The following is a 72,089-nucleotide window of genomic DNA, read 5'->3' as shown; positions in this document are numbered from 1 at the left end:
CCTATATTCTGTATTCTAACTCTATGAGTTTGCTTATTCTAATTATTTCATATCGGTGAGATCATACAATGTCTGGCTTATTTCTCTCAACTTCAAGGTTCATCTCTTTCCCTAGAGAACCCTAACTAATACATTACATGAATTGAAATGTCATTTCTTTAATGTCAAATAATACTCCATTGTATGTATATACTATATTTTTTTAATCCATTCGTTGGTTGATGGGCACTTGGGCTACTTCTGTCTTTTGGCAGTTGTGAAAAAGGCCACTGTGAAAATCAGTGTGCAAATATCTGTTGGACTTCCTGTTTTCAATTCTTTTGGGTATATACCTAGTAGTGGGGTTGCTGGGTCATATGGTAATTCTATGCCTAGCTTCCTAAGGAATTGCCAAACTCCTCTGCAGCAACTGCACATTTTACATTCACACCGGCAACGAATGAGTGTTCTTATTCCTCCATGGCCCCTCCAACACTTGTAGTTTTCTGTTTTATTTTAGAGTTGTCATTCTAGAGGGTGTGAAAAATGCTATTGTGTGGTTTTGATTTGCATTTCCCTAACAGCTAATGATGGTGAGCATCTTTTCATGTGCTTTTTAGCCATTTGCTAATTGGGTTATTTTTCTTTTAATTGCTGAATTGTGGGATTTCTTTTTATATTCTGGATATTAAATTCTTATCAGATATGTGGTTACCAAATGTTTTCTCCCTTTGAGTAGGTTGTTTTATCACTTTCCTGACAAAGTCCTCTGATGTGAAAAAGTTTTTAATTTTGGGGAGGTCTCATTTACTGATTTTTTCTTTTGTTGCTTATGCTTTGTATGTAAGGTCTAAGATACCAATGCTTAACACAAGATCTTAAAGATGTTTCCCTATATTTTCTCCTAGAGGTTTTATAGTCCTGGTTCTTATATTTATGTCTTTGATCCATTTTGAACTAATTTTTGTGTATGGTGTGAGACAGGGGTCCACCTTCACTCTTTTGCATATGGATATCTAGTTTACTCAGCACCATTTGTTGAAGAGTCTGTTTTTCTCCAGTTGACTGGACTTGGAAGCCCTGTCAAAAGTCAACTGGTCATGTGAGAAAAAATGAAACACAATAAAGTTTCAGTGGCTAAAAAATTTCAGAGTCAAGAGGTCATTCTGGAGGTTACTCATATGCAAGCTTCAGCCAGATATTGTGAATTGTCACAGTATTGCACGCTGTAACCAACAGAATTCTTGAAAACTCTAAAGAATCCCCTGGGCTCTATCTGAGAATCTATAAAAGTTTTACTTGGTAAGTTTATTTTTTCAGAAACTTAAGGTCTCCAGATTGTACCTATGCCAGATAATCCCTAAAACCCAGAGGAACCAGACTCTCCAAGAACATCAACCAGTTTCATTCCTCTACCCCTTACGTCAACATCCTTCTCTAGCATGAAGAAGTTAAAATGTTAGAAGAAGTTAAAATAAAATATCCCTGAACTTTAAGAGAATGATTAAAGGAGAGGAAGGAGGTGTAACTGAGAAATTAGGATTTAACAAATGATTATGACCACTAACTCATTATATAGATATTTCCTTTTGATTTCTAGTGTATTAGAATAGCCAGAAGGAAATACCTGACATTGTTGAACTGTAATCCAGTAGCCTTGATCTTTGATAATGATTGTACAACTATATAGGTTTTATCTTGTGATCATTTGATTGTAAAAACCTTGTGACTGACACTCCCTTTCTCCAGTGTATGGGTAGATAAGTAATAAAATAAAGACATACTTGAAAAAAATAGGTTTGGGAATATGGGGAAAAAATACTCCTACATACACTATGGACAGTAGTCACAGTACTACTTTAATAATCTTTCATCAATTGTAACGAATGTAACTACTGTTAAAAAATAGAATTACAAAAACGTGTTATCATCAAATGTAAGAAATTTTAACACCAATGCAAGTGTTGGTGGTGGGGTAGCATATGGGAATCCTGTAATTTATGCATGATTGTTCTGTAAATTCATAACTTCTTTAATAAAAAATTAAAAAAAATCAATTGGCCATAGATGTGCAGGTCTATTTCTGAACTGTCAATTCAATTTCATTGTTTGATGTATTTATCTTTATGCCAGTACCATGCTGTTTTGACAACTGTAGCTTTGTAATAAGCTTTGAAGTCAGGAAGTGTGAGTCTTCTAAATTCATTCTTTTCCAAGAGGGTTTTAGCTATTCAAGGCCCCTTACCTTACCAAATATACTTGACAACTGACTTTCCCATTTCTGCAAAGGAGGCTTTTGGACTTTTGATTGGGATTGGGTTGAATCTGTAAATCTTTTTTTGGGTAAAATTAGTATCTTAACAATATTTAGTCTTCCAATCCATGAGCATTTAATGTCCTTCCATTTATTTAGATTTTCTTTGATTTCTTTGTGCAAAGTTTTTTAGTTTTCCATGTATAAGCCCTTTACATCCTTGGTTTAATTTATTCCTAGATATTTGATTCTTTCAGATGCTATTGCAAATGGAATTTTTTTCTTGATTTCATCCTCAGATTGCTCATTACTTGTGTATAGAAACACCACTGATTTTTGTGTGTTAATCTTGTAGCCCACTACACTGCTGAATTTGTTTATTTCCTCTAGGAGTTTGCTGTAGATTTTTGGGGTCTTTCTGTATATAGCATCATGTTGTCTGCAAATAGTGAAGATTTTACTTTTTCCTTTTCAATTTGGATGACTTCTATTGCTTTTTCTTGCTTAACTGCTCTTGCTGGAACTTCCACTAGCCTGCTGATGACTGTAGGCATCCTTATCTTGTTACAGACATTAGAGGGAAACTTTCAGTCTTTCATCACTAAGTCAAATCTTGGCTGCGGGTTTCTATATATATGTCCTTTACCATATTGAAGAAGTTTCTTTCTATTCTTATTTTTATAAGTTTTTTAATCAAGAAAGGATGTTGGATTTTGTCAGATACTTTTTCAATTAAGATGATCACAGGTTTGTTTCTCTTTGTTTTGCTTATGTGTTTTATTACATTAATGTATTTTTTTATGTTGAACCACCCTTGTATACTGGGATAAAACCCACTTAATCATGGTGTATGTTTCTTTTAATGTGTTGTTGGATTTGGTTTGCTAGTATTATGTTGAGGATTCTTACACCTATATTCATAAGAGAAATTGATCTGTAATTTTCTTTTCTTGTAGTATTTTTTTCTGGCTTTGGTTTTAGGGTGATGTTCTTGTCATAGAATGAGTTAGGTAGTGTTCCTTCCTGTTCAAGTTTTTGGAAGACTTTGAGCAGGATTGGTTTTAATTCTTCTCAGAATGTTTGATAGAATTCACCCATGAAGCCATCTGACCCTGAGATCTTTGTTGGGAGGTTTTTGATCACTGATTCAATCTCTTTACTTGTGACTGGTCTGTTGAGATCTTCTATTTTTTCTAGAGTCTGTAGGTTGTTCATGTGTTTCTAGGAATTTGTCCATTTCATCTGGGTTGTCTAATTTGTTGGCATATAGTAGTTAATAGTTTCCTCTTATGATCTTTTTTTTTTATATGTGAAGTCGTTAGTAAGGTCTCTCCTCTCATGTTTATTTATTTGCATCTTCTGTCTAAGTTGATTTTATTGATTGTTCCAAAGAGCCATCTTTTGGTTTTGTTAATTCTATTTATTTTATTTTTAGTTTCTTTTATTTGTTCTCTAATCTTTGTTATTTCTTTCTTTCTGCTTGCTTTGGGATTAATTTGCTGTTCTTTTTCTAGTTCCTTCATGTGTGCAGTTTCAGCTTTAATATCATCTCTTTCTTCTTCTTTAATGTAAGCATTTAGGGCTATGAAGTTCCTCTCAGTACTGCCTTCACTGCATCCCACAAGTTTTGTTATGTTTTGCTCTCATTTTCTTTCATCTCAAGATATTTACTGATTTCCCTTGTAATTTCTTCTTTGACCCACTAATTGTTTACGTGTGTGTTATTTAACTTCCATATATTTGTGGATTTTCCAGTTCTCTGCCTGTTACTGACTCCAGCTTCATTCCATTATGTCAGAGAAGTTACTTCGTATAATTTCAATATTTTTAAATTTATTGAGGCTTATTTTGTGAACCAACAGGTGGTCTATCTTGGAGAATCATTCTAGAATGATCCATGTGCACTTGAAGAGAATGTATATTCTGCCACTGGGGGTGCAATATGCTGAAGATATCTGTTACATATAGGTCATTTATTCAAGTTCTCTGTTTCCTAATTAGTCTTCTGTATAGATGTTCTATCTATTCATGAGGGTTGTATTGAACTCTCCAACTATTATTGTAGAGGTATCTATTTCTCCCTTCAGTTTTGCCAGTGTTTGCCTCATTTATTTTGGGGTACCATAGTTAGATGCATAAGGATTTATGATTGTTTTTATTTTCTTAGTGGATTGGGCCTTTTATTAATATATAATATTCTTCTTTGTCTCTTGTATCAGCTTTTCCTTAAAGTCTATTTTGTCTGATATTAGTATAGCTACCCCAGCTCTTCTTTGGTTCTGTTTGAATGGAATTATCTTTCTTCATCCTTTCACTTTCAACTTATTTGTGTCTTTGTAAAGTGAGTCTCCTATGAACATCATAGAGGTGAATCATGCTTTTTTATCCATTCTGCCAACCTGTGTCTTTTCATTGGGGATTTTAGTTCATTAACATTCCCTGTTATTACTGTAAAGGCAGTACTTGCTTCAGCTATTTTTGTCCTTTGTTTTTTATATGTCATATCTTTTTCTTTATTACAACTTCCTTTTCTCTATAGTTGATCTTTTGTGATGTATCTAACTGATCCCCTTCTCATTTCTGTTTCTGTGTATTTTTAAAATACTTTATTTGTACTCTGGAGTTTGTATTATACAACCTACATCTATAATGTGGTAATTTGAAGAGATACTAACTTAGCTTAAATAGCATACACCTTCTCTGCTTCCATATCCCTGTTTCCCTCTTTATGTTTCTTTTTCCCACATTACCTCATGTTTATTTATCCATTCTGTCAAAGTTTGCCTTTTAATTGGAGTGTTTAATCCATTTAGATTTAAGTAATTACTGATAAAAGAGGACTCACTTCTGCCATTTTGCTGTTTGTTTTCTGTATGCCGTATCATTTTTTGTTCCTCAATTCCTCCATACTGTCTTCTTTCTGTTTAATGATTTTTAGTAGTGTACCATTTTCATTTTCTTTTCTGTATATTTTGTATCTATTTTCCTAGTGGTTAACTGGATTACAGTTAACATCTTAAACTGTAACAACCTAGTTTGAGTTAGTACTGTTTGGAGCTGTTTGGAGTGGAGGCATTTCCTTCCACCACCTGAGATAAGTCTCTGGCAAATTCCTTTTCCCTGGAGAGTAGTAGGCCTTTGTTATGTAGATGTCCCTGGTTGTATTTCACAGTGATTCCTTTTTCCCTCTCCCTGCCAGACCCCTGAAGCGGCCTTTCTGGAATCTTCATGATAAGACTCTGGCAGTTTCATGGAGGTAAAGTCTACAAAAGCATGGGGGTCCCTTAAGGCTGCGGCCCCCAGGAGTTCCTCAGTCTCAGACTACTCCATACTTTGCCTCCAGCACTTTGCCAGAATTACCATTGGAGTGTTTTATTAGTTTACACTTCCAGCATTTTCTGCTCCAGGTAAGCTGAACTCAGCTGTGTCTCTAGATGAGCCTGTCTCTTCAGATTTTGTGGTGGTGGATTTGTCCTGCAACCCCAGTTCTCTGAGGGGTCCAAGAAAAATTGGTGATTTTCATTTGCCCAGCTTTTTCTTGCAGTAAGGATGAGAATGATGGCTCTAAGTTTTACATATTAAAACTGAAACTGGTATTCACAGAGGACATTTTTAAATATACTTTAGAGTTGAGGTTTGTCTTCTAACCTTCTATTTGTGAGAAATCTCTCTCTCTCTCTCAAGAGCTCCCTTGCATTTGTCTCAAGGCTTTTACCCTCATGACAATCCAGAAAGTGACAAGAAAGAGGGGAAAATGGAGTTGATTGAGCTGAAGTAGTATTAAATCAGCACATAATATCAAACATTGTCATTTTAAAATGGAAAAAGTAGTTAGGGCGGAGTCATTCATGAATCCACACAACGCAGAGAGTCATGGTTTAAATAGAGAGTTTAAGGTTTATTAGAGGAAGAAAGCAGGTGGGAGCCATCAGAAAAGAAAAAGGAAGAAAACGGCTCTGGCCCTCTATCTGAGAGCAGCATTTTAAAAAAGAAAAACCCATGTTGGCTGTTGGGGGTAAGGGTCCTGCTGCGTGTGTTCTGTGCCTCGACTGGGCGAGTGCTTATCAATTTCTGCTGACTGGTTACTAGGGTTCTAACACACTACTCTTCTTTGATGTGCACTGTATTATCTATGTGGAGGAAGCAGGCCTTTTGGCTTGTTTGTGGTCGTTCATCTTATTGGTATATCTGATCTTGCCTTGTCCGCCCCCTGGGGTCTAGGTGCCACTGTGACGGGGATTTCTAAAACAGCCTTCAACCCTGAGTTTATGGTGCACCTGGTATCTATGAGATAAGCAGCAGGGCCCCTGGATCAGACATTCCTTCTGTATGTTAGACTCTTTTTTCTGGGGTCTGACAAGTACTGCATATTGTAAGAGTTGTGTGCTGATGTTTTGGTGCCCAAATCCTACCCACCCCCCTTCCTTTCCTGTGAGTTTCCTTATTAAGGGTGAGATGAAAATGGCACTAGCCTATTAGTTTTTATTAATATCTGAGCAAAATATTCATCACCTTGAAGCCAGGCTCTGGTAAAAGTTAGACTGAGCCAACCCTCAACCCATCCAAAATGACTGGGACTGAAACATCATGTGGGAGACAAAGTAAGGGAAGGTTACTCTGATATGTAATTTATCGATATCCATGATATGTGATTTATGAGCATCCCCTTGGGGTTCTGGAATTCCATTGCAGCCAAAACCACAAAACCATCTCTCCCAAGCTGACCTCATTGCTGATGAACAGCAATAACTTAGGTGAAATGATAAAATGAGCATAATTTCTGGAGTGAGACAGATCAGGGGTGCAGGTGATGCAGGGTACCTCCAGAGCTGGGGAAACATGGAAGGGTGCTGCTCAGATCTCCCCTCAAGAAAGAGCTCGTGGTTCAGATGCACAGAACAGTTAGCTGACAGTTTCCAGCTGTTAGCAAATTCAGGATTCCATCTCAGCTTCTGAGTTGAGATTGCTCTCCCAGGGAAGCTCCAGCCAGGTGCTCCGGCTTTACACATTATGTAGGTACCAGGATCTGGCCACACGAAGTGTGGGACTCCTCTAAGGGGTAGTCTTTGCTCTGGAGTTCCCTGTTGGATTGGCTGAGACTATCATATGTGACTGAGGAATGAGCCCATCCCTGCTAATCCTGTTTGCTCACCTTTTTATTCATTGGGATTATCCTCCCCTGCCCCCTGTCTCCATTCCCATTATATTATTAACTTTTCTCAACATTTGCTTCTGGAGAACTTTCCCAACACACTCTAGGACCTTGGGCAAATTATAGAAACTTATAGCTATATAATAAAAAAAGGGATAATTATTTCAAAAGCTTGCTGTGAAAAAAAATTGTGGGGAAAGCATTCATATATTTACGGTTCAATTCCTGCTAGTTTCCTTCCCTTTTCCTTAGATGGCAATGGACAAATACGATGTACATTCACACACTCACACACAAGTATACACTGTATACTCACTATGCTGTTGGATAAGTGTTCAAGTTGAAGTGAAGTGGAAGTAGGAGGTAAGAGAGGTGAATAGTTCAGGAGGTGGAAATGGAAAGAAGGGGAAACAAAGGCAACCAGTTCTGCGTATAGAAGTTACCATTAAAATGTTGTCATCAGTGAATATCAAGTCTACCCATGTATGTTTGTCTTGCCCTTTCCTAAAAGAGTTATCTGATCTAATAATTTTACTTTTGTTATCTTAGACAACTTGTTGTTAAGGAGTTGGGAAAATGAAGTGGCTAGAGGCCCTGGTATACAGGATAAATACAAATGAATGAAGTCTGGGGTCTACAACTCTCTCAAGAACAGCTACCAAACAAATCTACTAAATTCAGGAAAGTCCTTTGTTATATAAATTACTTCCTGTTCTTACAAGAGCCTTGCAAGTTAGATATCATTCTCTCCATTTTTCAGAGGCGGAATCCAATGCTAATTCCTTTTCTCAAAGTAACACGATAGAAAGGGATCAAGCCAATAGTGACTGCACCATCACCTTTATTTTTCAATATGTTTCTATCAGCAAAATTCTTCTCTTCAAGCAGAGAAGATTTTCTAACGTTTGCTGCAAAGCAATAACTTTTAGCACATTGGAGGAAGAGTTTATCTTTGAGATAAGATTATTTACCAAGTGGAAACCATGAACTTCTCCCACCATAGAATCTGGCAAGCGTCCTTAGATAATCCTTGGACTCATCTAGTGCTCGAATCTCAAGGGTCAGCGAACCCAACTGCAATCACCCCATTTCACAGCCAGTGACGGAGATTCAACAACTGCAACTCTGTGGCTGTAACTGCTAGTTCTCTCCCTGCCCATGGAGATGCTTTGTGACAGGATTGTACTATAAGCAAATGAATTAAACAATTATGTAAATCATGAATAAAAAATAAAAATGGACCAAAGTGAGAAGTATACCTTATAGTCAGTATCTTTCTATTGTAATATGTTATTTAAGGGAATATTAATGATTAGTGATTTGTTCTAAATAGGATGTAAAACTTTTACCAGATTACTCTTCTTCAGTTCTGCCTGCTGAGAATGCAAACCTAACTGTGATATAGCAACCCTTCCCAGGAATATTGGCAGGGATGTGTGTTTGATTTCAGAATACACAGGTGACATGGATATGATATGACAACTGGTAATGATGGATTCATTTACATTGTTTACACTTCTATGACCAGGCCTTAAAGGAAGGTCAGTTTTTTGAAAACCAAGTAGTGTCTTCCTACCTATCTCTAAATACATGTCAAAAAAGAAGGGTGGAGAACCTAAGATAGCAGCTAGGAGAGACAGGGCAAAAAAACAGCTCCATGAAAAATACTGGATAGAGGCCAGAAAGTGACCCAGAACACCAGTTCTGGTGATGCACCAGCTGGACAACGTCTGCTAAATCCACAGGGACCATGCACTTGGTGAAACCAGGAGTCTGCATTCTGAAACGAGTGAGTGAGCCTGCTGAATGTCAAGCAGCCACACTGCCGTGTGGGGAAACTGTGGGTTGGTGTTTGGAAGCAGACTAGTTCTTTTTTAAAAAAACCCAAAAGCGGCTGCAGATACAGCAGCGAGAAGCATACAGTGAAGCATGGCGGGAAAGGGCTGTGCAAATGACTCAATATCTGGTGATATTGTGCACCCACTGCTGGTTTTCTCAGAGCGAGGAGGGCAGAGGTGAACCAAAAGGGGAAAAAAACCACGACCCTTGCAGCCATCTTCCTGGTGGGCTGGGAACGCTCCTGTCCGGTGCTGGAGCCACAGCCCAGAGCCGCGCCAAGGGACCCAGTGTGATGGGAAGTGTTTCCAGCAACACCTCGCACATGTCACAATATCGGGCATGGACAATAGCCTTTCACACACCCACAGCTAATTGTCCCAGAGCTGGGAAGTTGGAGCTGTGTGAAAAGGGGGAAATTAACATGCCCCATTCAGCTATCTTTACAGCAGGCTGGGAACACCCCTGCATGGCCCGGCAGCCCAGGGCTTCCCTTGAGGGACACCATGTACTTGTGGTGTAGCACAGCCTTCCCTCAGCAAAGGCCCTAGAAGGGCACGGCTGGGAAGAGGAACCCACCCAGAAATCCCAGGGACCCTATGCCAATACCAAGTACTTGTGGGTCAGTGACAGAGACAATCTGTGGTGAGACTGAAATGAAGGTTTAGACTCTTGCAACAGCCTTAAATCTCCAGGAACACCTGGGAGGTTTCATTATTAAAGCTGCCCTGCCTCCCTAACTGCTCAGACACACGCCCCACATTCAGGGCGGACAGCCCCAACAACACACCCAAACTTGGTGCACCAATTGGACTCCACGAGAACCAGACCCCCACACACCAAAAGACAAAGTTGGGGAGAACTGACTTGAGGGGAATAGGTGACTTGCGGATGCCATCTGCTGGTTAGTTAGAGAAAGTGTACACCACTAAGCTGTAGATCTGACAAATTAGAGATTGGTGTCTGAATAATCTTTCATATCCTGAAAGAACCCTATCAAGTAAAGCAAATGCCAAGAGCCCAAAAATGACAGAAAATTTTAAATCTCATGAAAAAAACCAGACGATATGGATAACCCAAACCCAAACACCCAAATCAAAAGATCACAGGAGACACAGTACTTGGAGCAATTAATCAAAGAACTAAAGACAAACAATTTGACCATGGCACAGGTTATACAGGACATGAAGAAGAGCATGGCACAGGATATAAAGGACAGGAAGAAGACCCTAGAAGAGCATAAAGAAGAAATTGCAAAAGTAAATAAAAAAATAGATGTTCTTATGGAAATAAAAGAAACTGTTGACCAAATTAAAAAGATCTTGGATACTCACAGTACAAGACTAGAGGAAGCTGAACAACGACTCAGTGACCTTGAGAACCACAGAATGGAAAATGAAAGAACAAAAGAAAGAATGGGGGAAAAATAGGAAAAATTGAAATGGACCTCAGGGATATGATAGATAAAATAAAATGTCCAAATTTAAGACTCATTGGTGTCCCAGAAGGGGAAGAGAAGGGTAAAGGTCTAGAAAGAGTATTCAAAGAAATTTTTGGTGAAAACTTCCCAAACCTTCTACACAATATAAATACACAAAACATAAATGCCCAGTGAACTCCAAATAGAATAAATCCAAATAAACCCACTCCAAGACATATTCTGATCAGACTCTCAAATACTGAAGAGAAGGAGCAAGTTCTGAAAGCAGCAAGAGAAAAGCAATTCACCACATACAAAGGAAACAATATAAGACTAAGTAGTAACTACACAGTGACCACCATGGAGGCGAGAAGGCAGTGGCAAGACATATTTAAAATTCTGAGAGAGAAAAATTTCCAACCAAGAATACTTTATCCAGCAAAACTCTCCTTCAAATTTGAGGGAGAGCTTAAATTTTTCACAGACAAACAAATCCTGAGAGATTTTGCTATTAAAAGATACTAAAGGGGGCCCTACCGACAGAGAAATAAAGAAAGGAGAGAGAGATATAGAGAAATTTAACAGACATATATAGAACATTACATCCCAAATCACCAGGATACACATCTTCTCTAGTGATCATGGAACTTTATCCAGAATAGACCATAGGCTGGGACATAAAACAAGCCTCAATAAATTAAAAAATTTGAAATTATTCAAAGCACATTCTCTGACCACAGTGGAATACAAATAGAAGTCAATAACCATCAGAGACTTAGAAAATTCACAAACACCTGGAGGTTAAAAATGAGGGGGAGATGAAAACATTCCCAGATAATCAAACACTGAGGGACTTCATCACCAGTAGATCAGTCCTATAAGAAATGCTAAAGAGAATTGTGCAGGCTGAAAGGAAGGGACACTAAATGATTGAAACCACATGAAGAAATAAAGATTTCCAGTAAAAATCACATAGTAAATATAAATACCAATACTATTGTATTTTTGTTTTGTAACTCCACTATTTACTTCCTACAGGATCTAAATATTTATTTATTACATAATGTGTAATGATAAATCAGTGGTTTTGGACTCAATGTAAAATATGTAATTTTTGACAAGAACTACATAAAGGTGGGAGAATGGAGGACTATAGGAACATAGTTTATGTGTCCTATTTAAGTTAAGTTGGTATCAAAGAAAACAAGATTGTTATTAACTTAAGCTGTTAAATTTTAGCCCCACGGTAAACACAAAGAAAGTATCAGAGAATATGATCATAGAGATGAAAAGTAGAGTATGGGTTACGAGAAGTGGGGGAAGGGGCAATAGGGAGTTAACAAGAAATGAGTGTAGGGTTTCTGTTTGGGGTGAAGGGAAATTTCTAGTAATGGATGGTGGGAAGGTGAAGGCATTGCAACATTGTGAATGTGATTAATCCCACTACATGGAATGCTTGGGAGGGGTTGGAATGGGAAGATTTATCCTGTATATATGTTTCCACAATTGAAAAAGAAAGACAGTCTAAATAGATAATGACAATTAAATGCCATAGATGATCCTGGATAAGATCTAAGAATAGAAGAGAAAAGGCTCAAAAGGACACAATTGGGACATAAGAAAAAAATGAAATATAGAACGTAAGCTTTATATAAATGTTAAATTTCTTGAACTTCTTAACTACACTTAATGTGATTACATAAATGAATATTCTTGTTCATAGGAAATGTGTATGTGAATTATATTATTTGCTCAAGGATGTGTGCAGCTTGTTCTCATATGTTCAGAAGACAGAGCAATAGATGATGGATGACAGACACAGAGGGAGGTAGGGAGGGAGGGAAAGAAAGAAAGAAATGGTAAAGTGATGAAATATTAAAGTTGGTAGATCAGGGTATTGGTGGAGGGGGGTTGGGGTATGCTGGAGTTCTGTGTATGGGGTTTGTATTATTTCTGCAACTGTTACTATAAGTTTGAATTTATTTCAAAATAAAAATTAAAAAAAAAGAAGGGTGATTTTGCTTCAGCTTTGTTTTTGGTCAGTAATACAGTCAAACAAGAGTGTTGCCAAATGACTCATTGTGCTATATAGGCAGTTTTATTCACATAAATATATTTATATTGTTTGTCATTTGTACTATCCACCCATACCACACTATCCTCTGTATCAGGTAGTCCAATAGAAATATTGGATTTAGAAATATTCTAAAAAAATAAAAATAAATAAAAATATGAACTCATGGGGACCTGCTCCTTCAGGGGCTGTCCACAAGGTAAGGTTTTAACCCAGACAATAAATTTGTTCTATAACAAGGCAGATCCCAGTAATGAGCTTCATGTCTGATATAGAAGGAACATGAAAATGCCCCTTTAAAGAATGAATAATGTATTAAATATCAAGAGATATTAGCTTACTTGATAAAAGGCAAATATCTAATAGTTAGGATAAACTTGTTCAATGATGATTAAGCAAAATCATTGTTATTTATTAAATGTCTACACTGATGCCCCTTCAACAACATCTTACTGAATCCTTCAATCACCCTGAGAGCTATGCTTTATTGTCCTGATTTTATACATAAGGAACAGGATGCTGACACAAGGTGATCTGCAAGTAAATGGTACTGGTAAGTATTTGAACCCAGGACTGACGGACTCCAAACTGAAAGAATGTTTCCTGTTACACCTGTGGTTTCCAGGTGTGATCTCAATAGCATCAACGTCACCTGAGAACTTGTTAGAAATGCAATACCCGGGTCAAAAGCAAGACATACTGCATCTGAATTTCTGGGGACAGGTCCCAGAAGTCTGTGTTTTAACTGCCTTCGGGGGGGGTTGATGCACCACAGCAAGGGAACAGTTGCACTGGACTGTCCAACCTTCCTAGTTTTCATTTTGGTCATTCACTAAGTCTTTGCTCTTATCACTGAATTTGTGTATACCACTTGATATGTATTATCAACCAAAAATGTTTTCTTTTTGTTTCAACAAGTTGCCAGAACAGTTCTGCAATGGAAATGGTTTTTGCACTTAAAACTGTACACAGAGCACACTTCTTCTGGGAGCACCACATCTCTTGGAAAACAAAAGTTTTTAATTACGGCCATTCCTAGTTTCGATGACAGTAGTTGTTCTCTATAATATCATCGCAAATCTTAACTCAATTTTTTTACTTGCAAAATTATATTTCAGTATGAAAAATGATCCTGCAATTAACCTTACTTGTGATTTATTGTGCAACATTTCCTAATCAAGATAACAGTCATCAAATAAATAAACACATCATCATCATCATCGGGGTAGATGTGACCAACATAACCATAAATGATTTGTTTGCTTATCAGTGGAACCTAAAGGTGACTGCTGTCCTGGGGTCAGCTTCTATTTTCCTCAGCCCATTATGAGGTAGGTCAGAATCAGTGTGTTATCACATCCATCACTGACTGCAACAAAATAACACAGCATCCACCTCCCCCAAGATCCAACTCCAACAGCAGAAAACCAGAGGAAGGGATTCTCTTGAACTGTGCACACAAAAACCAAACTGTGTTCTCCCAAGCTGACCGCTGCCGGGTCTGCTGCCTCTCCGAGGATCCCCATAAGCTCTGTTCTGCTGCACTTTCCCCATTTCTCTCCCCTCCCTGATCTTTCCCCTTTGTTCCTTCCTTCCTGACCCTCTGCAGAGGATTTTCCCAGAAGCTGTTTTCCCAAGAACACAAGGTTAATCATAAATGCTTTTTCTTTCTGTTGCACATATTCAAAAGAGAAGATAAAGACCTAATTTTGAAACCACTCGTTTTTATTTTGATTCCGACACAAGTCCATAGGAGCAGACGGTGTCTTTCACAGAGGTTGGTCCACGATGGCAGGGATGGGCAGTGGGGCAGGCACTGCCACCCCCCTGAAATCTGCTGTGCAGGGTTCCAGCTGAGGCTGAGCTGAGGCTGCTGGGCCCCGTGATATCACAATCAGATAGAACCAACCAAAAGATAATGCGTCCTTTCCACATGTTCATTTAGGCTTGAACTTTTTCAAGGGGCACATCTCCCTTGGTTTTCCCTCCGCTCTCTGCTAGCTCCCCATTACCCTTCCCTAGGGAAGGAATGACCTTGATGACAAAAAAAGGCCTGCTCCACCTGTAATTACCCTTGTCTAATTTGGTGCTGATTATTATTGAATCTGTTTAAGATGTGGGCTGTGATTATACATTTTACTGAGCAGGCTTCATTCTCCCTTTTGTCCTCAGGGACACGTTCAGCAGAGCTTTAGCAAAGGAAGATCTAGAGGACACTGTGAAGGTCATTGGCTGCCCTGAGGCATCTCACAGGTGACTGAGCTCAGCAATTTGGCAATAAAGGTTGGGTGCTTAAGGGTGAGCCAGGACCTTCTGCCTGATCTCTGCACCTGCACTGTAGGATACTGTTTAAGAGCGTGCATTCTGGAACTGCACAGGTTGGGAGCAAAATCTTGGCCCTGCCCCTTACTGGCTGCAGAATCTTGGAGAAGTTATTATACGTAACTCTATACCTCAAGTTCCACAAGAATTAAATGGGAATAATAAAAATACTCTATTGCTGCATGGTAAATCACTATATTTCATGGTTCTTAAGAACAACCATCATTTTATTGTCTCTCATAGTTTCTGTGGGTCATCAATTCAGGAAGTGCTCAACTGGGCAGTTCTGGCTTTGGTTCTCTTATGGGATAATGGTTGGACGATGGCTAAATAGCAAGTTTACTATTAGTAAAATATTTAGTATTTATTAATAAAGTAATTCACCTTAAATCACGCAACCTAGAAATAACTACAAAATATCACACCAGTCATCTCTGAATGAGAAATACAGGTGGAAGAAGAAATGGATAGATAGATGAATAAATTGAAAGTTTTAAACATATGGAATCATTATCTAGAAGCTATTATTTCTACAAACGTAATAAATTTAATTTCACTTGATTTTAACAGAAGAGAAAGAAATGGAAATAAAATGAATAGCTCTTCAAATGCATGTTTCTTCACTACAAGAAATATTATAAAACAGATCTCTCAAAGGGTAAGAAAAGAGGTTATGATAAATGTGAAGAGGTTGTAAGTAATGAGTTTTAACTACATGTTTTGCTTTTATGCCATTTCAATTTAGCCCCTGCCATAAAAGATGAAGACAATATCTTTCTCCCATTCCTCTCAGCTACCCCCCCCATCCTGACATTAGTCAGTGATTATTTTTATGTTGTCAGAGTTTATATGCTCACATTCTGTTCAATAAATGTAATCCCCATGCATCTTTAGCACTGATGCAGGGTGCAAACTGGCTCGGGGTTTGCCAGCCTCTTCTGGCTTCTCCATCCCCAAGATTTGCAATCAGCTGCCTTGCATTGTAGGCAATTTTGTTTTGTTCTCCCAGGTGAGCTTACAGATGCTGTATCCTTTGAGATCTCCCACTTTTCAGATGCTCTGTCTGTAACTGCCATGCTTGAATGGAATCTTCACTTAGTGTACCATTCTTGGTCTCCCCTTACTTCACTCAGAATATTTAGAACAAACCCCATGTCCTTCTGGCATTGGATGCTGCCAAAGAGAAATCTGAGGCCATTTCCATCACCCCTCCCCATTACCCCTTTATGAGTGCTCCGAGGTTAATTAGCTTACCTGGTTTCCCTGGAATACAGCATGTGTTTTTGGTCTTCAGAATTAGGTTTGGTTCCTTCTTTTGGGGACTCTTTTCCTCAACAAAACTTGCATGTTTGATGAGTCTTAGCTGGTGCTGGCTGCCCCGTGGCCCTGGGAAGCTGGCTGCTGGCCTCTTTGCAGACATATTGCCATCACTGAACATACCAGAGAAGCTCAGCCACCAGCACGTCCAAGTATAAACTTTTTGTAAGACACAGAGAGGGTGCTTGGAATAAGGAGAATCGTTTATGTAGCTGGGTGGATCAGAAACTTAACAGTGAAGGAATAGAGGAAGCTCAGAACTGTGGGAAGCAACTGAAAGCACTAAACTTTGAGTTTGATCTAGCATTCATGTCCATCCTTAATCGATCATCCACACAGCCTGGCTAATCCCGGAAGAGCTGGGTCAGGAATGGGTTCCCATGGAAAGCTGCTGGCGTCTACATGAGCATCACTATGGAGCCTCAATGGGTCCCTACAGGGAGAAAATGGCTTTGAATCCACAGTGAAGGACAAGTGAAGCTCTGGAGGAGAAGCTACAATGTGACTCCATCACCCACTGATGAGTCTTATCCTTACTACCATGAAATCTACAATGACTGGAGGTATAAAGTGTGTGACGTGCCTGTGGATCTACTGCTGCGATCTAAAGCTTAAAGGAGGTTCCCTATTGGAGTGAGAGGATTGCTCCTGAAATATTAAGTGGCAAAACCATTCTGATATCTGCTCATGGAAATAGCAGTGGGGTGCCCCTGAAACATCTGGAAGGTATCTCAGATAAAGACATTATCAACATAACTTTTCCTACTGGTAGCCCCATTCTCCTGGAACTGGATGAAAACATTCATGTTGTTGAACCCCACCAGTTCCTGGGTAACCAAGAGGCTATCCAAGCAGCCACTAAGGAAGTAGAGGATCAAGGAAAAGTGAAACAAGCTGGAAAACAAAGTTTTCCCCAAATGCTAGCTAGGAATAGCTGCAAACGGACTGGCATACAGTGTGTTAGGGTTGCTGATCTCTTGTGTTCTCCCTGTTTTTAAAATGAATTTGCTTTTTCCAGGGGTAGACTGTGAGATAGAAGTTATATAGGTAACTTATCTTCGTCCAGATAATGATTTTAGGGTGCCTGAACGCTTTTGTCATAAGCCTTATGAGTTAGCTCCCCTGCTAGCCCTGCTTGAGTTAATTGCCAAACTAGTGACACTGGGGCTTGATCAAGGTTGTAAGTTTCTGAGATGGGAGAGTGATAAGTGGAGGTGAAGTTTAAGGTGTTCATTATTCAATAAGGCATTACTGAGTCACCATTGCCAGGCACTATTCCAAAGTTGAGGTTACAGCAGTGAACAAAACAAAATCCTTACAAGTTTACATTGGACTTCACTTAGTATTTAAGGAGTTCATGCTTACACTTACTGAGATTTTCTGAGGTTCCAGTGAGAGATATTATATAATATGCCATACTTAAGTATTTATTACTAGTCATTTCCTTTAGGAAAAGGAATGCTTGATAATTAATACCAGAGGGCAATTAAATGGGAAAGAGCAGGAGTTCCTCCAAGAAAGCAAACACCAATGACATCAACAACAACAGCAACAAAATTCTTTAACTTGTCTCTAGTTCGGGGACATCATTTGTTTGGACTTTGTTAAAATTCCTCTTTGGCCAGTAGAATAAGCAGCACATAGAAAACTGCAGGTGTTTGTATTCTCTTTTATTTTGTTTTTGTTTCATGAGCTTTAATCTCTGAGTACTTAAAATTGATTTAGAAATAAAGTTCCGTGACTGAAAGCAAAAAAAAAAAAATAAATAAATAAAATAAATTGCATATTGTCCCATTGGTTGGAGACTTCTTCTGGGGGCCTAGCTCTCCTTAGATTATACCATCTTTGTGTCTCTTCTGTATCTACTTTATCCTCTCTAATTGCTTTGTTTATTTTAAATCAAGTCTCTCTGCTGCAACCAGCTGTCTGTGGTGACTATTGTTTTTTTGCTGTTTCTCATATTCCACTGGTTCTGTGATGATGTCTCCATGGCCGGGCTGGTTCTCAGTCTGTGTGCCTGGGTCTGCAGCCTCTCTCTGGTCTCACCCCATTGTTTCATGGCCTCTTCTTGAGTTTTTGAATTCATGTTCTTATCACTATTCTGTAGAGTGAAGGAACACTGATACCTTTCCTGGTATTTCCCCTCTTATTATCTCCATATACATATGCCTGTAGCATGGTACCTTGTGTATATTCATAGTGTGCACAGTTGCCATGCTGTTCCTTCTCCTCCTGCTGGCTTGCATAGCTCTATGGTGCCTGCTCCTGTGCAGTCTGAGTGGCTTACTCCCTCTCACCCCACAGTCTCGGAGGCCAGGCTGTTTCCACTTCTGGGTTCCAGCTGGAAGGCAGGTGTTTGGTGCTTTGAATCCTGGTCTGCAGGCGTGTTGGGTGCTGGAGAAACCTGGGCTCCTTGTAGGCAGCCTTAGTCAGAGCACCTGGTTTGGGCTCTTCCCTGGAGATGCTGTTAACGCCCGAGTCCGCAGCCCCAGGTTGGAGGCTGTATCCCATTCCCATGGGGGGCTCCTTTGGGCTTTGGATCCTTTCACTAACTCCATGGGGGCCCTGAAGCCTCAGCCTCCAGGCAGAACCAGCACTGCCCAGAGCACAGGAAAGTGGGAAGGCTAAGCACTGTACTTCACCTCCGTTTTTTTTTTTTAATTAAATTCAGTTTTATTGAAATATATTCATATACCGTACAATCATCCATGGTGTGCAATCAACTGTTTACAGTATCGTATAGTTGTGCATTCATCACCCCAATCTATTTTTGAACATTTTCCCCATACCAGAAAGAATCAGGATAAGAATAAAAAATAAAAGTGAAAAAGAACACTCAAACCATCCCCCTCATCTCACCCTACTTTTCATTTAGTATTTTGTCCCCACTTTTCTACTCATCCATCCACACACTGGATAAAGGGAGTGCGATCCACAAGGCTTTCACAATCACACTCTCACCCCTTGTAAGTGACATTGCTATATAATTGTCTTCAAGAGTTCAGGCTATTGGGTTGGAGTTTGGTAATGTCAGGTATTTACTTCTAGCTATTCCACTACATTAAAACCTAAAAAGTATTATCTATATAGTGCGTAAGAATGTCCACCAGAGTGACCTCTCGACTCCATTTGAAATCTCTCAGCCACTGAAACTTTATTTCATTTCATTTTGCATCCCCCTTTTGGTCAAGAAGATGTTCTCAATCCCACGAGGCTGGGTCCAGATTCATTCCCAGGAGTCATATCCTGCGTTGCCAGGGAGTTCCATATCCCTGGGAGTCAGGTACTTCACCTCACTTTTGTTGGAGTTATGAGTGCAAATGTTTGGGACTTCCAGGGCAAGAAACAAGGTTAGCATCTGAGTCTTTTCTGTTTCTCCCCAGGCACTCTAGGATGGTGTATCTCTTTCATTAATCACTGGTTTTTGTGATTCATTATGCAATGTTATAAGCCCAACCGTCTGCATTTGCTGATGGCCGGTTTTACTGCTGTGCTGCACTTCCAATCGTCCATCTTAACCATCAGCTTTACTTTGAAATTAAATCTTTCACGGGATCTGGGCATTCAAGTTATGCCCATGTAGTTCCAGCTCCAAGAACTGCTGCATTTAAAGCTCAGTCCACCATGAAAAAGAAACTAAATAATGGAAAAGGAACTCTGTTTCTCATTTGCATCCCTGAAGGGTATAAAGTGGTAGGCAGTTCATTGATCACCCACCCTTCCTGCAAAGTACCCTTGTTCTTTCTCTCCTCCCAAATTGTCTAACACCTCACAGTCTCTTCCAAACTCAGAAAAAAGTTCCTCAGTCAGCTCAAGCTTAGCACAACTTTTGTCCTTCTCATCTTCACTTTTCTTCCCAATTCTTCTTCATAAAAGGCATATAACTAGTCTAAGGAAGACTCTCCCCTCTTGGAGAGCAGAGAAAGGGAATAAACTGGTCCGCCAAACAGGGAAGTGAATGGGGGCTGGAGATTTTCATACAATCGACACTTTTGTCTTGTGCCAGATAGGACAGGTAAAAGTGTGGTAATTTTAAGAAAGGGTGGAAAGCCTTATACTTCAGTCATACCTCACTCCATCTGAGACACTTTTGTAGGGTCCTAGAGCTTAGTAGAAGTCCCAGTTATACCTGAGTTTTCCCAGGTATTGGTCAATGAAAAGATGTGGCCTTACCAACTGATGGAGGAAAGATCAGAATGTTCAGTCAATAAACTGGCACAGTTGGCTAGCTTACGGGAAAAAAAGATACTTAGCTCACGCTACACATATATTCATGGTGCATGAAAGACTTAAATGGGAAAGAAACACAAGTATAGAAGAAAATTTATCTTTAACATCAGGTTGGAAAAAAATTTCTTAAACAAGACAGCATGGCACGAACCATAAAAGACTGATATGTTTGACAGATTAGAATACTACTTAAAAAAAGCTACAATAAATAAAATTACAAGACAAGCTACCAGCTAGGTGGCAACCAGAATACATAAAGAACTCCTACAAATCAAAGCAAAAACAGTGCAACAGAAAAAATGGGACTGTGTATGCACAGGCAGTTCACAGAAGAGGAAACCAGAATGGCCCATCAGCATTTGATAAGACACTTAAACTCCTTTGAAATCAGGAAAGTCAATCAAAACAATCAAAGGGTTCCAAGAACAAGTCTCCCAGTAGCAAGTGCTGCTGAGGACATGGGCACACCCTCCTGGTGGAGGTGAAGACTGGAATAATCGCATTGCAGAGCAACATGGCAGCCACTACGAAACTGTCGATGTTTATCCATTAATACCCATTGATTCCACTTGCAGTACATATTCTTAAGATTCTTTTGTGTGTGTACACGGTGTGTGTGCTAGTTTGGATATATTATGTCCCCCACAAGAGCCATAATCTTTTAATCCAATCTTGTTGGGTGAGAATTTTGATTGAATGTTTCCATGGAGATGTGACCCTCTCAACTGTGGGTGAGAACTCTGATTGAATTATTTTCATGGAGGTGTGGCCCTGCCATTCAGGTTGGGTCTTAATTAGTTCACTGGAGTATTTAAGAGAGAAACTAAGAGCTGACCCAGACCCAGATGCTTGCTGATGCTTAGAGATGCTTGGAGATGCAGACAGAAGGACATTTGCAGATGATAAGCTAAGAAATGAAACCCAGAGTTTGCCCCAGAGAAGCTAAGACAGGACCCCCAGATGCTTAGAAAGAAATACCCTAAGAGAATGATGCAAAGACACACAGGAGCTGAGAGAGAGGAGTGAAGACAGAAGCCCAGAGATATTTTGGAGAAAGTTATTTGAAACTCAATTCAGGAGCAAAGGACCAGCAGATGCCAGCCATGTGCCTTCCCAGCTGACAGAGGTGTTCTGGACACCATTGGCCATTCTTCAGTGATGGTGTCCTCTTGTTGATACCTTAGTTTGGACACTTTTATGACCTTATAACTGTAAATTTGTAACCGAATAAATCCCCTTCTGGTATTTTGCGTAACGGCAGCTTTAGCAAACCAGAACAGTGTGTCAAAGGAGGCTTGTTCACAGTGAAGTGGCAAAAAAGATCTAGATGTTCATCAGTAAGAAAACAGATAAAGTTGTGTGATAGTGATACAATCAAATATTGTACAGAGTTAAATGTATAATATAGATCTGCCTGAATAAATCCTGTAAAATAAAACCAAGTAAAGAAAACGTGCTGCAGAAAAAGTATGGTATACCGTTTCTGTAAATTATATAAACACAGAAAAAATACATGCTGCCTATGAATTCATATATATATTCATATATATGTATATATATATATAACAAGTTTTTTCAAAACACCAATTTTAGAATGGGGGTTACTCCCAGGGAAAGCAAGAAAAGGCAGACTATGGAATCTGGTAGAGATCTGAAGGATGTTATAGCAAACCCTGCAATGTCAAACAAAACAAAATAGGAAGTAAATAAGACACGCTTGCTTGTCATATTACTTTGCTTTTTGAATGTCTGAAATATTTCCTAACAAACTTAAGGAAAAGGAGAAGAGAGAAAGTCAGCTGCACAGGAAGTCAAGTTTGCAATGAGCTGGCTTGCCAACCTCTTTAGCCACATCCTTGTCCTCTTCTTGGCTCAGACAAAACTCGTGTTTTCAGAGTATGGACCTTCTGTGGATTCACAGGTTGCGGTCCTCTCTCACGCTGCCACCTTCAGAGCCTTACCTCCTTCTTCTTTCCAATATCTGGGGCCAGCTTCACCCCTTTAGAAGTTGACCCCCCAGCTTGGTGTTTGCACATTACCCTAAACTTAAAAGCATTTCATTTATCCCAAGACTTCATAATCATCTATGCCTATTTGCTTCCCTGTTGGACTGAGAACCAACCAAGAGCTAGGGTTGAGTCTAAATCCTGGCAGTTGCTGAAGCACCTCAAGATTCAGCATCTAGAACACAGTGGGTATGGAGGGAGAGTTTACTGAACCCATTTGCCTTGACCTCAGGCATGCAGCTCTCCATCTGCTGATCCTGACTGGCCACTTCTCCCTCGGGAGCTGGCACGAGCCCCAGTGCTGCTGGAGCAGCTGTGGGGCCAACCCCGGCCAGGCTTCCTTCTGGCCGGCAGGAGCAGGAAACTGGCACATGCCTGCAGGTGACAGTGCCACCAACAGAGCTGACCAGGTTGTCTCTCTTTTTGGGGATTTCCTCTTTGTTATGACTTATGATTTATTTTTCATCTTTGGGGGCTTATAAGAGGCTTACTCCCAGTGACTACCAGTCTCGTCCACTCTGGATCCTAGTTTTCAGGGACTGAATTCATTTTTTCCTGCTGCAAGGATTGAGAAGTGACTTGCCCCTGTGCATCTTGGCTTTTCACCAAGTACCTTCCATAATGACACCTTCTAATCTGCTGAGCATCTGTGTGAAGTATGTGATTCATTGTCCCCATTTCACAGACGGTAAACAGAGGTGCAGGGAGGTGGAATGACCCATTTGAAGTCGCAGCAGGCAGCAGGGTCAACAGCTCTCCCCAAGAAGGTGTGATTCTGAGCCTGGTGCTGGGCGTCTGGCCGTGCACCTCCCTCAGCCTCTGCCAGGGTGCTGCTCCTGCCTCCCGGGCTTGGGGCCCCCACTGTCTGTGAAGTCAGGGATTGGACCATGGGGCACACTTACCAAGAGCACAGATGGGAAGATAGTTAATGATGAACAGTCTTGTTCCTCCAGGGCAATCATCTGCAATGAACAGATTTACAAATTTCACATTCCTACTCTTCCAATAAATGTGCAATTTCATATGCAGACTTATTATTCACTTATCAATACAAGCTTGCTCTACTTTGAAGCAGAAGTCAAAGAGGGGTGGGCAGGGGCCTGGGGCGGAGCCGGGCCTAGATGTCACAGGAATATGGCTGTATAGCTTGCATCTCCGAGGGCAGAATGATCTGTGCAGACTGGATCATTAGCAAAATTACATAGCTAATGAAGGGCAAATTAATGAAGCTCTGTAACATTTTACAAGCTTCTACAAACAGCAACTTGTCATACATCACTGGGAGATAATTGCCAGAGAGTTGCTAGGAATGTATTCATTACGTCTCAGCAACACATCCAGACAGTTTATCTGCCCTCCAGAGCAGCTCATTCAAATGGGCTTCTCTTTTTACCCCAGGCTTGGAGAAGTTTATTTGAGGTCTCAATCTGAGACAGGCATCTAGTCTACCTTCTCAGAGTGAAATGGCGCATATGGGGAGAGTCAACTTAAGAATGGGAAGAGGAGGAGAGAAATTTCCCACCCAGTAAAGGGCACCAAATCATAATATGTCAAAAATATTCCAAGTTTTGTTATAAAATAATTCCTGCCCTGCTCTTACTTTTCAATTCTTGTTTTTAAAGCAAAAGAAAGCAAAGGGAAAGATGGCACCTGTTTGGACCAGGTGTCATGCAGCACCTGGCTCTATCAGACAATGCCCTGCAGCTCTGTCCTGCACGTGGAGTGATGGCAAGAATATAAAGCATGACTCAGGCACAGCTATGAGCCTTAAAATGATTAGCATTCTTGCCGTGCACTCTTATTAGGTTGAAATGTTACTAGCTTGACTCTGGAACTCTTTTTACAAATATTCATGAGGCATGAATAAGGTCTGTTCTCTGTGGGGCTGCAAGAGCAAGCACAGCTGCAGTCGGCCAGAAGACCTCCATTGCGTGGTTTTGCCGTGGGGCCAGTGTGGACGGCCGTGTCTAGCTGTGGGGCCATCTCTCTGTGATCTGGTGCCAGCCTGCTGAGGACACTATGGGAAGGGTAGTGTAGTAGTTCTGCTGGGTGGGCAAGGGGGTTTCTAGGACAGTCATGGTTATGAATTAAGAGAGAGCCTAAAGCTAGAAAGGGTAATTATGAGAAGAGCTCAGGGGCAGGACAGCCTTCTGTGGTCCTCTCACCCCAGAGCAGTGGACTTCTAACTCTCACATGGGTCCTTGGAAGACATGAAATAGGCTCTGATTGGACGTGGTCATCCTTTGTGCAGTACCAGGCTCTGTTAACTCAGGAGCTGATGGTAGTATCATTCTGTGGGCAATCTGCCATAATAGATGCCTGAGGAGCCCAGGGGGAGGCAGCTGCACAGGAGGTGTTTTCCCTGAGTCCTGATGGATGCAGAAGAAGCAAGTGTCAGCTGTCTTGGTTTCAGATCATCTGAAAATTTGGGAAAATGAGTATGATCTTGACTGAGTATTAACTGTGGTAAGACTTCTGCAACCTGAGCATCCTCAGGTCTCACAGTCTTGTATAAACACTGCAGTTAGGTAATTATCCAAATGATGCTGATCTTATACCACCCTCCATCCATGCAGCCTTTGAACTCCCCATGAAGTACCCCCAGATGTCTCAGGAGCACCCATAAAGCACCCTGCCTCCACTCCCTGTGAGGGGCTCCATGTTGTCCAGCCTTATCCTTTCTGCAGCCCTGCAGCCTGGGCCCCTGTGCCAAGGTTCAGTTGTGGGGTGGCATTTTCTGCCTGTGGTTGGAAGAAAGAAGACCTTTCTTCCCTGTTGCCATCTTAAGGCTGGCGGGTAGGTCAATGAAGGCTGTGCATTTGGAGGGAAATTGTTCTTGTGGTTTTTCCCGACAGCTTCCTGCCCCTTTGACTCTTCTATCGATTCTCTTTCCCAAAGCTTTCCTCTTCTAGGCAATGTTGGCTGTTAAATGATGTTTGGATTAGAGAAGTGTTCATGGCAGGGTGGGAAGTGTTGTTTCTTCTCCCCAGCAGGTCCTGGACCAGTGGTCCTCAAATCCGAGTTGCACTTGGAGGGCTTGTTAAAACCCAGATTCTGGGGCCCCATCTCTGGAGGTTGTGATTTAGCAGGACTGGGATGGGTCTGGGAATGTGTATTTCTAGCAGGCTCCTGAGGGATGCTGATGTTACCATCTGGGGAGCATCTTCTGAGGGGACCACACTTCTTTAGCACTACTAGAGTTTTCTGCCTCTTCTAAAAGGGGAAGATGGGAAAAGGGAAGCTAAGTCACGATTAACATTTTTGCTTCTCAAGAAATAAGTTGAATGAAAAGTCCTGCATGCTTCATGAAATTTACTGCAGAAAATGAGGGAGGAACATGTGGTAAAGGGGAGAGAGGGTGCTGTTTGAGTTAGCTCATAGCATCCTAAGTCCTCAAGTGACTGGGAAGATGTATCATTGCCATTTACAGCTGGACAAAGTCAAAGCCCAGTGAGGTCACCTCGCCTACCTAAGGGCTGAAGGGCAGCACTTGAGGGGCTCAGTCTGGGCTGAAGTGGCTACATGGTGTTTGAGCCAGAGTGGAATCAGGACACATGAGCAGGAGGTGGGGAGAGGAATTTACTCTCTATGGCTTCCAGAGGGAGCCAGTGCTTTTGGCTGCAAACTTTCAGCCACCCGCAGGTTTTCTGACAAGCAAACAGCTCTCTCAAATATCCTACCTCTTGAAGAACTTCCAGGATGGAAAAGTGAGGAGCTCGGTAGATGCTTTCACCAACAAAATAACCATTTAACTGGAGAAAATTATGAAAAATGTCATTTAAAGTCTTCTGAAATTTCCTTAGGGCATACAGTAAATGGAGAAGTAGTCATTCAAGAAAATCTGGGTGAGCCACTACCTTTTCCCTCTCCAGCCCTCTCCGTGATCTCCTGGTGACTAATTCTACTCTAGGTGTTCCACTTTGGGAGGATGTGGACAAGGGGATGGATTCTCTCCTCTTCATCTCCCAGTCTCAGATTACAGAATCACTTGGGAAGGTGCAGGAGGCCAGCCTTTCTCATCTCCTCCAGCCCCACATTACAGAAACCCTATTCCAGGCAAGCGCTACTGAGAGCGGGCCCCCTTTGCTTACCAGCCCTCACTCATAGGCTGGGAACTGTGCTCTGGGTGCAGCTGGCTGAGAATACTGGGGCACTGATTACCCTCACCTCAGCGCCTTTGTTATAGGGCCAAGGTTCCACATCAGGAGAGGTGAGCCTGCTCATAGAGTTGGAGTGTCATTTTGGAGAAGTAGGCCACTGTTCCCACCCACATCATGCCCAGGAGTCCTGCCCAGGACTAAGGACAGCCTGACCCTGTCTGAGGGGACTGACTATATTTGAAACAGTGAGTGAAGAATTGTAGACCTAAGATCATTGCCACATACACAAGAAATGGAGATCTTGGTGGAGAGCAGTTAAGAAGGCAGGATGCTCATAGCTCCATGATCTGAGTAGACACAAGCTAAACAGAAGGGAAGCCAGAAGTTAACCAGAAGTTAAACAGAGAGAACCCAGGAAAGAGAGAGCCAAGAAGAGCCCTCCAGGATCACAGGCAGCCTTGGGTGTTGGGGAGGTGGTGGACAAGTGTTAGGCTGCACCCACTCAGGGGCAATAAGAGAAGAGCATGGGGCAGGCTTGAAAACATTCCCGAAGTCACACACAAGCCAATCAACCCAGGCAGAAGGCTCAGTGGCACAGGGATTAAGCACAGCCTCAACCAAACACTGGCAGAGCAGTAAACTACTCTGGTGCAGAGGTGACCCCTGGGAAGCCAGACTCAAAAATCATATCATGGTCATCCCTCAGTGAGGAAGACTGTGCATTTGTGTGCTCAAGGCTGCCCCTCTCATGATGGCCTGAGAGGGACCATCCAAGTCCCTGGCTGAACCTGACGCAAAAACCCTGTAAACTCCCTGAACTGTGATATAAACCTCCAAGCCATGCAAATACTCAATGGTAAAGGGTAAAAGTCTGCCTTGCCAAGAGGATTTAAGTGCAACATTTAGTGAAAAAGTGGCTTAGGCTGGCTTAGGGGTGACTGTTAGGTATACAGGCTAAAAGATTAAAAAAAAAAAAGTTCTGAGCAGAGACATCAGAAGCTGCACACTGCGGTCCAAATATACTTCACTAAGTTAGTTCAGCCAAGTTGGCGCACACACACAAACACACACGTACACACAATAAATGAGCAAGCATAAATCAGTATCAGCCTCTGGGAGGATGATCAGTATCCAGAATTGCTTCAATATATTATCAAAATATCCAGTTTTCAACCAAAAATTACAAGCATGCAAAGAAACAGTAAAGTGTGTCCCCCACACAGAAAAAAAATGTAGGCAATAGAATATACTTTTTAAGGGGCCCAGATATTAGATTTAGTGGATAAAGATTTCAAAGTAGCCATTATAAATATGTCAAAAGAGCTAAAGATACCCTGTCTAAAGAATTAAAGGAAAGCATGTCAATGCCTCAACAAATGGAGAATATTAATAAGGAAATAGAAATTATTTTAAAAGAACCAAATGGAAATTCTGGGGTTGAAAATATAATTATCAAGATGAAAACTTCACTATGGGACTCAACAGTCGTCTTGAACTGGCAGCATGAGTTAATGAACTTGAAAATAAATATTGGGCAATCTGAAGAACAGAGAGGTAAACAGAATCAAGAAAAAATGAGTAGGGCCTCAGAGAAGTGTGGGATACTACTGAAAACACTGAGATACACATAATAGGAATACCAGAAGGAGAAGAGACAGAATGAAAGGAGCATAAAATTATTTGAAGAAATAATGGCTGATAACTTCCCAAATTTGATGAAAAATCTTAATCTATACATCCAAGAATCTCAGCAAACTCCAAGGAGGATAAACATGAAGAAATCCACACCCATACACATTATAACATTATAATAAAAATGTTGACAGCCAAAATTATAGAGAAAATCTTGAAGGCAATAAGAGAAAAATAACACATTATATACAAGATAACCCCAATTAGACAAACAATGTACTTCTCATCAGAATTATGGAAGACATAAGGCAGTTGGATGACACATTCAAAGTGCTGAAAGAAATAAGAAAAATCTGTCAGCCACAAATTATGTCTAGCAAAATTATCTTTCAAAAATGAAGGTGCAGTGAAGACATGGGCTGTTTTTATTAAGTCACATGTTCAGTAAGATAACTGTGGTAATAGAGGGAATAAAATGTGGAGAAACAGGACATTGTATTAGTTGTCTTTGTTCTGACAATCTTAACAAAATAGTGAGTGAATAGCAAATAAATTGGAAGGCTGGGCACACGGTGAGGCCACTGATTGACTGGAAAGAGATACTGGAGGGGAGGAAAAATGGCTTGTAGACAGAGGGGTAGGGCTGTTCTTAGGGATTCTAGAGGGTCCATTTGTCATCTTGTGCACTTCCCACTCTTGGACTTCCTTCTTCTATTCAAAGCGTTGCCCTGCAGAGCTTGGGCCCAACAGCCCTGCAATCACTCCTTTCTATACACCATAGTTGTCTGTGTGTGCCAGATGCTGGGACTTCCTATAGGCTATTTATCTCTGCTCCCATTTTATCCCCAGTTAGAGGGCCCCTGAGTTGTGCAGCAGCACTATATAGGATTTGCTTTTAGAGCTATCTAATGAACTGTAATGGACTCCTATAAAATGACAGTGCTGGGTGACTGAGAGCAGGGCTCTAAAGGACAGTAAAACAGGTGCTGTGCAACATCATGATTCATTGTCCAAGCTCCCTGAAGCAGCCACTGGTTTCCCCACAGTACACAGCAGAGCCATGCAAGCTGCTTCACCAAATCATAGCCTAGACATTGTGCACAGTTGTGGAGTTCCCGAGGACAGCCCTGCTTCCACCATCCATCACAGGAGGTTTTGTGCCTGCTGCATTTGTGTGGGACCATCTGCAGTGATGTAGCACAACTCACTGCCCCAGCAATAAGGGGTCATGGAGAGTGAATGAGTAATTTTTGTGCTGAGCCAACACTGGTACATCTCCATTCTACTTAGATTCATAACATTTATAGTGGGATTGAGCAGAGATCTACTGCCTGCAAACTCTGATAAGAAGGTCAATGGCTGTTGGCCAGGCTTTATGATTTCTTCCTTTGAAAAAATAACATATTTGGAAATATCTCACTTCCATTTTCTTCTTCTCCATAGATGCTAGATGGCTGCTAGCTTCACTGTGTATGCATCAAGGCACCTCAAATTGTCTCCACTCCACTTCTTTTCATTAGTGCTAGATGAGATAGCAGACTGGCATTCAGAACTCAACTTGCTGAATTTCATTCCTCTTTAAAGAACTAGGCAAGCATGTACAGGAGAACAATGCAATGATGCTGGAAATGGGTGTATGGACAATAATGGCGGTAAATTACAACAATGGATTGTTTTATCCTTTTCAGGAAGATTAGATTAGATGATGCTGACATTGGCTAATTTGGGCCTCGCTGACACTTTGCAATGTTCATCAACCATGGGTTAATGTTCCCTTTTATGAGGGGGAAGTTGAGGCACAGAGATATTAGGTGACTTCCCCCAGAGCACACTTACTAAGTGGAAGGCCGGCTTTTGAAACTGGGTCCACTTCTCCAAATCCAAGGCTTTTGCTCAGATCCCTTTCTCTGTCAGGATTAATTGGACACAGAGTCTACAAAAACATTTTATAATAACTGAACATACTTTATATCAGAGATTAACTGGAATATTCATGTTCACAATACACATGGTATCTAAATGGTGTGTGTGTTTATGTTTGTGTGCACATGTGTGCATGCATGCCATGGAAATATTTCAAATAAAACTACAACTCCTTTCTGAACTCTTGACTGAGTGACTGTTTAATGTTTTATTTAACTCTTTAGTCTTCATATGTATGCCTCCAAATATAGCAGGGAAATGAAGCAAGTTGATCCAAAAAGAGAATTTGAGGCTGGCATTCAATAAATCCTGCATTTTCCATAAAGTCCAACTTGATAACTTGGGCTGATGACACATCCTTTTCTATTGCCCCCTAAAGCAAATCCGTTAGTACAGGGACCTGGGCACATCCACTTTTCTTGGAGATTTTACTGATATAGAACAGCATCTGAGGAAACAATGCAATGTTTTCACTTAGTAAATGCCAGAGTTAATTATAATACAGGATATGAGGATCAAGGAAGTATCGTCTATTTCCATAAAGGATGATATTATGCAAATAGCCTCAATTGAGGAGGAGATTTTTTCCACAATTTAGAGGAAAAACATGCATTAGAGAGGAATACAGTATTCTTGCTCACATTTAGTAGTTTTCCATTAAGTCTGATTACAGTTTTGCAGTTTCAGTGGAAAAAGAAGACAACTGTAAGCAGTGTGGAAGGCAGATTTTGTCTTCCTGTATCTAAATTTCTACTTTCTGAAAGGTGTCTAAAATAGACATCAACAACAGGAACAAGCACATTTCTTCTAATATGATTGGTAGATACACCTGGTACTTAACCTGGAAATTTCTTTCTTAATTAATGCTGGATGTTGTTAGCATATTAAAACTGACATTAATTTACGTCTCAGAGTCACTATGATGGCCCTGGGGCATCAGCATGAGGGAATCTGTCACAGAGGATGCCTGACTCAGGCCAGAGGGGACCCTCCACCACGTGCTTGTGGTCAGGGTCCTCATCCCTGTGAACTTCAGATCCACTCTCCCACTGACAGAGACCTTTCACCCTCTCAGAGACCCCATTTAAACAAGCAGACTAAAATAACATGAAAGCTCTGATAATTAAGCTGTCACTGGAACCACAGTCCAAGACCTGTGGGCTAACCCTAAACTGAGTGACAACTGGCTAAATTAAATAAAATAAATAGATCCAAAGCCTCCTACTTTATAATCAAAATATCCAGGATACATTTGAAAATCACCCATTGTAAAAATATCCAGAGAAATCACGACTTGAATGACAATCACCTTACGACAACACTGGATGAATAAGATGTTGGAATTGCCTGAAAAATATTTTAAACCAGTCATAGTAAAAATAATTCAATAATTCTTGACACAAGTGAAAATCTCAGCAAATAAATAGAAGCTATAAAAATAACTAAATTGAAATTATAGAGCTAAAAATAAAATAGAAATTAAAAAAAACTTGTTGATGTACTTATTAGTAGAACAGATATACACAGAATAGAATTAGTGAATGTGAGGCCAGATCAGTAAATTTACCCTCTGAACAACAGATAGAAAATAGACTGAAAAAGAAAATGAACATAGCCTCAGGGACATAAGGAACAATTAAATAAAAGGACCCAACAGTTGTATAATTGAAATCCTAGAAAGTATGGAGAGAAAGAGTGGTTGTTCTAGTTTGCTAATGCTGCCAGAATGCAAAACACCAGAAATGGATTGGCTTTTATAAAAGGGGGTTTATTTGGTTCCACAGTTACAGTCTTAAGGCCATAAAGTGTCCAACAACAATCAGGTACCTTCACTAGAGGATGGCCAATGGCATCTGGAAAACCTCTGTTATTTGGGAAGGCACGTGGCTGATGTCTGCTCCAAGTTCTGGTGCAAAATGGCTTTCTCCCAGGACGTTCCTCTCTAGGCTTCAGCTCCTCAAAAATGTCACTCTTAGTTGCTCTTGGGGCATTTGTCCTCTCTTAGCTTCTCTGGAGCAAAAGTCTGCTTTCAAAGTCTGTCTCCAAAATGTCTCTGTAAGTTGAATCTCCTCTCTTAGTTACAGTGCGTTCTTCAAAGTGTCCCTCTTGGCTGTAGCTCCTCTTCAAAATGTCACTCTCAGCTGCACTGAGTTCTTTTTGTTTTTCAGCTCATTTATATGGCTCCAGTGATTTAATTTAGACCCACCCTGAATAGGTGGGGTAACACCTCCATGGAAATTATCCAATCAGAGTCATCACCCACAGTTGGGTGGGGCACATTTCCATGCAAACAACCTAATCCAAATGTTCCAACTTAATCCCCAGTAATATGTCTGTCCCCAAAAGATTGCATCAAAGAACATGGCTTTTTCTGAGGGACATAATATATACAAACTGGTACAGTGGGTTTGAAAGAAAATTTGAACAAATAATGGCTAAAAACTCCCCAAATTGAGTAAAAGACAGAAATCTACATATTAAAGAAGGTGAGCGAACCCCAAACAGAATAGACTCAAGGAGTTCCATACCAAGACACATCCTAAATAAACTTCAGAAAATAAAAGACAAAGAAATATCTTGAAATAATCAGAGAGAAATGACACGTTACCTACACATTCCAAATTTGAAAACATGGAGGCCAGAAAGAAGCAATACAGTTTCAAGTGCTGAAAGAAATAATTGTCAACTGCAATTCTATACCCTGAAAAATGATACTTCTGGAATGAAGGGAAATTAAAGACATTCTTAGATGAAGGAAAACTGAAAGCATTTGTCACCACTAGACGTACTGGTACTTAAAGATTGGCTACAAAATTTCTTCATACATAAAGGCAATGATGAAAGGAGAAACCTTGGAATATCACAAAGGAAGAAGTGTTTTGTTTTTGTTTTTTGTTTTTTTGTAGACATAGATAAGCTTTTGTAAAATTTACAAGACAGGGAACAGGCCCTAGAATAGCTAAAACAGTATTGACAAAGGAGAATAAAATGGAAGGAATTTCTCTATTTGATAGTAGGTTTGGAGTGAGTTGCTATACAGTGCATTGGGAGAACACAGGCTCAGGCACAACAGGGACTCCCAGCAAATGACTGCTCTATTACTTACACAGCACAAAGAGCACAAAAGAGCAGGGAAAAGGGTCGCACCATGGCCAGTACCCTGGGGGAGCCAACTGCTCACTTCAGGGTCATGGATGTCAGCTCTGCATGCCCTGCTTTGTATCAGAGAGGAAGGACCAACTGTGGCTGGTCCTCCAGGAAGACCAACTGCTTGGCAGGTCTGCATGCCTCACTTCATGTCAGAGATGAGGGACACATGCACTGCCCGAGTGCTGGGCTTTTATGCACTCTAGGGTAAAGGGAAACTGCAAAGGAGCAACCTTTGTGCCCTGGCAAGCAGCTGGGGCTGGTTAAGGTTTATTGTTCCTCCAGCTGCCTACAGTCTTTTGTGAAAGAGACTGAATTCTTTCTTGCATGCAGACAAGCACAAATGGAATATACCAAACATCTGCATGAAAACAAACAAGAGTGGAAACATAACAAACAGTTGCATGCAAGCAAACAAGAGGGGAAAAAGAAGGAGTAGGTGAAGACTGGGAGATGACCACTGGCTGTGCCCATGACTGTCCCAGAAGTAAAGCTTACTATTCAGCTATAGCAGCCAAGTCAGTGTGGTTTTGATGAAAGGATAGACACATGAATCAACAGAACAGAAAGCAGAACCCAGAAATACAGCCACATAAATGTGTCTCACTGATTTTTGGTCACAGTGCAAAAGCAATTCAATGAGGAAGAGCAGCCTTTTCAACAAACGGGGCTGGAGCAAATGAATATACATAGGCAAAACTATATAGAATTATAATAATAAAAATAAAAACAAGCTTAACTAAACTTCTTATATAAAAATTAATTCAAAGTATATCATGTACTTAAATATAAAACATTAAACTATAAAACATTTAGAATAAAACTTAGGAGAAAATATTTGGGGCAGAATTCTTAGACTTGATACCAAAAGCATGATAAATTGGACCTTATTAAAATTAAAAACTTTTGCTCATGAAAGACTATGTGAAGATGATAAAAAGACAAGCTACAGGCTGGGAGAAGTATTAGCAAACTGCATATCCAACAAAGGACGAGCATATAGAACACGTATTTTTAAAAACTCTCAAAACTTAACGTTAAAAACAAACTAATCCAATTAGAAAAAGAGCAGAAGCCCTGAACATTTCACCAATGAGGAGACATGCAAATCTGTATATAAGCAACATCTTTGGCCATCAGGAAAATGTGAATTAAAGCTGCAGTGAGATATTGCTACATACCTATCGGAATGGCTAAAATAAAAGTGATAACACCAAATGCTGACAAGCATGTGGAAAAACTAGTCAATTTTATGTTACTGGTGAGAATGTAAAATGGTACAACCACTCTGCCAAGTAGACATTCCCCTAGATTCCCCTTATTATATCCCCTCCTGATCCAAGCCTCTTCACTTTTGTCCAAGGGTATCAATAGTCCTGATTTCTAACACCACAGATTAGTTTTAACTTCTGTGTACTTGATTTAAATGAAACAATCAGGGTGTTTGTGTCTGACTTTTTCTCAGTATGATGCTTGTGGGATCTTTCCATATAAAAATAATTTATTTGTGCTTATCATATTTAATTGTTCACCTATAAAATATTTATCCATTCTATTGTTAATGGTCATTTGGGTAGATTCCAGTTTTGGGCTACTGCTATGAATATTTTTGACATGCCTTTCAATTACCAGGTGCATGTCAGTAAGTATATACATTAGAATCAAATAGGTGAGTAATGCTGTACATATATGTTAAACTTTAATAGATACAGCCAAATAGTATTTTAAAGTTGTGCAGATATACACTCCTACCAGACATGTTTGAGAGTTCCAGTTGCTCCACATCCTTGCTAAAACATGATGTTGTGTCTTTCTAATTTTAGCCTTTGTAAGACAGATACATTAATATCTTATAATGATTATAAATTGCTTTTTGAGAACAAGTGAGATTGAGTAGTTTTCTTGTGATTTAGAGTGGTTTAGTGCACTCTTTAGAAAAGTGCATGTTTAAGTGTATTCTTTTTGGTAAGTTTTACTGTCTTTTCTAATTTTTAGGAATTATTTGCATGTTCTGGATAAGTGGTTTTTGCTTGTATGCATTGTAAATATACTATCCCATCTTGTGGCTCAAGTTTCACAGTTTTAGCAGTCTTTTGCATTATGGCCCATACTTTTTGAATCTTATTTCAAAACTATTTGCCTACCCCAAGATTACGAATCTACTTTCTTTTGTTATATTCTGTAAGTGTTACTGTTCTAGTTTGCTAATGCTGCTGGAATGCAAAACACCAGAGATGGATTGGCTTTTATAAAAGAGTGTCTATTTGGTTACACAGCCACAGTCTTAAGACCACAAAGTGTCCAAGGTAACAAACACATCAGCAATCAGGCATCTTCACTGGAGAATGGCTAATGGTGTCCGGAAAACCTCCGTTTGCTGGGGAGGCATGTGGCTCGTGTCTGTTCCAAAGTTCTGGTTTCAAAATGGCTTTCTCCCAGGATGCTCCTCTCTAGGCTGCAGCTCCTCAAAAATTTCACTCCCAATTGCACTTGGGGCACTTGTCCTCTCCTAGCTTCTCCAGAGCAAGAGTCTGCCTTAAATGGCCGTCCTCAAAATGTCTCTCTTCTGCAGCTCCTGTGCTTTCTTCAAAGCGTCCCTCTTGGCTGCAGCTCCTCTTCAAAGCATCACCCACAGCTGCACTGAGTTCCCTCTGCCCATCAGCTCATCTATATGGCTCCACTGATCAAGGCCCACCCTGAATGGGTGGGGCCACGCCTCCACAGAAATATCTCATCAGTTATCACCTACAGTTGGGTAGGGCGCATTTCCATGCAAGTCTAATCAGCATCAAAACATCTGCCCTACAAGACTGTGTCAAAGAACATGGCTTTTTCTGGGAGACACAATACATTCACACCAGGACAGTTAACTTTACTTTTTTGCTTTTTCCATTTAAACTTATAGTATCTGTATACAGTGTGAGATAGGAGAATAGATATCTAATTGATCCAGTACAACTTACTGAAAATCCTATTATTTTTTCAGTGTTCTTTGTTGCCACCCTTGTTATACATTATTTGTCCATTTTTATCAGTCTGCCTTTAGCTCTTCAACCTGTTTCATTGGTCTGTTAATCTGTCTATACTATACTGAATTATTTACTGTAACATCATTATGTCTATATAGTAGTATTAGTCCTCCAGTTTTGTTTTTCTTCCAAGATTTTCTTAGCTTTTCTTGGTATTTTGGTTTCCACATAAATTTTATAATCAACTTGTCAATTTCCAAAAATCCCTCAAGGATATTTATTAAGATTTCATTGGAACTATATTTGTGGAGAATTAGTATTTCCAATCCATGAATGGTGTTTCATTTATTTGGTACTTTGTATTGAATTTATTGATGTATTAAGTTGGCCATACTATAGTATTATTTTATGTTATAATTTTCAACATTTCATTTTATATATTTATTTCTCTGGTGTAGAGAAATAATCTTGATTTTGTATATTTAAATTGTAGTTAAACACTCTGCTCACTTTGTTTATAATTTGTTAGTTTATTTCTAGAGACAAGTTTTGATTTTCTCTATTTACTATAATATTTACTGCAAACATTGGTTTTTAAAATCTATTTTCAATTATTATACATTTTACTTCTTTTCATGCCTTAATTTGACTAACTAGAACTTTCAGGGTAATGAATAGCAAGAATCCCTGTCTAATTCCTGTTATCAGAGGGAAAACCTTTAACATTTCACAAATAACTGTTTTGTCTGTGTGGGTTTTCTGTAGAAACCTTTTATCAGATTAATGACATTTACTTCTATTCCTGTTTGCATTGAGATTTTAGTATCATGCACTTATTTTCCTTTAACTTATTGATATAGTTAATTCTATTGATTGTTTTTTCAATATTGAACCAACCTTACATTCCTGGATTAAATCAACCTTGTCATCATGGTTTCATTTTATACCTCATTGAACCTAATCTGTAAATATATTGTGCGGGACACTGATTACGTGCTTCGACTTGGCGGGCCTGGGCTGGGGTACCTGATCAGCCCCTGGGGAGGGTGGTGGGCACGGGCGACAGCGCCCTCCACAGCCCCCCAGGCCTGAGAAAGTGAGGCCGGAGGCAGGCCCCATTTCCTCACCCCAAAGTACAATCGTTGGGGAGGGCTTGCCGGAGAAAAACCCCACCCCCGTGCCTTACCCGTACCCTCCACCCTCTTCGTTACCGGAGCAACTCCCGCACCTTTTCAATCAACCTTCACGCCCTCTCAGAACCAATCCAAGCCTTTAACCCCTACAGCTACCCCGCCCTCTAAACGCCCGATATAAGCTTGTACTCTCCCCTAATAAACTCTCTTGGCTTCTTCACCCTAAAAGAAACGTGTCCCGCCTGTTCCTTTTCGCCGCCCTCCATACTTTGCACGCCACCGCCGGGGACCTGGCCAAGTCCCCCGCCTCGCCCTCACCTCCGGGAAAGAGCCCCCGCCGCCGGTACCCTCCGAGCAGTCCTGAGAGCCTAGGATTTAGCAACCGGCCGCCACCCCCCCCAGACAAGTCAACCGCGACCGCAATATTGTTTAGGATTTTTAAAACTATGCTCATAAGAGAGATTATGTTTCAATTTTTCAACTCTAATCCATATAATGGGTTAGCTTAAAAGTGGAATTTATTGGCTCGCAATCTTGAGGCCAGGAGAAGTCTAAAATTGAGGTATCAGCAAAGAGAAGCTTTCTCCCCGGAGACTGTGGAATTCTGGGGCTGGCTGCTAGTGATCCTTGGTCCTTGGCTTTTCCATCCCATGGCAATGTACATGTTAGGGTCATCTCCTTTCTTTCTGGTTTCCATTGACTTCCAGCTTCTTGATGCTCCCTGTGGCTTCTCCCATGTCCAATTTCCTTTACTTATGAGGGCTTCAGCCCTATTTGATTATGGTCCAGTATAACTCAGTTTCACCTCACCTTAACTAATAACATCTCCAAAGGTCCTGCTTCCAAATGGACTCACACCCCAATTCCAGGGTTGGCACTTGAACATGCCTTTTTTGGGGAGGTGTGATTCAGTCTCCAACAGATTGGGTTGCTATTTTTCTTTCTCATAATGCTCTTTTCAGGTGCTAACATCCAGAGTAAGTATTCCACTCTCATAAAATTAGTTGGGAATTAGTTTCTTTTTATCTATTCTCTGAGGAAGTTTGTATATTATTGATGTTATTTCTTCCTTAAAAGTTCGTAAGAATTTACTACTGAAGCCATTGTGACTGTATTTTCTTTGTGGGGATGTTTTAAACTACATGCTAATTTTCCTTGATACGTATAGGAATCAGGCTTTCTGTTTCTTTTGTGCAGGTTCAAGTGAGTTGTGTTTTTTTCTGGGACATTGTCCTCTTTATCTAAGTTTCTAATTTATTGGCTTAAAGTTGTTCATAATATTCTCTACCAATCTTTTAATAACTTTAAGATTTTCAACATTAGAAATGTACTAATGTGATTTTCTTACTCCTAATACTGCTTATTGTGCCTTTTCTAATTTTTGCCTTGATGACTTTGCCTGGGGGTGGGTGGATTAACATTTTTATTAGATTTTGTTTTAATTATTTATTGAAATTATTATAGATTCACAGTAAGTTGCAAAAAAAATAGTACATAGAGTTCCTTGAACCCTTCTTTCAGCTCCATGGGTGACATCTTCTGTGAAGGTAATACAATACCAAAAGCAGGTGTAATATTGTTAACAAGACTACCTTAACCAGCTGCAGTCATTTTACATGCACTAATCTGTGTGTCTGTGTATGCTCAGTCCTATGCAGTTTGATTCTGTGTAAAATTCATGTAAGCTCACCACCGTAAAGGTCTAAAACTTGTTTGTCACAACAGAGGAATTCTCTCATATTCCACTGTTATAGTTGGACCCATCCCACTAACTTGTCCCTGTTCCCTGACAACCACTAATCTGTTCTCCAACTGTATATAGGATATAATCTTTTCATACTAGCTTGTTTTTCACTAAGCATAATGCCACCTAGATCCACCCAAATCATCCATGCATGAATAGTTGGTTCCTTTTTATTGGTGAGTAGTGTCTCACTGTATGGATGTGCCATAGTTTATTTAACCTTCCATCTCCTGAAGGACAGATGGACTGATTCCAGCTTTTGGCTTTTGTGAAAAATGCAGCTATGAACATTAGGGTACAAGTTTTTGTGATGGTTCATACAGCAACTGCATATTTAGTTTATAGGAACCATCAGGCTTTTTCAGAGTGACATTTTACATTCCCACCAGCAATGTATGAGAAATGGTGTATAAGAATGGTGATTCTGTTTCTCTGCATTGTCACCAGCGTATGGATTGTCACTATTTTATTTTAGGCATTCTGATAAGGGTGTAATGATATCTCTTTATGGTTTTAATTTGTGTCTCCCTGATGGCTAATGATGTTGGATATTTTTTCATCGGCTTATTTGCCTGTCCTATCTACTTTTTGGTAAAATGTCTTACCATGTCTGTCTTAATTTGCTAGAGTTGCTGTGAGAGATACTACAGACCAGTTGGCTTAAACAACAGCAATTTATTATCTAACATTTGGGAGGCAAGAAGTCCGAAATCAAGTTATTGGCAGGCCATAACTTCCACGTCTGTGGCATTCTAGGGGTGGCTTGCCAGCAATCAGTCACTGCCTCTGTCACACAGAGATCTCCTTTGGTCTCTTCTTATGGCCTCTAGTCCCCTGGCCAGATTTCCTTAGCTTATGAGGACTCCTGACTCACTTTGACCTCATCCTAGAGGATCTTAAAAATCATATTTATAAATGAGTTCATATCACTGGGATGGGGGTACAGGCCGGAAGATATGTTTTGTGGGGAACATAATTCAATCCCCAACAATGTCATTTCACCATTATCTAATTGTATGGTTTGGTTTTTGTTGTTTATTCACTATTGAATTTTGAGAATTCTTTATATATTCTAGATATATGTCCATTGTTGGATATGCAGTTTGCAAATATTTCCTTCCACTATGTAGCTTGCCTTTTCATCTTCTTGATATGTCTTTCAGACAGAAAAGTTTTTCCTTTTTAATGAGGCCCACTTTATCAATTTTTCTTTTATGGATCAAATTTTTTATATCAAATCTAATAATTCTTTGCCTAGACATATATCCCAAAGATTTTCTCCCATGCTTTCTTGTAAAATTTACATTTCACTTGTTTACCTATTATCCATTATAAGTTAATTTTTGTATCAGGCATGATGTTGAGTTCAATATTATCTCTCACTTTTATATGCCTAGAGGTGTCTAATTACTCCAGCAATATTTATACAAAGAACAGTTCTTCTATTGAATTTTATTAACCTTTGTAAAAAATCAGTTTATTATACCAAAGCCAGATAAAGATACAACAAGAAAAGAAAATTACAGACCAATATCTCTTATGAATATAGAAGCAAAAATCCTCAACAAAATATTAGCAACCCAAATTCATAAGCATATTAAAATAATTATATACCATGATTGAGTGGGAGTTATCCCAGATATGCAAGGGTGTTTCAATATAAGAAAATCAATTAATATAATATGCCACATTAACAGAAGAAAGGAAAAATAGTATGATCATATGAATTGATGCAGAAAAGGCATTTGAAAAACTCCATACCCATATCTTCTTGATACAAACATGTATAAAATTAGGAAAGAGAAGAAAACTTCCTGAAATGATAAAGGGCATATATAAAAAAATACACAGCTGAGATCAGACTTAATGGTGAAAGACTGAAAGCTTTCCCTCTAAGATCAGAAAAAAGACAGGGATGCCCATTTCACCACTGTTACCTAACACTGTACTGGAAGTTCTAACTAGAGCAATTGGGCAAGAGAAAGAATTGGAAAGGAAGAAGTAAAATTTTAATTATTTTCAGATGACATGATCCTATATACAGATAATCCTGAAAAACCCACAACAAAGCTCCCAGAGCTAATAAATGAATTCTGCAAAGTGGCAGGGAATAAGATCAATGCCCCCAAATCAGTAGTGTTTCTATACACTAAAGAACATTTGGAAGAGAAAATAAAGAAAGAAATTCCATTTAAAATAGCAAACAAAAGAATCAAATATCTAGGAATTAATGTAACCAAGGATGTGAAGGACTTATACACATAAAACTAGAAAACATTGCTAAAAGAATCAAAGAAAATATATCTGAATGGAAGGACCTTCTGTGTTCATAGATTGGAAGACTAAATATTGCTCAGATGTCAATTCTACTCAAAGGGATTTACAGATTCAATGAAATCCCAATCAAAATTCCAACAATCTTCTTTGCAGAAATGGAAAGTCAATCATCAAATTAATATGGAAGGGTAAGGGGCCCTGAATAGCCAAAATCGTTTTGGAAAAAGAGGAATGAAGTTGGAGGAGTCACACTTCCCTATCCTAAAACTGACTACAAAGCCACAGTAACCAAAGCAGGATCTTACTGGCACAAGGACAGATATATACACCAGTGGAATCAATTAAGAGTTTAGAAATCAAACCTTTCTTGTATAGCTTTTTGACAAGGGGGCAAAAGGCCATTAAATAAGGAAAGAATAGTCTCTTCAACAAATGATGCTGGGAAAACTGGATCTCTATTTATAAAAGTAAGAAGGAGACCCCTACTGCACACCTTACACAAAAATCAAACTCATAGTGGATCAAAGACTTAAATATAAGAGCCAGAACTTTCAAATTCCAAGAAGAAAATGTAGGGAAGCACCTTCAGGACCTTGTGTTTGGCAATGGGTTCTTAGACTTTATGCACAAGGCAAACAACAAAAGAAAAAATGGATAAATGGAACCTCATCAAAATTAAAACTTTTGCACATCAAAGGACTTTATCATGGAAGTAAAATGACAAACCTACACAATGGAAGAAAATATTTGGAGCCACATATTCAATAAAGTTTTAATATCCAGAATATATAAAGAAATCCTTCAACTTAACAAGAAAAAGACAAACAACCCAATTTAAAAAAGGTCAAAAGACTTGAACAGACATTTCTTCAAAAAATGTATACATATGACCAAAAAGCACATGAAAAGATACTCAACATCACTAGCTATTAGGGAAATGCAAATTGAAACCACAAGATACAATTTCTTACCTACTAGAATGGCTACTGTGAAAAAATGGAAAATTACAAGTGTTGGAGAGGATGCAGAGAAATAGCAACATTCATTAATTGTTTGGAATGTAAAATGGTGCAGCTACTGTGGTAGATGGTTTGGCAGTTCCTTGGAAAGTTAAGTATAGAAGTAACACATGACCTAGCAATCCCACTTTTAAATATATACCCCAAAGAATTGGGAGCAGGGATTCAAACAGATACTTACAAAAAGATGTTCACAGTGGCCCCAAAATGGAAACAACCCAACTGCCCATCAACCGATGAATGGATAAACCTCATGTGGTGTATACATATAATGGAATATTATTCAGCTGTAAAAGGAATGAAGTTCCACATGCAACAACGTGGATAAATTTTGAAGACATGTTGAGTGAAAAAAGCCAGATACACGAGAACAAATATTGTATGATTTCAGTGATATGAAAAAGCTGGAGTAAGTAAACCCATGAAGTCAGAAACTAAAATATATTACCAGGGGATGGGGTGGGATAGAGCATAGAGAGTTACAGCTTAAAATGTGCAGAGATCCTGTTTGGGATGATGGAAAAGTTTTGGTAATTGGATGATGGTGATGGTAGCACAACATTGTGAACAATTAACAGTTCAGAATTATATCTTTGAATGTGGTTAAAAGGGGAAATTTTAGGTTGTATGTATGCTGCTAGAACAAAAAGTTTTTAAATCTGTGGGACTGTACAACACAAACAGAGAATATGTTGAATAAGAATGGTAAAAACGGACATCATTGTCTTTTTCCTCAATCTTAGAGGGAAAGCATCCAGTCTTTCACTATTAAGTTTGCTGTTGCTTGTGGCTTTTTACAGATATTTTCTATCAAATTTAGGAAGTTCCACTGTGTTTCTCGTTTGCCAAGAATTTTTTCTTTTATCATGAACTGGATATTGAATTTTGTCGAATGCTTTTTCTTGGTCAATTGACAGGATCATGTGATTTTATTCTTTAGCCTGTTATATGGTGGTTTATGTTGACTCACTTTTGAATACTGAATCAGATTTGCATACTGGGAATAAACTTCATTTGGTCCTAGTGTTTAATTTTTTAACACATTACAGGATTCCACATGCAAATTCTCTTATTGAGAACTTTTTCATCTAATTTCATGATATATATTGGCTTTTTCTTTCCTTTTCTGTACTGTCTTTGCCTTGTTTTGATAGCAGGGCAATACCTCATGAAATGAGTTTATTAGTTGTTTTAGAAGAAAAAATTTCTCTTTGTTGTAGGTCTGTTTTCTTTTTCATTATTTTCTGCACTTGTTTTATTATGTCCTTCCTTCTGTTTCCTTAAGGTTTAATTTGCTGTTCTTCACTTGCTTCTTGGATAATTGATTTTCAGTTTTTCTTCTTCTTAAAATGTGCATGTCAGCTTTAAATTCCTCTCTAATCCTGGTTTTACCTGCATCCCGTGATATTTGATGATATATTTTTGTCATTCAATCTACAATATTTTCTAATTTCCATTGTTATGTATTGTTTATCTAATGATTTATATAAAAAGTGTGTTGCATATTTTTGTCATCCAACTGAAAATATTTTCTAGTTTCCATTGTTATATATTATCTATCTAATGATTTATATAAAAAGTGTATTGTTCAATTCTCAAATCATTGTAGTCTTTTGTTATTGACTTTTATCTTAATTACATTGTAGTTGATCATACTCCTGATTTCAATCCTCTGACATTTATTGAGGCTTGCTTTATGGCCCAACATATTGGCTAATTTTGGTAAATACTCTGTGGACACTTGAATGCAATGTGTATTTGGGTTCAGTATTCTATATTCATATATCAGATCAAGTTTGATAATATTGTTAAGATATTTCTGGATATCTTTGTCTGTTTTGTTTTGTTCATTAGTGAGAAGATGTTATGAAAAATTTGCCATTAAAATTGTGTATTTTTCTATTTCTCCTAAAGATCTGTGATTTTTGCTTTATGTGTTTTGAAGCTATATCATTAGGGACATACAGATATATATGTGTTACATCTTCCTGGTGAATTGAAACAATGCTTTATAAGTTTTCCTTGTTTATCTCTAGTAATGATTCTTGACTTTAAGTTTAGTTTATTTTGTCTGATATTAATGTAGCTACCCCAACTTTCTCTTAATTAATATTCACATTCTTTTTTTTCAATCTTTTTGCATCCTTAATATTTAAGGTATATTTCTTACAAACAGCATACAGATTTTTAAAAAATACATACTAATAACCTTTGTATTTTAATTGGAGTGTTTAGTCCACTAACATTTAAAGTAATTAATGATATATTTTTTTCTATTTGTTCCTCCAGTTGCCCCTCTTCCTCTGTATTCCCTTTTTTTTCTTCTCTGCCTTATTTACATTCATATTTGTTATACCATTTTCTTCTTATTTCTTATTCAACATGCTATGCATTCTTAATTATTGCGTCAGCAATTGCTGTAGGGACTATAGCATTCATTCCTAACTTATTAAGGTTTAGAAATTTAGTCCTTTTAATAATTTTGTGGTCAGTTCCAAGATGTTAGGTCCACTCTACCACATTTTACTTGCTGCCAGTTCTTGAGTGCGAATTTTCTATAATATGGCTATGTACCACAAGGCTTTTGGAGTTTTGTTCGCTACAGTCAATAATCATTTAGATTTATCCTTTGCATTGCTCTTCAGATTCTCTCCTGCACCTGAGGGTGGTAAATTACACAGTGGTTGATGATTCTTTATGACCAGTTCATTGACTGTGGCCTTGGCCAGTGGGATATGAACAGATGTGATTTACACCACATCTGAGCAGAAGCTTTAAATATGCCGGTGAGATCAGTGCTGCATTTTGCTTTCCCTCTTCCATTAGAATGGACATGTCCACATTAGGGAAGCTCCTTCATTTCCCATGGCTGCTGATATATAATGGATGTTTCTGGTTGTAGGTCTCCATATCTCCAAGTAAAGAGAACTGATCAATGAGCCTCCACCTTAAGTCATTTCCTTCTGCCTATAGAGCATCCTTTGGTGCAGACATGCTACGAACATAGTCTGTCAGTTTTTTTTTTAATCTGCACATGTCTTTATCTCACCTTCACTTTTTTGTGTTTTTATTGAAGTATAAGATAAATCCTCAAAAGTGCAGAGATTGATGAACTTTCACAGCATACCTGGTATCCAGATCAAGAAGCATAACATGATCAGCACCACAGGAGCACTTCCTAATGCACCCTCCAGCTCACACCAACTTCCAGGTTAATGGCTATCCTGACTTCCAACACCATAGATTAATTTTGCTTATTTTTTAACTTACATAAAGAGAATCCTACAGTATGTATCTTTTGTCTGATTTCTTTTGCTCCATTGTACTCCCATATTTATAAAAGACTCACAATACATAATTATATCCAATGTTACACCTTTATTGTCTTGGGTTTACTTATTTCTCTCTATTTTTCACTCCTCACTATTGCCAAAAGTGCATCAATTTTCTGAATGTGTGGTTACACTGTTTTGCCCTTTTACTATTCATGGGCCCTTGCTTTGTAATCATCACACATCTCCTCTGTCAAGCCATGTACCAGCCAACAGGAAGACCCAGATGACTAAGTCACTGTCTCAACTTCCGGGGGTCTTGGACTGGTGGGAGCACAGGTCAGGAAGAGGTGCGATGATGTTGCAGTTGGTGTAAATGCAGGGTCCTTGATTAACATGAAGGAATGGGTAAATGAAATCAGTGATGAGCTGCTTGCTCCATCTGGGCAGTCTGTGCCATTCATTGAACATGAGCTTATTGTGCCAGGCACTGGTGTAGGCACTGATCACGACGGCAGAGTCCCAGCTTTCTTGTAGCTTTCACTTGTGGTTGCCACACCCCCAGTTAACAAATGAAGCAATCAATAAATGGCAACAGGCAGTGGCACCTGATATAAATGAAGTATTGCAGAGCACTGTGGATGGGAGGGACTGAGCAGAGAATTCTTGGCAGGAGGTGAAAAGGTTCTGAGGCATCAACAATCTCTGCTCAGTGAAGGATGGAAAGGTCAGTGTGGCTGTGGCCCCGTGATCAAGGAAGTGGTTGGTGGGTGTCATGGCATGAGAATGGTGAGGCAGAGGGGGGCCCAGCCATGGTGAGCTTTATGGGTCATGGTGAGGAGTTTCATTTTGATTCTGGTATGATAGAAAGCCAATGCAGACCCTGGAAATGGAGGTAGAGAAGGAAAGGAGGAGAAAGTTCAGTGTGCCTTGGGGGAAGATTTAGAAGTGGCTCTGGGGATGATCCACCTAGAGCACAGTGAGTCCCCTGGCCTTGCTGGACTTTCAGGTCCAAGAAGTAGAGGAGATGGGCGTGGAGAGACAGATCATGTTGGGCCTTGAATGCCAGACTGAGGGTGTGAGGCTGTCCCCAGAAGAGCAAGAGAAGTTGCTGTAGGAGTGCTGCAGAAAAGGGCATAAACAAAGAAAAAGTTTCTGGATACTGTTCTGAAGGTACCATGAGGATGGCAGAGCTGGGAAGGCCGATGCTTAGGAAAAATGATGCTTGCGATAAGATGCCTTGGGAAGGAAAGTCTAGAACGACTAGTGCCTTCTTGCTTTCATACTTCCCTATTTGCAGACCCATTCTCTGTGGAGTCTGGGACATTTGGACAGCATCACACAGATGAAGTGCAGCCGGGAAACAGAAGGGAATGGTGCCAGGGACCAGATCACGGGGTGGGAACAGGTCCCCCCATCCTGAGGTTGATGGTTTTGAGCAGACACTCCACGGCTCTGTGATTTGCTGGGCTGTGAGCCCCAGAGTGAGGGGGAGAGGGTGGGAGTGGAATAGAGATATGTGAATGGAGTCACACGGACGGCGGCTGGAAAACCAGCATGACGAGTCAGATTTAAACCCAGTGGGGAGCCACTGTCAGCTTTTGAGCAGGGGACTGAATGGAAAATTGATATTTTAGGAACATTTGCCTGGTAGTGGTAAGTAAGATAGATATAAGGGAATAATTTTGATAATAGAGCCAGTAAAAGCAGTAGGATGTTTTAAAGTCATTGCATTTAAATGTAGATCTTCCTTCAAAAGGGATAGTATAGATATCTGAATATTTATATCTCTAAATATGGAGGAAGCATAGTGCCTGGAGGAATATAATGATGCTTTTTTTTAGCCAAAAAGATACTATATGAATCTAAATTGCTTCTGCATATGTTATCACATTTTATTCTCATCATCCTTAAGAGGTAAGAAAGTTCGGGAAATGGTCCCATTTTCAGGTAGGGAAACTAAGGCAGCGTGTAAGCCCCTTCTCATGGTTGAGGAAGGTCACAGAGGACAGAGCCTGGGATCCTAACAGACCCAGGTCAGTGGGGCTAACTCTATGGAGGACCCTCTGCTTCCCACACACAAGCTAAAAGTCTAAGGTTCTAGCCCAGCCTTGTCCAATAGACCCTGATATCCTGATGGAAAAATTCTCTACCTGAGCTGTTGGATGTGATTGCTTTTCAGCAGTTGTGTCCAAGGAACTTTATATTTTATTCAGTGTTAATTCATTTAAACTTCAATTGGAATGCCCATCTGTGGCTACCAGCTGCCCTGTTGGACAATGCCTCCAGCTGAACTTCCGCTGTTTCTCTTCTCCAGGGGCTCTGTCCTGCCTTGTGAGTCTCCTCCAGATCTGCAGTGCCCAGAAACCCTTGGCTTTACTCACCCGTCAACCTCTTGGATTGTTCTTCTCAATCCGACTGACCAAAGAAACAGCCTTTTACTGGGGAGGGGGATAGGGAACAGTAATTTGTTGTTTCAGAGTTTTTCTAAGTGTGTTTCATGTGAACACATGGAACAATTCTGGGCTAAATGAAGGTAAATGGATTTCTGCCTCCAGCCTTTGCTATGCTAATATCTCCTATAAAATCCTAAGGGGAGATCAGTGAACCTTTCCCCAGACCAGAAACTATAGACTTATTCTTCCTGGACTTCTCTCCTAGTGTACTAGGGAGTATATTTTGGAAAACTCTGGTTTCAAAGTAAGAAAAATGTGGCTGAGTCACTTATTGGCTGTGACCCTGAACTACTTGTTAACTTTCTTGTCTGTAGTTTCTTTATTCATAAAATGCTAACAGTACCTCCTAAACCAGGGGGTTGCTGTGAGGATAACCCCATAGCATGTGCCAGGCAAGGTGGAAACTCAGGGGTGACTCAGACATGGTCCCCATTGTCAGTGAGCCCAGATGGGACTGCTAATCATGGGAGAATGTGGTCCCACGGTCAGTATTTTAGCAACTCAGTGTTAACCTGGTAGGGATGTGCCATTCTGGCAGAGATGGCATGGAACCTGCTGGTGGACATCAGGTTTTGAAATCTCTTCCCTCCACTTCTTTCTCTTTGTCTCACTGTAGTTTCTTGAATGGATTAGTGTTTATATGATGCTCTTCTGGATTGTCTCCACCTGCACCCAGTGTAGCCCACGTGACATGGGTCTAGTTATCCATGTAAGGGGGGATTTCTAAAGCATGGTGTTAGATAGTGAAAGCACACATGAATTGTGCCTTTGTCAGGCATTATGAATGTTTAAACCACACACTCAGCAACTCCAACATCTAGGCAGGGTTCTGGGCTGCAGGGGTTAAGGAGTTCTGGATGGGCAGGGCAGCCCACTGTCCAAGGAGTTTTGCACAAAAATCAGTTCTGGAAGACCAGGGGCATGATGAGAAGCCAGGTCCCAGGCTGGTGGGCAGGGCTGCCCGGGAGGGTCTGTGCAGCCAACATGGTCAGGACATAGTTTACAGAGAAATGGCCTGTTTTCACATGCTTCTGGAGGGCTATGCTCTGGTGTGTTTATCATGCAGCTCTCATCACATCATAGTTAGACCTTACAGAATTCTAGAGATTAGCCTCAATCACTTCTCCACATGTGCTCAACCCACCATGACCCTGAGGCTCTGCCCTCGGTGCTCACTGGATTGGGAGGCCATGTCCCTGAGCACAGCAGCTGTGTTGGTGGAGGGCTCTGTAGATGCTGACTCCTTTGACCACCTATGATTCTACTGACCATGGTCAAGCCAGCAGCCTCAGTGGAGGCCAGTTGAGATGGGGAGAAGCCCAGTGATCTCGGTGGCTGAATTAAAGAGCAAAGAGCATGCCCTGGACTTCCATTGATTCAGGCTGAGAGGACAGTGAGATCCATGCACAGCTGGTGGAGTCTGGAAAGGACCATGGAGTCCCATGGAACAGGCCAAGAAGGACAGACACAGGCTGGAGTTCTGAAGGATGTGGGGACTGTGTTGGGGTGTGGGAATCCTCCCTGAGCAGAATCCCTCTCCTCAAAGAAGCCCTGTCTGCATTGGCCTCCCTCCAGGGCCTCCCCTAGACCTGTTTCCAAAACAAGGGCCCTTGGAGGAGGGCATTTGCCTGAAGGTGAGTCAGGACTTCTAGCTAAGTACGGTCTATTTGTCTTTTACCCTGAGCTGCCTCACTTTTTGCCCAGTGTGGGAACAGCTACTGATCAAGGACAACAGCCTGACAGCCAACAGTAAAGGGGGTCCTGACTTTTGAAATTTGAGTCATTGCAGTTTTGTGTTTGGTCAATGTATGGAACTTGGAGCTTGGGATGTACTGAGACCTTATGTTATTAAGCCCAGCTCATCCTGACCCCCATGTGGTGAGGAGAGGTGGAGGGTTCAGGCTAGCCTAGGATTAGATTATCCGAAGATTACTGAGGTTTGGAAAGCAAAAATAATGGCAAACCAGGGTGGATACAAGGAACAAGATGGGAAGGCTCCTCAGACACTCGGTCCCTCCTTTGGGAGGGTTGTAAGGAAGAGGGCCCAAGGAGCAAGTATCAGTGACCACACACTTGCCCCAGTCAGAGTGTGGGATAGAGGCTTCAGTTATTAGGTGGAACAGAGAAGACGGGAGGTCCATGGGTTGTGCCTCCCTTCTAGACGTTTCCTTGACCCACAGGCTGGACAAGTGCCTTCTCCTGTCCTCCACCCTAGACTGTGCATCTTCTGCAGGTCGTGATTTGTCCGATGCTCTTCTCCATGGCCAAGCCAAGGAACAGAGCCCAGCAAGCAGCAGTGCCCAGCAAATGCTGATGGAAACTGCCTGTTCCAAGTAGTACACGTTTTACTGACTGTGCACTTGAGGGTGGCAGAGCAATCAGCAGGGAGACAAAAGGCAGAAAGTAAAAACAAATGGGTGGTTTATCAAGGGAAAGGGACTCTTCTCCTCTGAAAGGTGGGAGTGGGGGAGGGAGGCAAGGAGAAGAAGCCACAGATACAGGAAGCAGGGTCTGCAACCAGAGGGGAGAGGATATCTGGGTGTGTGTGTGTGTGTGTGTGTGTGTGTGTGAGATATCCCGGTGTGAGCATTCCCCATCCTCCTCCTGGGGTTCCCCCCACCCCAGTCGAGGTTCTTACCTGCCAAGTGCCTTTGGAGGTGCTGTCTCAGCTTGGGAAGTTCCTCCCCTCATTTGTTTTGCTTCCTCTCACTCTAAAAGAAACCCTCTTGTCCGAGGGCACTGGCCTGCAGATTTGGGGCCATGCTTGCCTCTGATTCCAGAGATTGCAGGCCTAGTCTCTGCCAATGAGCCCAGCTTCCCAGCCCTTCATGGAGGAGCTGGCAGAGGAGGGTGGAGGGCTCCCAGCGAGAAGGCAGTGTTTCCCCATGGTGCCCATCTGCTTGTGCAGCTCCAGGAGTGAGCCTTAGGGCCAAGGATGTGGGGGTGGTGCCCAAGGAAAACAGGAGTGGGGTCTATGTCAGAGATAACAAGGGGACCTCAGCTGGACCCTGCTTCACACTGAGCCAACCTGAAAGGAGACGGGAAGAAACCAGGAGGTATGTCTCATTTTGCAAGGCTGGGATGCAAATATTTCAGAATGGGCTGGCTTAATAATGGGAATAGATTGGCTGATGGTTTTGAGGACAGGATAAGTCCAAAATCTCGATATTGGTAAGGCTTTTCTCCCCAAAGGCTGTGGTGTTCTGGGGCTGACTGCCAGTGGTCCTTGGGGTTCCTTGGCTTTCCTGGCACATGGCCATGTCTTCTTTCTCTTCTGGGTTTTGTTGACTTCTGGGTTCTCTTTATAAGGTCTCCAGTGTTCAGGATTGATACACCACTCTCATCCAGTTGGCTACATCTTAACTAAAAATAACCTAAAGAAATCCTATTTACAATGGGTTCACACTCACAGAAATGTGGATTAAAATTAAAAACATGTCTAAATTGGGGTGTATAATTCAATCTATCACAGGGTGTCAACACCAATAGACTATAAGCCTCCAGCTTCCAGCCCAGAAAACACTCCAGGAAGTAGCCTTACCTGGATTTTAGCAAAAGTAAAATTTACATAATTAATTATTCATGAGCATCTGAGAGGTGAGCTGTGGTTCACCTTCCACCAGAGCCTCCAGAGAAGTGTCTCATAGGTGTGGCCATGTTGGTCATTGTCATTGGGTGAGGCAAGGTAATAACTATGAATTGGGTCAAGTTGAATGTTATTTATGTAATATCATGGCCTTGGGCTTTTGTTGGGAATCCCTGACAAAGGGATGATGGTGTGCACAGACGGGGCTGCATGGCCCTGGAAAGGGTGAGTCTGTCCTGGGTGCAAACTCAAAGTCATTTGATTAAATGTGAGGTCATCTGGATGAGGTTCAGCCACTACAAGCTTCATTGTCCTCATCTGTAAAATAATGAGGCAGCAGCACCCAGCCCACAGCTTTTGGCAAAAATCAAAGCAGATCTAGGGTGAGGATACCCCTTTGTGCCTGCATAGGCGTGGCCTCACATCAAATTTGGTAGGTAATCCATTTATCTTGGGCAGCAACACGGCTGCCTAAATTTTAAACACTTGCAAACAGGATCAGGACCCATCCTTCATGGTGAAGTGTAAAAATATTGGAGAATGGGGTTTCAGGCAACAGTCAGGACTAGTGGAGTGTCAGGTCCTTCTGAAACCCTGAGCTCAGGTCTGTGTTCTGCATTGCCTAAGCATCATTGCCCCAAAACAAGCCAGCAGGGGTTAAGTTCAGAATTGCCATACCAGTAATTTGTATAAGAGGAATTTCCTCTTTCAAGTCAGATGTACCTTTGAGATGTATAAAGTACTAAACAAATCCCTTGCCCCACTCCCCGACTGAAGATCGGCCATCTATGGAAGAGCCAGACGTGAAGCAGCTGCCTCGGTGCAAGGAACCTGAGTTTGGAGTCAGAAATCTCCGTGATCCAACATTGGCTGTACCAGCTGCTTGATTCTGGGCAGGTTGTTCAACATCTTTTCCTTCAGGGTCCTCAGTTGCAAAATGAGTCTGATGAATGGCTCACAGGGCTACTGTGAGTGTTACATAATAGAATGAATTAAACATTTTTGACACAATGTCTGGCATAAAATAATGACCACTCAAGGTGGTCTTACTTCACTGGAATATTGGTGACCTTATTTTACAAACACATTTGTGTGCTCGATCAGGGCCTTGTGTCCTTTTGAGACATCCCAGGGACTCTTGCCTTTTATCCAGAGCCTCACTTTGCCAGTTTATGCTCAGCTTGTGGTACACTCTGACCCCAAATGCTTTTTTGGCCCTCAGCCTATGTGAGTGGGACTTCCCTACAGTCTACTACAGTTCATTTGCTGGGGACCTCGGAGCTGGGTAATGCATAGTGTATTGATGGTGATGGTTGCTGGCAGACATGTGAAGTGTGGATACTCCAGGCTGTCCTATCCACTCAGCCTGGTATCTGAGGAGGGCACCAAAAGCTTTGTACCTAAAGCTGGGGTGGGAGTCCTGGTCACTGCCCCTGTGTGTGATCTTCAGTCAACCTCTTTGAGTTTGGGGTTCCTCAGTCATAAACAGGGGGGTGCATGATGTTATATGTTTGTGTCTCCATGTTGAATGGATATCCAAGGCCAAATTTCATGTGGTGTCAAACCTGTACTAGATATGCCATCTCTCTTCATTAATGGAAGGCTGGCTTTGCTAAGAGATTCCCAACAGTGTATATCTGAATTACGGAAATTCTAGGGATGCATGATATTAAAATTGGTGAGTTTCTGTCCTATGCATGCCTCTCAACTTTTTCATCCCCCCTTTTTCATTCTAGAAAGAGGTAGTTATGGAAAACAATAGATCACATTAAAAACTGCCTGTTCTGACTTGCTTACTTTCGGTTTTCTTAAGGCAATTTATTATTCCTTTAAAACAGTAGCCTAATCCTGAGGATGATGATAATAACAGTAGTGGTTCCTATCTATCGAACCAGATGAATCAGATGCTATATATGACACTGTGTGTGACCCATTTATAGAGCACAATAACCTTGGGTGTTAGCTATCACTGTTCCCATTTTACATTCATGAAGGATCTAAGGCTCAGAGATCCTAAGTAACTTATTCCAGGCCACCCAGCAAGTAAATGGAAGACTTTAAATTGAAAACTCAGTCCATTTGGTGCAAAAGCCCCATGAACTTTCTACTGCAATGCACCAACATCCCTTTTGGTCTGTTTCTGATATCCTTCATAGGGTCTGAGCTTTCCTTAGTGTTTGCTGAAAGAGTAAATGCACTAATGAATGAATACATGAATGCTTTAATCCAAACTCCTTTTGCAATTGAGATTCACCAAGGGACACCGCATTTTCTTGGCCAAATTAACAATATTTTTTCCTCCAGCTTGGCTGTGTATCCCACTGGGACAAATGCCTCTGATGAGCTGACCCACTTTTTGCACCTTACAGCAGCTCTGCTAGGTGGGGAGTGAGCTCTGTGCATTTGAATTCAGAATGAATCCCACTTGGAGGGGTAAACCCAGGCAGGAGGGGGAGGAAAAGACATTTCCTCTGGGCTTACCTCTCTCACAAGATTTGCAGGACACAGGGCAATTAATGGAGGGTATGGGGATTTGGGGGGCCCTGGTGGATAGCAGGCAGTCAGGCCCCTGTGCTGAGAAGCAGCGTGGAGTGGGGTCGAACCATCCCTGCCTGCCAGAGGTTCCTGGGCTGCAGTGGTTGGTGGACTTCTCGGGCCTGTGGTTTGTCTAAACAGGGAAGCTAACACAAACCTGAGCATGTGTCTGTGTGAGGGCTTGAGGGAGAATATGAAGATGGCATGCAAATTTCCTGGAAGGGGGCTAGGTACAGAGTTGAGGTTAATAAATAGTAGCTTTTATTATTGATATTCCAATCAGATTCAGACTTTCCCAGGCCTCTCCACCTTCTTGACCACTAAGATGCTGTTTGTCTCCACAATTTCCCACCCTAGCCACTTTCTCAAGGTCCCAAAGTTGGCTGCTTTGTCATGGTTTTTAACCCTGGACAAGGACCACCCTGGGTCAAGTGCTTCGCTGAGCAATTTATACGGATCATCTCATTTCAAACCTATGACAGTCCAATTTTTATATCAATTTCCTGTAGGAAAAAGGTTCAGATGGGTAAAAATATGCCCTGGGTCACAAAATTAGCAAATGGAGCATCGAGGCGCGTGCTCAGGTGAGAATGAGCTTCCAGCCTTGCAGCCTCTGTTTGACACTCTTCTGGGGTGCTGCGTGGTCCTGCTGCTGCTGCAGAGGCCTCTGTGCTCACCTGGCCAAGCTGTGGTCCCCCCCCCTCCCTTGCATGCTCAGCTGGAGGGTCTCCTGTCTACCTGGAAAGGCTCTGCTGGAGCCCGCCTGGAGCTCTTGGGCCTGCTCCCCACCCCTATTGGCACATCTGGCCCCTTGAAGCTGTTTCCTGCCTCTCCCCAGGAGGTGCACGCAGGTTGGCTGCAGAGCCTCTGTCTGCCATGGCTTTCTGTGAACTCACAGACCCCGTTGAGCCCCTTTTCATTAGGAGATGGCGCTAGAGCCTGCAGATGCCCGGGACATCCATCTGGAAAAATGTCATCACCCGCTGAAGGGGCAGGAGATGAATCAAAGCATGTAAGGTTAGATGAGAGAGAGCTTGCCTTTTTCGCTGAGAGCTGTGCTATTCCGGGACTGGGAAGTATGGCAGACCAGGGATTTCATTTTAAGGCAGATGCTGGAGTTTAGACAGACATGAGCAGTTTTTCTCATTCTCGCTTTGGCACTGAATCACAAAACAAAACCTGGACTTCTCCTCTTCTCTTTGTCTGCACACATACTCTATTTAGCCAAGGGCCTGGTACAGAGGAGGCTTTCTAAGTAATGGCTTCTTCACTAATTAAAAACAAGTTTGTTTCAGATTCATTCATTCATTCATTCATTCATAAAATATTAACTTGCCATCTGCTAAGTAATTGAGGGTGAGCTGAGAGTTGTGGCAGCAATCGTGATGCAAAAATAAAACAGTCCCTGTTCCTTTGGAGCTTTTTGGTGGAGGGACAGCTAGTCATTCAAGAATGCTCTTGGGTGTACAATTGAGACACAGGTGCTAGTCAGGGGGAGCCAAGAGGAGCTTTGCTGAGAACATGAGCCTTCAGCTGAGATCTGACTTAATTAAGTGAAAGGGGAAGGAAACAGATTCCGGATGGTGGAATGTAATGGTATAAAGAAATTATATTTTTTGCCTTACCATCCTGCCTGGCATTGCCACAAGCTTCCTTTCTGAGCAACCACACAGTTAGCCCAGCCCTGGACATAACTGCAATTAGCAAGACAGGCACTTCCACATGGTTTGGGATCATATAGTCCCCTGCCACTTCTTCTGCAAGGCCCCTGATGCTTCTGCCCTTATGTGTCTCTTAATTTGCTAGCAGGGCAGGTACTACCATATGGTTTGGATGAGAAGAAGCTGCCTGCAGCTTCTCCACAGTGCCCTTGCCGCTTCTGCTTTATATGCTGTTTGGTTTGAATCCTCCGACCCCCAGTGTCCATGGGAAAATCCTACCCCTGCCCCCTGGGTCACAATAAAGGCAAGATCCCAGGGCCCACACGTGCTCTTCCACCTGTCCTCCGTGGATCCTTCCAGAAGCCTAGGTTAGGTAAGACAGGGCCCCTCCTCCAGCTGCCCTCATTTTCTCCTCTCTTCCTCCAGGGTCTTTGATGGAATAAAGCTGTCCTTTCATGCTGGCTGGCTCATCACCCAAAGAACCTTCACATCTGAATCAAGAGAGCAGCACAAGCAAAGGCCCCATGGCAGCTCGGAGCATGGTGATCAGGAAAGACGCAGAGATGGTGTGGGTGACACAGAGCGCGAGTGGCACCCAGGAGGCTAGGGTGGGGGCTGATGGGCCATGATGCACCATGCTCAGGTGGTTACTTTGCATGTCTGTTTTATTTTTGTCTTATTTATTAAAAGATTTTAAGGAGAGCATTGATATAATCACATATACCAGCTTTTTATTTTAAATATCACTCTGGCTGCAGTTTGAGGAATGGATTGCAAGGGGTCAGAGAGGATTCAGGGAGACCAGTTCAGAGACAATTGCAGCAGTCCAGGAGAAAATGAAGGTGGCTTGGATCAGGGAGATGGTGGTGTAATGAAGAAAAAAAAACCAACAGATCTGCAAGATGTTTAGGAGGAAAACCTGATGGTACTTGGGCCTGGTTTGGGCATGGGGTGGTGGAGGGAGAAGGAGGTGTCAAACATGACTTGCCAGTTTCTAAGGTGAGCACCTAGAAGGAGTGGGTGCCCTTCTCTGCACTAGGGGTGATGTGGGTGGGGGGCATAGATGAGGGTCATGGTCCCAGACGGGGACAGATTAAGTTGGAGTTGCCTCTGAAATATCCAGCATGACATGAAGCACAGAGTGTCAGATCTATTTGCGTGGAGCTTGGAGGAGAGGTCTGCACTGGATTGTACCTTTGGGCATCATCTGTGTGCAGGTGGCAATAGAAACTGCAGATGTGGAGGAGAATCGGGTGGAGTCAGGAGAGGAGAGGCCGTCAGACTGGGCCTGGAGAGCGACCTGCACTGGATGCGCACAGAGGAGGAGGAGGAGGAGCTGGTGTTGTTGGAGAAGTCGTGGCCACGGAGGACAACCTGGAAAGTGGTGCCCTGGAGACAGGGAAGGAGGCTGCATTAGGAAGGATGGTTGTTGCTGCTGAATGCCTCTGAGAGGACAGGCAAGAGGGGTGAAAGGGGGCCTGGAACTAACCATTTGGAGGCTGTGGAGCCTTGCTGAGAGGTGATTTGGTTGCTGCATGCTGGGGGACAGAGGCAGACCGGTGTGGTCTAGGACAGTGAGGAAGTGGGGAAGTTGTCCCTGGAGGCTTATGCAATCTTTCAAGACGTTTGGCTGTGAAAAGAGCTGAGTGGAGATTTTTTTGGTTTTTTTTGTTTGCAGTTTTTAAATAGGAAAGTCTTGGGCATAGTTAAACTTAATGGAGGAGCTACTTGAGAAGAACAGTTTGGAAATACAACAGAAGAGAAAAGGTTACCGGTTCCTGGAAGGCAAGAAGAGATTGAATCCAAACTCAGGTGAGATCAGACCTTGAGAGCAGGGCAGGGCCTTCCTTGCAGGAGGGGAAAGGATGCGAGGCTGCTGCAGAGAAGGTGTTTGTTTTTCTGCTGGTGTCTTCTCCCGATCAGGTCCGTTCTGAGCCCTGCCTCCTCCTTTCTGAACCACGGTTTCCATAACTGGAAGCAACAATACCTGGAATACTGGAAGCAGGTATGTGGCATCCGTGGGGTGGCTTTTGGACCTCACCAGCCATGTCCAGCTAGGAGGAGGCAAGTGAGTAAATGCCTGCTGAATCTGTAATTTACAGATATGTACCTTGTTAGAACTGGAGAACTCTTAAATGTTCCTATTTAGAGCGACTGCCCATTTATTTTATGAGTGAAGAAACTGAGGCACAGAATGGAGAGGAGCCCTTCCCTGAGGCTGCCCATGCATTGAGAAGCAGAGCGGGCAGGTCTGGATCTCCACTGCAGCATCAGTTGCTGCTCCCACTGTGAGGAGAAGAGTCGAAGCACAGAGGAACAAGGATGGGCCCGAGATACCCACAACTGAGTGGCAGAGCCCTGCCCCTCCCTCTGCCTCCAGCCTCTGTTTTCTCTGCTTCTGTTCCAGACCACAGCAATGGCTGCTTCCTTCTCAATGCCTTGGTGGTTTGTCTCTCTCCAGGTGCTCCTGGATGCAGGACCAGGGTATTTCCCAGGATGTGGGCTGGTGCCAGGAGGGAGGTGGGCAAGGCTTTGGCTTGAGTGGAGCCTCTGCCAGACCTTCTGGGTGTCTCTGAGTGAGAGCAGGTTCTTTCCATACATCTGTGGCTCCAGGACATCTAACACAGCACCTGTCCCTGACCCCTCTGAGATTTTCTCACAGGAGCATCCTCTGCCATTTACATGAGCCAACTTCCCTTCTTCTGAAGCCCCTTTCTTCTGCTGCCCATTTTTGAAGGCCTAGCTCAGGCGATCTGCCAGGAAGCCCTCTGTAATGGCCACTGCTCTCAGGGCCTATTCTTGCCTCTGAGCTGTGAAAGAGCTTGTTGTTGGTTCCACATCTCTGTAGCTCAGCTGAGTCTTGGTGACCAGAGCAGGCTGGGCTCAAGGCATGCTCTGTGAGCAGGACTTTACCCCTGTCTGGGCCTTGGTTCCCTACTTTTATGAGGGAGGACCAGATGCTCTCTGATGCCCCTTCTAGCTCTAAAGTTTGAAGTTCTTGAAGGCCTCTGGAGACTCCTGTATCCTTGCCTCCTAATGTTTCCCTTTAGACAGGTGGATCCAGTTTAATCTTGAGTGTACCTGCCTATACATCAGGGAGGGAGTCTATACTCCGTGCACACTTCCCAGCAGGTGCACAATTTGCTTTTGCTGATGTGATTTGATTTTATTTGACCTGAATCTTAGCTTAGAAGATTATAGAAGATTTATTTATAAAATAAATAAATATAAATAAATAAATATAATATAGAATAAGATTTATTTATAGAATATTTATTTATAGAAGATTTATAGAAGATTCATTTTATGGTCAAAGAGGAAGTCTCAAATGAAATTTTAAAAATAAATTGAACTGAATAGACATGAAAATATAGCATATTAAAATTTTGGGGGGACAGCTAAAGCAGTGCCAAGGGGGAAATTCATAACACTACATGCATACAATAGAAAAGAGGAAAAGTTACAAATTAATAGTCTGAGCTTGGCTCTCAAGAACCTAAAAAATGAGCAAAGTGAATACAGAGTAAGCTCAACCCTTCCCTTACCACTGGGCTCTCCCTTCCTGAAGGACTTTTGCTCCCTGCTTCCTCCTCCCCCATGGATTCTGCAGGGGCAGCTCCCCAGGAGAGACCTACGGTACAGGTATTTTAGCAAGCATGTCTGGCCAGCAAACCCAAACCCACTCTCCTCTTTCTCCTGTGACTGTCTCTTGGTCTGGGTTGGGAAAAACGGAGTGTTGTGTGTTGAACTCCCTAAAATTCCACCAATGAATTTTTTAGCCTCCAGTATCATCCTTGAGAATTTTAATGCCGTCTTGGGTCTTTTCCCTCCATTTAATACAAACTTCTTGTTTCCACTTCTCCCTCCCCCTCCCCTCATTCCAGACCCTGTAAGTTTCTTGGGTCCCCTCTTTATCAGGCACGTACTCAAATTCCACAGTGATGTATCCTGGATATTTTTTTGCATTTGCTATTCTGTGCATTCAAAGGACCCTTTTAATCTCATTACTTAAATCCTTAAATTCTAGGAAATTTTCAAGTGCTATTCCTTGTGGATGCCCTCTCATATTTTCTCTGTTCCTGTTTTCTGTGCCTCTTACTTGTCAGGTGATGTTTGGCTTCTGCAACTGGAACCATATGTCAAGCAAAAGGTGCTCAGTGCCAATTCATGGTGCATGGCTTCAGCCCACTGTTTTCACGGCATCCTGACCCCTTTTTCCTACCTCTTTATTCATCCTTCCATTTCTCCAAATCTTCACTATTTGGTTATATTTTTCTCACCACCACCTAGCTTCTCTCTGCAAAAAATTGGGGCACCTTTAGCCAACAACACTACTGAATACCCACTCTGTGTTGGTCATTATGCTGGAGGACGAGATTCAGTCTGGTTGCAGGACAACAAACACCAAGGGGCTTGGGAAAAAAGTTTTCTAAGAAAAGTTTTCTAAGGTTGAACACGTGGACCCCAACTGTTGTGTTATAGTCATGTCCACTGTACATGTTCTTAATTTATCTTCCTGGTAACTATTGTGTAAAAATGGTCAGAACAGTTTCCCTCCATACATCCATGCTTGGGATGTCTGCTCCCTAATGACTCTGGGCTGAGCCTTGTAAGTTGCTTTGGTGAAAGGGTCAACAGCAAACAGATCAGAAGCAGAGATTTGAAAATTGCTAGCACACTGGAGCTTGCTCTTTCTTGCTATGCTTGGGAACCTGTGACCACCATCACCTGAGATTGAGCCAGTCTGCTAGATGGTGTGAGACATGTGGGCAAGTCATTGCCATCGCCTCAGCTGACCTGAATTCATGGCTGAGGCCATCCTGGAAAACCAGCTCCAGCTTGGCCAGCCCAGACCAGAGAGCTGCCCTGCTGATCCACAGACTCATCAGTAATATAAATGCTTACTCTAGGGATGCAGGGCGTATCCATAGTTGAATACCAATCAATGTAATCCACCATATTAACAAACTAAAGAAAAATCACACAACCATATCAATTAGCTCCACAAAAACACTTAGCAAAATCCAACACCCATTCATGATAAAAACCCTTAGGAAAATAGGAATAGAGGGGAATTTCCTCAACTTGATAAAGAACATCCACAAAAAACCCACAAGCTAACTTGATTCTTAATGGTGAAATATTTGTCACTTAATCCACAAAAAAGCTGATACCATTTCTTTTTTTTCTTTGGTCTGGATTTGTTCACAGTTTGTTATTGGAATCAGTTTGTGGCTTTGCACCAACTATCAGAAGCCTCAAGGAATAACTTAATCTCTATCCAATGGACAGAATTAAGGGATTTGCTAAATAAAACTCCCATTGTTTTATATCTAGACAGTGAAAGGATTTTCATGATACTCTCACTGGAGCTTCTGTCATTCTCAGTAGCAAAATCACCTTCAAAAGGAAACAAGGGCTTCTCACTAGCACTTTCAAGTGAACTCCCTTCTTTGGCAACCATAGATGGCCAGAACTTTCCCCTTGCAAAGGAAGAGAAGCTCACCCTTACGGTGGTAATTCTGTTCCTATTGATTTTATTATAGAAAGATTCTGCTCACAGCCCATGGTGCCCATAAAACAGTTAGGTCATCGTTAATGCTGTAGCTTTATTTAGTGCTGTTTTATGTACTGCATGGAGGTGGGACTTCCCAAGCCTCCCCAGGGATTGCAGTGAGTAAGTGTGCCTCTTGACCCTCCATGGATTCACTCCTCCTCCTCCTCCTTCTCTGCCACCAGCACCGACGACCACCACTTACTCTGCTCTTCTTCTCATTTATTCCTCTGCAATCTCTGTATCCTTTGCATATTTGCATTTCTGAACTTTTTCACATTGCACTGAATTGTGTGTCTACTCTCCAGCACAAGACATGGAGCAGGGCAGCAGCATAAGAACAGTTGAGTTATTTGAGGGTTGAGTTCAAGTCAATTCTAGTCATCCACCCAGGAAATATTCATTGACTTTCTACTACATGACAGTCACTGTGATAAGCGCTCTGAATCCCACAGAGAACAAGACCCCTGGGTCCACGTGAATAAATGATGTGTAATGGTCTCATTAAGAAGAAAGGACACAAAGCATAAGAATGAGATCTGATGACCTGATTTATGTTGAGAGGCCAGGGCAGGTCTTTCTGAAGAAGAGGTGTCAGTCAATAACGAAGCAGGGATGATCCGGGTTTTGCAAAGCAGGGGCCACTCATGCTGCAGTCTCTGAATTAGGCCCCCCGGCAGTGTGACTCTGTGACCCTGAGGCTCAGGGCAAGGGCTTTTTCAGGAAGAGGGAACAATATGTGCAATGATCCTGAGATGGGAAAGTGCTGGTGTGTTTGAGGATTTCAAAGAAAGCCATACATGGGGGCATAGCAAGTACATCTCCATCAAACAAGTGAGGTACTAGGTGTGGATTCTTGGAGTGATGCACTGTTGGAAACTTGTGCTCAGAAGGTAAAGAATATCCCCGGGATGAGGAATAGGGTGTGTAACCTCTGACTACAGTAATTGTTATTTTAGCTTATTCCCATTTCTTTACTTGTTATTGTGATTGTTACCTTATGTTAATTGAGCAATGTATAACATTGCTGTAATGGAATGCTTACCCTTCTTTACAGCTCCTAAGTCCCTTTTCTTTAGCTTATTTACATTCCTTTGATTTACACATGCTAACCTCTCTTCACAGCCCCAATTTACAACACTTTTGTTCTGACCCCAGCTGGCTTTTATCAGTTTTCAAGGACTTCTCAGGATCTCCTTTGCACACTCCCTGTTAACTGTAAGCGAAACATTAAATAGCATCAATATCTCCACCTCCCTTTGTTTGAATCTCATAAAAATCCTAAATTCTTTAGACTTGGTGATACAGGTTTGAGTTTTAACTCCTATCCCCTTGTGTGGCTACCCCACAATAAACTCTTTCTTCCCTCAAAATCCTGGTGTTCTAACACTGACTTCTATGCACATTGAGCAAAAAGCCCCTGCTCAGTAACAATTTAGAGATCATGGAGGGATAAATGGGGTCTCAGAACCTCTTACCCAAGGCACTGCGGCCCCTGTGGGGGACAGAAATTTCCAGCCATCAATTTTTTTTTTGCCATTTTTTTAAATTATTATTAAGTTTAGTTTTATTGAAATACATTCACACACCATACAACCATTCATGGTATACAATCCACTGTCCACAGTATGATAACATAGTTATGCGTTCATCACCACAATCTATCTCTGAACATTTTCCTTACATCAGAAAGAACCAGAACAAGAATAAAAAATAAAAGTGAAAAAAGAACACCCAAATCATCCCCCCATCCCACCCCATTTGTCCTTTAGTTTTTATCCCCATTTCTCTACTCATCCATACACTAGATAAAGGGGGTGTGATCCACAAGGTCTTCATAATCACACTGTCACCCCTTGTAATCTACATTATTATATAATTGTCTTCAGGAGTCCAGACTGCTGGGTTGGAGTCTGGTAGTTTCAGGTATTTACTTCTAGCTATTCCAATACATTAAAACCTAAGAGGTGTTATCTATATAGTGCATAAGAATGTCCACCGGAGTGACCTCTCGACTCCATTTGAAATCTCTCAGCCACTGAAACTATTTCGTCTCATTTTACATCCCCCTTTTGGTCAAGAAGATACTCTCAGTTCCATGATGCCAGGTCCACATTCATCCCTGGGAGTCATATTTTGCATTGCCAGGGAGATTTACACTCCTGGGAGTTGGGTCCCACGTAGAGGGGAGGGCAGCGAGTTCACCTGTCGAGATGGCTCAGTTAGAGAGAGAGAGGGCCACATCTGAGCAAAAAAGAGGTACTCAGGGGGAGGCTTTTAGGCACAATTATATGCAGGTTTAGGCTCTCCTTTGCAGTAACAAGCTTCATAAGGGCAAGTCCCATGATCGAGGGCTCAGCACATCAAACCGCCAGTCCCAATGTTTGTGACAACATCAACACCAGTCCAGGTGAGGATGTCCAACACATTTGCACCTTCCCCCAGATCCTTGGGGCTGGGGAGGGGGAGGCTGTAAATATGTTTTTTATTATCTGCCCAAATTACTCTAGGATGTGTCACTATTTCACTCCAGCCTATACTAACCTACCGTATCTCACTTCCTATTCAAAGTTCCATGCAACTGTGGTGTTTGAACAAATCGACTGTAGAGTTGTACCATTTAGAAAATTTAGATCCTGTACCAAATAGCTATCTCTTCCCTTGGTCTCATATGGAAGTTGAAGTTTTAAAACACAGTCAGTTTCAACCTTTACCCTTTGGCCTGGCTTGCCCTGGTCTTAACCAGACCTGCTTCATTCATATCATCCAGTCATCAATTTTAATGTTGTCCCACGTAGGTTCTGGCTGTGGACTGAAGTCCCACATTGGTTTGGTTGTGGGTTGGAGCCCCACATTGGTCTGGATGTGGATTGGAATCCCACATTGGTCTGGTTGTGGGTTGGAGCCCCACATTGGTCTGGTTGTGGGTTGGAGCCCCACATTGGTCTGGTTGTGGATTGGAATCCCACATTGGTCTGGTTGTGGGTTGGAGCCCCACATTGGTCTGGTTGTGGGTTGGAGCCCCACATTGGTCTGGTTGTGGATTGGAATCCCACATTGGTCTGGTTGTGGATTGGAATCCCACATTGGTCTGGTTGTGGGTTGGAGCCCCACATTGGTCTGGTTGTGGGTTGGAGCCCCACTGTGTTTTGGTTATGTGGATTAGAGCCCCACTATGGTTTTCGGCTATTGATTAAGATTATTGTTTAGAGACCCACCTTAGTCAAGCCTTTCTGATTACTGGATACAGACCTTGAGGCTTATAAGAATCAGTTGCTGAAGTGCTCACACCCTTGGTTTCTGGTTTCTCTGGTTTATAATTCTGTGAAATCTTTTACTAGCACACTGAAAAGTTATAACCATAGGAAATGTTAACAGTACATTTGACCACAGTGCTTTGAAATGTATGTTAGATAATTGGTCTTTGTTTAGTTAGGTACCTATGAAAAAGATGATATTCTTTTGTCACATGGCCTGGCCCCGGTATAGGTTGGAATCTGGGGAACGATGGCCAGAAAATGGATCCCTTGACTACAGTACCATAGTATAATTGGATTTGTATTGTAAAAGGGAGGAGAAAAGGGATGAAATATCATACATTCAGTCCTTTATGTCATTGTATCAGAATAAAGATTTGCAGGAAAAAATGTAAGATTATGGTGCAGAGAGAAGAACCTCTGAGCCAGGATTTAGAGCAAGACAGAATTAAGGAAAAGAAAGAGCCTCAAACCCTCGCCCAACCAGTATGCAGGATTCCAATGCTGAGGAAAATTTGTCCTACTCACACCTTCTATATTTTTCCACTCCTCCACCACCTCCGAATGCTAAGGGACAAATAGAGAAGGACTCCCTTCTGCCATCACCCCCCTTTGCTCATCAGGAAGGAGTGGTCTCCCCACTCCACACCCATCAGGGCACCCAAATCAGCCAGGGAAGTGCTCAACTCCAGGAAGGACAACTTCCACTAAGATGAATTCCAACTGACCTAGATAACTGGGAAGACCTAGAGGAGTCCTTTATGTTCATCCCCTCTTCTGCATCTCTGATTTGTATAATTGGAAAAGTAATGCCATCTTATTGGGACAACCCTAAAAAGATAGGGAATGCCTTTACTTCTATAGTTGCTGCCCCTACTTGGGCTGATATTCAAATGCTTCCAAACATTCTCCTGACTCCTGAGAGGGTGGAATGATTTTTGCAAGAACCCGGCAGGAAGCCGATAGATTGCATGACCTGAAGTGTAATAGTCAGCACCGTGTAGCAGCTGCTCAAGCCATTCCAGCTGCAGGGCCACAATGAGACCTGTTAGGTTTGCGCCCTGGGCCCTCACCCTAACCCCCACCTTAGGAACCCTGCAGGTCCACAATAAGCCACCACACACGCCCTTAGGAATCCTGCAAGTTTGTGATAACATTTAAAAATTTAAACTTTCCCGCTCCCAAGCCCCAGCTCTCAAACCAGCCAATGGAAACCTGCCAACTACCCCCTTTCGCAAAGTAGCCACTGAAAGACTGCAAACCTAAACCTGGCAGCCTCCCCACCCTTGGACAAAGAAATTCCTGCCAACCATCCTTTATAAGCCCTACTGTTCCCGTGGCTCGGGCTGTCACCATTTTCTTAGGTTTCAGCCCACCTGCACACAGCCGGACAATAAAACTCCTTTTGATCGAGTTTTTGTCTCTTTTCTTCTCAATTGAAAAACCTAACGTGACCCAAATGAACAAAAACTGTGCTAAGTTAGACCACAATGGAGGATGCCTTATGGTAGGATGCAGAGAGGGGCACCTGAACTGAAAATCCTGAAAAAAAGTACAAGAAGTGCAGCAGGGGTCAAAAGAGAATCTGTCCAGTTTGCTTGAAAGGATATTTGAGGCTTATAGACAATGTACTGACATAGATCCTGATCATCCAGACTGGTTAATATGACTTTTATCAGCTGAAGGGCTCCAGCCATAAGAAATAAACTGCAAATTTAGAGGGTAGTTAGGAATGCCTATGTCTCAGCTGGTTGGGATTGCTTTCAAGGTTTTCCACAACTGGGACCAGCTTCAGGAAAAGCAGATGAAACACCAGGCATTCTTTTTGGGGGAAGCTATTGGCCACGGTGTGGCCAGATCATGAAGAACTAGACCCTCATGGAGGAAAGACAAGGAAGGGTAAGACCCCCAGGGCCCCAACGATTACCCAAGGGCTGCAGGTCCCCTTGGGCCACTACACTCACCTATGGCAAGGAAGGGAGCCACTGGAAGGGAGAATGTCCAATCTCCCCAAGAAAAAGGGGCTTTAGGCACCTTGTTATCCCATCTACCAAATGCCCCAATTTGGGAGGAACAAAAGGGACCAGGACTGATGGGGCCCAGGGGCACCTTCCAACTTAACCCCCATCTCAGTATTTTCCACGAGGAGCCCCAGGTGTCTGTGTTAGAGGGGAAGATGATTTTAAATTGATACTGGAGCAATTTACTCTGTTTTAAATAATCAAAGGAGGTGTACTTTCCCCAAAGACTGTAGCCACCACTCGGATCTCCGGAGACGCGTACATGAGCCTTTCTTACAACCCCTTGAATGTCGGCAGGGGAACGTCAACTGAAAACAGCTTTCCCTATATGCCTGAGTGTCCTATGCCATGACTTGGATGACACTTATTAGCCAAATTAAATGCCTAAGTGACTTTCTCAGCTGAAAGACTGAACATCGAAGTCCCTCCAGACCATGCCAGTTCCCTCCAGTCAGCTCTATTACGTTTGGGAGAAAAGGTCCAGTCTGAGATTGCCAAGAACATCCTCTTGAAGGTAAGGCAGCAGGTGAGGGCGGATGGGATGCCTGGAAGGCTTGAACCACGGAGCCAGTCCAGGTAAAAACTGAGCCTCGCACTGAGGCCTTCAACCTGAAACAATGCCCCTTACTAGGGAAGCTGAGGAAGGCAAACGACCATTAATAGGCTCTTTTCTCAAGTCTGGGCTAATCCAGCCTTGTCAGTCTCTGTACATTTCCCCCAACCTGCTGTTCAAAAGCCCAGTGCAGACACCCCAAAAGTGAATACCGATTAGTGCAGGATCTGAGAGCGATTAATCAAATAGTGGAGGACATCCACCTAGGGGTGCCAAACCTGTATGTGTTCTCACTGCCTTGTCTGGAGATCTGTGTTGATTTACAAGGCTAGATTTAAAGCTGTGCTGTTAAATCCAGGGCCTCGGGGACTATTTGTGTTTGAATAGGAAGATCCCAGGACTAATGTAAAGCAGTAATTTTGGATTTAAAAATGTTCCTAAGCTGTTTGGGGAAACTTTGCCAAAAGAGTTGAGAGAATTGCAACTCTTGAGATGGAGTATTTCTGCAATATGTAGATGTTGTTTTAATTGCTAGCAAATCAAAAGAAGCATCCTGTCAAAATACTGTAAAATTTTCTGGCAGATTGGGCCATATAAGGTGTCTAAAGAAAAACCATGCTTTTCATAACCTATGGTAAAACACTTACGATTTGAGCTATCGAAGGGACAGAGAAATCTGTTGCCAGACAGGAGAGACACTTTAGCCAGAGCAGCCCAGCCAGCTCCTCCAAGAGACAGCTCTGAGGGTTTCTAGGAATGGCAGGGTTCTGCTGCATTTAAATTCCAAGTTTTGTGCTCCTAGTCAAATCTCTGTATACAGTTTTAAAAGGTGGAGACAAGAAACCTTTAGACTGGACTGCTGAATGCCAGCAAGCATTCTACATGGTAAAAGAAAAACTCTTAACAGCTCCAGCCCTAGGCCTCAGAGGCATCAAAAAGCACTTTGACCTGTTTGTGCATGAACGTCACGGGATAAGTTTAGGGGCTCTAACCCAGAACCTTGGCAGCCCCGGAAGGCCAGTTGTCTACTTCTCCAAACAGCTAGACCCAGTAATGCAAGTAATGCAAGTAATGCACTATGCCTCCGGGCTGTAGCTGCTACTTGCAATTTAGTACAGGAAGCTGAAAAGTTCACCTTGGGACAACTTAGTACCATGCACAACTCTCACTGTGCCTGCCCTTTCTAGAACAGAAAGTGTGGGGGGGGGGGCGTTGGCTTACTTCTGGGAGGCTAGGAAAATACCAAGCCATATTACTAGATAACCCTAAATCCTACCACTGTGCTTCCCAGCAACCAGGAAAGACCTAACAATGATTGTATACAAGTAATAGAAATTTATTCCAGCCATCTTGACCTCACAGACCAACCCCTGGAGAATCCGTACCTGGAAAGTTCACCAATGGGAACAGCTTCATGGAACAAAGACTTTGGAAAGCTGGGTATGCTATAGTGACCCTATAAGGTACACTTGCAGGTAAGACTCTTTATCCAGGTTTGGCTGATCAATGAGCAGAGCTCATGGCCCTCTCCAGGGCCTTACACCTAGGAAACAAAAAACGAGTAACCTTATATACTGACTAAGTATGTGTTTTCAATGCTCCAGGCACATAAGGCCATCTGGAAAGAGAGAGGCCTATTAACATCAGGGAAAAAAAAAATTAAACCTGCTTGGGTAATCTTAGCTTTATTAGAAGCCATTACGCTGCTGCAAGAGCTCTCAGTTGTCCAGTGCTCAGGACATCAAAAGACTGACAGTCAAATAGCAAAGGGAAATAACCTGGCTGACCATACAGCTAAAAGGCAGCCCAAACTCAAAAACCAGAGGAAATTGCAGCCCTCATTCCAAATTTAGATCTAACACCTTTTAAACCAACATACTCTTCAGATGATATATGAGAGTTGAAGAACAGGGGTCTCCAAATGAATCCTCTAATTCCTGAGAACAGCAGAATGAGCCCACCAAAGCAACCCGAGAAGGTTGGATTTATAACAAAGAAGGAATAATATTAATACCAGAACATTATGAAAAGAATTATTGCCCATTTATGTCAGGTAACTCACTATGAAAGAGATGCAACGTACCATTGGCTGTGAAAATACATAGCAGGTCCAAATACGCAAAGGACCATAGAAAGAGCAACTCAAGAATGCCTTGTGTGCAAAAAGCAATCCAAAAACAGATCCTCTGCCTCCTATAAACACATAAAATAGGACCAGGAGAAGACTGGCAAAAAGCCTTTACAGTTATGCCAAAAGTCCAGGGAAATTAAAAAATATTTTCTTGCAATGGATACCTCCTCTGGATGGCTTGATGCATTCCCTTGTGGAACTGAAAGGGCACCTGAAGTGACAAAAGCGTTACTGAAGAAAGTTGCTCCCCGGTTTCGAGTACTGTGTTCAATTCAAAGTGATAACGGAAGTACCTTTATTGCTAAGGTGACTCAGGAAGTGTCAGATGCTTTAGGAATTCAATTGAAGTTACATGTATCCTGGAGACCACAATCTACAGGAAAAACTGAAAAAATGAATCACACCTGAAAGAAAACCGTAGCTAAAATTTATCAAGAAACTAACTTCACCTGAGCAAAGCCTTACCAGTTGCCCTGCTTAGGATAAGGGTGGCTCCCAGAAGCAAGGTCCATTTGAGTCCTTATGAAATGGTATATGGGAGACCCTCCTTAAATCAACTTGTACTGTAATCTAGAAAATGAGCATGTGGTAAAAAAAATAGAAAACATAAAATATGTACAATCTTTAGGAGCCACTCTGTCGGCTATACAGCAATATGCTTCTAGCTGTATTGTTTCCTATCGATGTGCTCCACCATTGCATGAGCCCAGGGGATTGGGTGGGTGCTTCTTAAAATCTGGAAAACACAGCACCTGAGTAGCCAGTTAGAAACTCAATGGAATGGACCTTATGAGGTTACAAGGGGTAAAGCTGTGGATACATCATTGTTGGGTGAAAATATTTCCTGTTCATACTGCTGATTCATCTCAACCAATTCTTAGAAATTCAACAGAAAACCATCTTCATGGACACATAGCAGATAGACCCAGAAGACCCAACTCTGAACACAGCTATGCCCACATAGAAGATTTCTCATCACCAGGTTACACTTGCAAACCAATAACTGTTTTTAAAACAATTTAGAAAACAAAAACCAATTAAGGTAATATTAAATATAGGTTGTGCTGCTTATCCTCATATTCTTATACACATTATCTCCTTGACTGTACTCACTGTCTTACATGCCTTGGCTGATCTTTGCTTGCTTCCCAAAGGTTGGGACTGCTTTAATTGTTTTAGGAATGAATACTGAGACTATTATCACTAAGCATTGTCATTTTTGGGTTTTCACTGCTCTTATATTTACATATCTCAGTCCTAGTTTCCCTCAGGAAAGACAGTAATGTCTTTCTCCAATGGGCGCATTCTTACGTTTCTTCCACGAATGGAGTAACTGCTGGGTTTGTGGCCGACTCGCACTCTCCAGTTTTTCTGACTGGCCCTGATGGGTTTCATCTCTCCAGGGAACAGACTGGAGAGCCTTAAAAAAACTTAAAGAGCAAACATATAGTTCAATCCTCAGCACTGTAGCTAACCCAGATAACTTGCCCATAAATATTAATGTCCCAGGGCATATGATTAACTTCTTATGTGGAATGCCTGAACAAGTAGCCACTCAACGAGCTTAGCAAGTATTTAAGTTTAAAAGCTTAGTTGTCAGGGAAAGAGAAGGACACTTACAACTAAGGGATGGCATGATATGGTTAATCCCTTGTTAAGGCTGTGTAAGTCAAAAGTCCCTCTTTTGTTGGGAGTGAAGGAATCCTTCCCAACAGTGTAATCCGTATAATACCAGAAAAATAGGCTGGATACTTTCTGAACTATGCCAGCAAACCATTATATTGCAAGGAAGCAAACCCTGAACTCTTTAGATTTGGGGGGAAAGATTTGAGTTTTAACTCTGGTCTCCTTGTGTGGCTGCCCCACAATAAACTCTTTCTTCCCTCAAAATCCTGGTGTCATGGTATTGACTTTTATATGCATCTGACAAAGAGTCATTGCTCCGTAGCAGTTAGCAACCTTTGGCCCACAGATGGTAGTTGGAGATAAGGAGAGAATCTGCAAATAATACAGGAGATGGCCTGAGACAGAGCCTTGGGGAAGAGCAAGCTGTGAGGGTTGGACAGAAGAAGAGAAGCTCAAGAGGAAGGAGAAGCATCAGCACAAATGGAGGGTGTTGCTGAGGGGAGAGAATGTCCGGAGAAGGAGGAAGGGATCAAATCTGCCGAGGCCAGTGGGCTCTCCCCTGCACAGTGCCTTCCGCAGCTGCTCCTCATGGTGCCTGGAGCCTGGTACATCTGACCACTTCTCTTCTTATAGCTGTCTACTTCAGCATCCTCCCAGTCCTTTATGGCTGGACCACTTTGTGCACTTCTGATTCTCTGTGCATTCCTTAATTTCTGGTTCAGGAGACACTTACTCCTACAGGCCATCCTTGATTCTATCACCCCCACCCCATTCTCCTTCTGCCCAGCCTGGGCCCAGCACCCTCCTCTGAGTTTTCCTAAAACCAAGTGCATCTATGTTGTGCCTTTATGTCTTACTGTAGATTCCCCCAGAAACAGACCCTGAGGCACGGGTTTGAGCTGA

The sequence above is a fragment of the Choloepus didactylus genome, chromosome 9, assembly GCF_015220235.1.
Source record: "Choloepus didactylus isolate mChoDid1 chromosome 9, mChoDid1.pri, whole genome shotgun sequence".
NCBI classification, from domain to species: Eukaryota; Metazoa; Chordata; class Mammalia; order Pilosa; family Megalonychidae; genus Choloepus; species Choloepus didactylus.
This window is presented reverse-complemented; position numbering follows the sequence as displayed.